This window comes from Bos javanicus, chromosome 12 (assembly GCF_032452875.1).
Source record: "Bos javanicus breed banteng chromosome 12, ARS-OSU_banteng_1.0, whole genome shotgun sequence".
NCBI lineage: Eukaryota > Metazoa > Chordata > Mammalia > Artiodactyla > Bovidae > Bos > Bos javanicus.
Window position 1 is genome coordinate 57,221,311 of NC_083879.1, and position 72,089 is coordinate 57,293,399.

Below are 72,089 nucleotides of genomic sequence, written 5' to 3' on the forward strand. Positions count from 1 at the left end.
TGGAAAAGACCCTGATGCTGGGAAAGATTGAAGGCAGGAGGAGAAGGGTACCACAGAGGATGAGATGGTTGAATGGCATCACCGACTAGATAGACTTGAGTTTGAGCAAGCTCTGGGAGGTGGTGGTGGACAGGGAATCCTGGCATGCTGCAGTCCATGGGTCACAAGGATTCAGACACTACTGAGAAATACTGAGAAGTGGACTGAGAAGTGGAGAGTGTAGGTCTCTGTCATATGACTAATACTTTGGATTTTACTCTGCTGCAATGGTTTCTTTGGAGCTTTTTGAGCTGAAGAATTAATGATTGTTCAGTTGCTCAGTTGAGTCCAGATCTTTGCAATCTTTGCTCAAACTCATGTCCGTTGAGTCAGTGATGCCATCCAACTATCTCATCCTCTCTTGTCCCCTTCTCCTCCTGCCTTCAATCTTCCCTAGCATCAGGGTCTTTTCTAATGAGTCACCTCTTCGCATCATATGGCTAAAATACTGGGGCTCTAGCTTCAGCATCAGTACTTCCAGTAAATATTCAGGATTGATTTCTTTTAGGATTAACTGGTTTGATCTCCTTGCTGTTCAAGTCACTCTTAAGAGTCTTCTACAATTTGCTATATATATATAAATATATATAACTTATAAATGCACTGTGAGAAAATTTTCTCCTCTCTATTTCTGTCTCTGTCTTTCTCCTCTCTCTAACTCTTTATTTGTCTCTCTCCACATATATATAGTTACATAGTATGCTAGTCACTCTGTCATGTCCAACTCTTTGCAACCCCACAGACTGTAGCCTGCTAAGCTCCTCTGTTCTTGGGATTCTCCAGGCAACAATATTGGAGTAGCCATTTCCTTTTCCAGGGGATCTTCCCAAGCCAGGAATTGGACCTGGGTCCCCTGCATTGCAGACAGATTCTTGACCATCTATGCCACTTTGGAAGTTATATATATATATAGGACATATAGTACTATGTAGTATGTATATATAGAGAGACATGTATAAAACCTATGTATGCATCATATATAAAACATATATAAAATGAAAAGTATATGATTTGGTTGCATATACATTTAACATAACATACTGAATGCTATGGCAATACAAGTGTTTAGGATAATCACTAGTTACATTAACTAATGAATTAATGAGTAAATAAATGAATGAATGAATGAATTCACAAATGAATGAACAGATAAATTGAATGATTTGGAGAATATGCTTATATATCATAATATAAATATTTTGTGGTATAGATGAATACATGATGCATTATGGCATGGCTTAGTTAAGTATTGCTGGACAATTGGTTTGAAACAAAAATTTGTCTAGTTTACATGCATTTGCACTTCAAGTTTAGGAGAGTCTAAGCACTAACACAAAATAATCAGCATGCTGAATTTGCTTTTAGAGTCAATATTTACTGCAGAACACAAATTAAGTCACGTTTCATGCCCTTAAAAAGAAGTTATACCACAAGGTATTGTTTATGAGTTCCTACTTTAATGCATCTAGATAAACTGATATACTATTTGAAAAACTTTATTAGGTCATGAGTATAAATTGTCCTCAGCTCACCTACTACTAAATTTGAGCAATATGGGCAAGTAAATATTTCTACTTATTTCTTTGAGAATTATTTATATGGAAATATCTGATACAGTTACTCAAATTTCACCTTCTAATTTTCTTCCCTGTACACCTAGAAAAAAAGGAAGATTAAATTCAGTTCAGTTTAGTTCAGTTCAGTCGCTCAGTCGTGTATGACTCTTTGCAACCCCATGAATCACAGCACACCAGTCCTTCCTGTCCATCACCAACTCCCAGAGTTCACCCAAACTCATGTCCATCGAGTCGGTGATGTCATCTAGCCATCTCATCCTCTGTCATCCTCTTCTTTTCCTGTCCCCAATCCCTCCCAGGATCAGAGTCTTTTCCAGTGAGTCAGCTCTTGACATCAGGTGGCCAAAGTATTGGAGTTTCAGCTTTAGCATCAGTCCTTCCAATGAAAACCCAGGACTGATCTTTAGGATGGACTAGTTGGATCTCCTTGCAGTCCTAGGGACTCTCAAGAGTCTTCTCCAACATCACAGTTCAAAAGCATCAATTCTCCAGCACTCAGCTTTCTTCACAGTCCAACTCTCACATCCATACATGACCATTGGAAAAATCATAGCCTTGACTAGACAGACCTTTGTTGGCAAAGTAATGTCTCTGCTTTTGAATATGCTATCTAGGTTGGTCATAACTTTCCTTCCAAGGAGTAAGCATCTTTTAATTTCATGGCTGCAGTCACCATCTGCAGTGATTTTAGAGCCCCCAAAAACAAAGTCTGACACTGTTTCCACATCTATTTCCCATGAAGTGATGGGACTGGATGCCATAATCTTAGTTTTCTGAATGTTGAGCTTTAAGCCAACTTTTTCACTCTCCTCTTCCACCCTCATCAAGAAGCTTTTTAGTTCCTCTTCACTTTCTGCCATAAGGGTGGTGTTATTTACATATCTGAGGGTTAAATTAAATACATGCAATTAAAATATAAAAAATGCAAACATAATTCAAACAAAATTTTCATCAAATACAAAACCAAACACCTTTTACTTTTTTACAAATTCAATTCAATTCAGTTGCTCAATAGTGTCCAACTCTTTGCAACCCCATGGCAGCATGTCAGGCTTCCTTTTCCATCACCAACTCCCAGAGTTTGCTCAAATTCATGTCCATTGAGTCAATGATGCAATCCACCCATCTCATTCACTGTCATCCCCATCTCCCTCTTCCTTCAATCTTTCCAGCATCAGGGTCTTTTCCAAGAGGTCGAGTCTTCATTTCAGGTGGCCAACATGTTGGAGTTTCTGTTTCAGCATCAGTACTTCCAATGAATATTCAGGACTGATTACCTTTAGGATGGACTGGTTGGATCTCTTTGCAGTCCAAGGGAATCTCAAGAGTCTTCTCCAACACCTCAGTTCAAAAGTATCAATACTTCAGTTCTCAGCCTTCTTTATGGTCCATCTCTCACATCCATACATGACTACTGGTAAAACCATAGTTTTGACTAGATGGAGATTTCAGTAATGTCTCTGCTTTTAATATGCTGTCTAGGTCTGTCATAACTATTCTTGCAAGGAGCCAGTGCCATTTAATTTCATGGCTGCAGTCATCATCTGCAGTGAATTTGGAGACCAAAGAAATAAAGTCTCTTGATGTTTCCATTGGGTCTCCATACCACAAAGTGATGGGACCAAATGTCATGAACTTAGTTTTCTGAATGTTCAGGATCTTTGGTTTTCTCCTTTTATTTATTTATTTTTTTGACAAATAATTGCTTTACAGATTTTTGTTGTTTTCTGTCAAACCTCAACATGAATCAACCATCAGTCAGTCAGTCAGTTCAGTTGTTCAGTTATGTCTGACTCTTTGCGACCCCATGAATCACAGCACTCCAGGCCTCCCTGTCCATCACCAAATCCTGGTGTTCACTCAAACTCATGTCCATCGAGTCGGTGATGATATTCAGCCATCTCAGCCTCTGTCATCCCCTTCTCCTCCTGCCCCCAATCCCTCCCAGAATCAGGGTCTTTTCCAATGAGTCAACTCTTCTCATGAGGTGGCCAAAGTATTGGAGTTTCAGCTTTAGCATCAGTCCTTCCAATGAACTCCCAGGACTGATCTCCTTTAGGATGGACTGGTTGGATCTTCTTGCAGTCCAAGGGACTCTCAAGAGTTTTCTCCAACACCACACTTCAAAACCATTAATTCTTCAGTGCTCAGCTTTCTTCATGGTCCAACTCTCACATCCATACATGACCACTGGAAAAACCGTAGCCTTGACTAGACAGACCTTTGTCGGCAAAGTAATATCTCTGGTTTTGAATACCCTATCTAGGTTGGTCATAAATTTCCTTCCCAGGAGTAAGCATCTTTTAATTTCATGGCTGCAATCACCATCCGGAGTGATTTTGGAGCCCCAAAAAATAAAGTCTGACACTGTTTCCAATGTTTCCTCATCTATTTCCCATTAAGTGATGGGACCAGATGCCATGATCTCGTTTTCTGAATGTTGAGCTTTAAGCCAACTTTTTCACTCTCCTCTTTCACTTTCATCATGAGGATTTTCAGTTCCTCTTCACTTTCTGCCATAAGAGTAGTGTCATCTGCATATCTGAGGTTATTGATATTTCTCCCGGAAATCTTGATTCCAGCTTGTGCTTCTTCCAGTCCAGCGTTTCTCATGATGTACTCTGCATATAAGTTAAATAAGCAGGGTGACAATATACAGGCTTGATGAACTCCTTTTCCTATTTGAAACCAGTCTGTTGTTCTATGTCCAGTCCTAACTGTTGCTTCCTGACCTGAATATAGGTTTCTCAAGAGGCAAGTCAGGTGGTCTGGTATTCCCATCTCTTTCAGAATTTTCCACAGTTTATTGTGATCCACACAGTCAAAGGCTTTGGCATAGAAAATAAAGCAGAAATAGATGTTTTTCTGGAACTCTCTTGTTTTTTCCATGATCCAGCAGATGTTGGCAGTTTGATCTCTGGTTCCTCTGCCTTTTCTAAAACAGCTTGAACATCTGGAAGTTCACAGTTCACGTATTACTGAAGCCTGGCTTGAAGAATTTTGAGCATTACTTTACTAGCATGTGTGATGAGTACAATTGTGCAGTAGTTTGAGCATTCTTTGGCATTGCCTTACTTTGGGATTGGAATGAAAACTGACCTTTTCCAGTCCTGTGGCCACTACTGAGTTTTCCAAATTTGCCTGCATACTGAGTGCAGCCCTTTCACAGCATCATATTTCAGGATTTGAAATAGCTCAACTGGAATCCCATCACCTCCACTAGCTTTGTTCGTAGTGATGCTTTCTAAGGCCCACTTGACTTCACATTCCAGGATGTCTGGCTCTAGGTGAGTGATCACACCATCGTGCTTATCTGGGTCGTGAAGCTCTTTTTTTGTACAGTACTTCTGTGTATTCTTGCCACCTCTTCTTAATGTCTTCTGTTTCTGTTAGGTCCATACCATTTCTGTCCTTTATTGAGCCCATCTTTGCATGAAATATTCCCTTGGTATCTCTAATTTTCTTGAAGAGATATCTAGTCTTTCCCATTCTGTTGTTTTCCTCTATTTCTTTGCATTGATCACTGAGGAAGGCTTTCTTCTCTCTCCTTGCTATTCTTTGGAACTCTGCATTCAGATGCTTATATCTTTCCTTTTCTCCTTGCTTTTCACAGCTATTTGTAAGGCCTCCCAAGACAGCTGTTTTGCTTTTTTGCATTTCTTTTCCATGGGGATGGTCTTGATCCCTGTCTCCTGTACAGTGTCTTAAACCTCCATCCACAATTCATCAGGCACTCTATCTATCAGGTCTAGTCCCTTAAAGCTATTTCTCACTTCCACTGCATATCATAAGGGATTTGATTTAGGTCATACCTGAATGGTCCAGTGGTTTTCCCCACTTTCTTCAACTTAAGTCTGAATTTGGCAATAAGGAGTTCATGATCTGAGCCACATAGGTATACATATATCCTCTCCCTTTTGAAATTTCCTCCCATCTCCCTCCCCACCCCACCCCTCTAGGTTGATACAGAGCCCCTGTTTCAGTTTCCTGAGCCATACACCAAATTCTTATTGACTATCTATTTTACATATGGTAATGTAAGTTCCATGATACCTTTTCATACATATCCCCCTCTCTTCATGTCCATAAATCTGTTCTCTATATCTGTTTCTTCTTTGCTGTCCTGTAAATAAACTCTTCAGTATCATTTTTCTAGATTTCATATATGTGTGTTAGAATATATTTATCTTTCTCTTTCAGACTCACTTCACTCTGTATAATAGGTTCTAGGTTCATCCACCTCATCAGAACTGATTCAAATACATTCCCTTTTATGGCTATGGCTGAGTAGTAATATTCCATTGTGTATATATACCACAGTTTCTTTATCAAGTCTTCTGTTGATGGACATCTAAATTGCTTCCATGTTCTAGCAACTGTAAATAGTGCTTCAATGAACAATGGGATGCATATGTATTTTTCAATTTTGGTTTCCTCAGGGTATATACCTATGAATGGGAATGCTGTGTCTTATGGTGGCTTTATTCCTAGTTTTTAAAGGAATCTCCATTCCATCTTCCATAGTGGCTGTATCAATTTACATACCTACTAACAGGCAAGAGCATTCCCTTTTCTCCACACCCTCTCTAGCATTTATTGTTTGTAGGCTTTTTGATGATGGCTGTTCTGACTGATGTGAGATGATATCTCACTGTGGTTTTGATTTGCATTTCTCTAATAATGAGCAATGTTGAACATCTTTTTGTGTGTTTTCTAGTCATCTGTATGTCTTCTTTGGAGAAATGTCTGTTTAGGTCTTTTGCCCACTTTTGGTTGGGTTGTTTGCTTTTCTGGAATCGAGTTGTATGAGCTGCTTGTATATTTTGGAAATCAATCCTTTGTCAGTTTTTTCATTTGCTATTATTTTCTCTTATTCTGAGGGTTGTATTTTCACCTTGCTTATAGTTTCCTTTGCTGTGCAAAACTTTTTAAGTTTAATCAGGTCCCACTTGTTTAATTTTGCTTTTATTTCCATTACTCTGAGAGGTGGGCCATAGAGGATCTTGGTTTGATTCATGTCATTGAGTGTTCTGCCTATGTTTTCCTCTATGAGTTTTACAGTTTCTGGTCTTACATTTAGGTCTATAATCCATTTTGAGTTTATCTTTGTGTATGGTGTTAGGAAGTGTTCTAAGTTCATTATTTTATATGTAGCTGTCAAGTTTTCCCAGCACCATTTATTGAAGAGGCTGTATTTGCCCCATTGTATATTTTTGCATCCTTTGTCTAAAATAAGGTACCCATAGGTGCATGGATTTATTTTTGGGCTTTCTATCTTATTAGATTCGTCTATATTTTTGTTTTTGTGCTAGTACCATACTGTCTTGATGACTTTAGCTTTGTAGTATAATCTGAAGTCAGGAAGGTTAATTCTTACAGCTCCATTCTTCTTTCTCAAGATTGCTTTGGCTATTTGGGGTCTTTTGTATTTCCATATGAATTTTGAAATTTTTTGTTCTAGTTCTGTGAAAAATGCCATTGGTTATTTGGTAGGGATCACACTGAATCTGTAGATTGCATTTGGTACTATAGTCATTTTCACAGTATTGATTCTTCTTACCCAGGAACATGGAATATCTCTCCATCTGTTTATGTCATCTTCGATTTCTTTCATCAGTGTTTTATACTTTTCTGTGTACAATTCTTTTGTCTCCTTACTTAAGGTTATTCCTATATATTTAATTATTTTTGTTGCAATCATGAATGGGATTGATTCCTTAATTTCTCCTCCTGGTATTTCATTGTTAGTATATAGAAATACAAGTGATTTCTGTGTATTGACTTTTAACCCTGCAACTTTGCTAAATTCATTGATTAACTCTAGTAATTTTCTGATACTATCTTTAGGGTTTTCTGTGTAAAATATCATGTCATCTGCAAACAGCGAGAGCTTTATTCTTCTTTTCCAATCTAGATTCTTTTTATTTCTTTTTCTTCTCTGATTGCTGTAGCTAGGACTTCCAGAACTATGTTGAATAATAGTGGTGAAAGTGGACATCCTTGCCTTGTTCCTGATCTTAGGGGGGATGCTTTAAGTTTTACACCATTGAGAATAATGTTTGCTGTAGGCTTATCATATATGGCCTTTACTATGTTGAGGTACGTTCCTTCTATGCCCATTTTTTGAAGAGTTTTAATCATAAATGTGTGCTGAATTTTGTCAAAGTCTTTTTCTGCCTCTATTGAGATGATCATATGGCTTTTATCTTTCAATTTGTTAATATGGTGTATCACATAGATTAATTTGGATATATTAAAAAATCCTTACATTTCTGGAATAAACCCAAGTTGATCATGGTGTATGTGCTTTTTGATGTGTTGCTGAATTCTGTTTGCTAGAATTTTGTTGAGGATTTTTGCATCCATGTTCAACAGTGATATTGGCATGTAGTTTTCTTTTTTTTTTTTTTAGTTGTCTTTGTGTTGTTTTGGTATCAGGATGATGGTGGCCTCATAGAATGAGTTTAGAAGTGTTCCTTCCTCTGCAATTTTTTGAAAGAGTTTTAGAAGGATAGGCATTAACTCTTCTCTAAATGTTTAATAGAATTCTCCTGTGAAGCCATCTGGTCCTGGGATTTTGTTTTAGGGAGATTTTTGATCACAGCTTCAATTTCAGTGCTTGTAACTGGGTTGTTCATAATTTCCATTTCTTTCTGGTTCAGTCTTGCAATATTGAACTTTTCTAAGAATCTGTTTATTTCTTCCATTTTATTGCCAGAGTTGTTTATAATAGTCTCTTATAATCCTTGGTATTTCTGCATTGTCTGTTGTAACCTCTCCTTTTTCATTTCTAATTTTGTTGATTTTATTCTTCTCTCTTTTCTTCTTGGTGAGTCTGGCTAAAGGTTTGTCAATTTTGTTTATTTTCTCAAAGAAAAAGCTTTTAGTTTTATTAATCTTTACTATTGTTTCCTTCATTTCTTTTTCGTTTATTTCTGCTCAGATATTTATGATTTCTTTCCTTCTACTAATTTTGGAGCTTTAATGTTCTTCTTTTTCCAGTTGTATTAGGTGTAAAGTTAGATTGTCTATTCGATATTTTTCTTCTTTCTTGAGGTAGGATTGTATTGCTATAAACTTCCCTCTCAGAACTGCTTTTGCTGCATCCCAGAGGTTTTGAGTTGTAATGTTTTCACTGTCATTTGTTTATAGAAAATTTTTTATTTACCTTTTAATTTCCTCAATAACCTCTTGGTTATTTATAAATGTGTTGTTTAATCTCCTTGTGTTTGTATTTCTTACATTTTTTTTTCCTTGTAATTGATATCTAGTCTCATAGCATTGTGGTCGGAGAAGATGCTTGATACAATTTCAATTTTCTTAAATTTATTGAGGCTTGATTTGTGACCCAAGGTCTATCCTGGAAAACATTCCATGTGTACTTGAGAAGAAGGTGTATTCTTCTGCATTTAGATGGAATGTACCGAAGGTATCAATGAGATCCATCTGATCTAATGTATCACTTAAGAATTGTATTTACGTATTAATCTTGTTTTGATGATCTGTTCATTGGTGTGAGTGGGGTGTTAAAGTCTCCTGCTATTATTGTGTTATTGTCAAATTTTTGTTTTATGTCTGTTAGTGTCTGTCTTATATATTGAGGTGCTCCTATGTTGGGTGCACAGATATTTACAATTGTTATGTCTTCCTCTTGGATTGATCCCTTAATCATTATGTAGTGTCATTCCTTATCTCTTATAATTTTCTTTATTTTAAGGTCTATTTTTGTCTAATGTGAGGATTGCTCCTGCAGCTTTCTTTTGCTTCCCATTTGCATGGAATATATTTTTCCATTCTCTCACTTTCAATCTATATGTGTCTTGAGGTCTGAAGTGGGTTTCTTGTAGATAGCATATATATATGGGTCTTGTTTTTGTATCCATTCAGCCAGTCTGTGTCTTTTGGTTGGATGACTTAATCCATTTACATTTAAAGTGGTTATTGATATATATGTTCCTGTTGCCATTTTCTTAATTGCTTGGGGTTGATTTTGTAGATCTTTTATCTTCTCTTGTATTTCTTGACTATATAAGCCCCTTTAAAATTTGTTGTAAATCTGGTTTGGTGGTATAGAATTCTCTTAACTTTTGTTTGTCTGAAAAGCTTTTTATTTCTGCACTAATTTTGAATGAGATCCTTGCTGGGTAGAGTAATCTTGGTTGTAGATTTTTCCCTTTCATTACTTTAAATATATCCTGACATTTCCTTCTGACCCATAGTTTCTTCTGAGAGATCAGCTGTTAAGCTTATGGGGTTTCCCTTGTATGTTACTTGTTGTTTCTCCCTTGCTGTTTTAATATTCTTTCTTTGTGTTCAGTCTTTGTTAGTTTCTTTAATATGTGTCTTGGTGTATTTCTCCTTGGGTTTATCCTGTATAGGACTCTTTGTGCCTCTTAGACATGATTGACTATTTCCTTTACCATGTTGGGAAAATTTTCAACTGAATCTCTTCAAAATTTTTCTCATACCCTTTCCTCTTCTTCTTCTGGAACCCCTATAATTCGAATATTGGTGCATTTGATATTGTCCCAAAGGTCTCCAAGACTATCCTCAGTTCTTTTCATTCTCTTTACTTTCTTCTGATCTTCAGAAGTTATTTCCACCATTTTACATTCCAACTCATTGAATCGTTCTGCTTCAGATATTCTGCTATTTATTCCTTCCAGAGTATTTTTAATTTCAGTAATTGTATTGTCTCTGCATATTTATTATTTAATTCTTCTAGGTCTTTGTTAATTGATTCTTGCATTTTCTCCATTTGGTTTTCAAGGTTTTTTTTTGTTTTTGTTTTTGTTTTTTTTAATCATCATTACTATCATTATTCTGAATTCTTTTCCAGGTAATTTGCCTATTTCCTATTCATTTATTTGGACTTCTGTGTTTCTAGTTTGTTCCTTCATTTGTGTTGGTTTTCTCTGCTTTTCAATATTATTATTATTTTTTAACTTATTTTGTTTGAAGTCTCCTTTTCCTAGGTTTCAATACTGAACTTCTTCCTTTTGGTTTCTGCCCTCCTAAGGTTGGTCCAGTGGTTTGTGTAAGCTTCCTATAAGGTGAAATTTGTGCTGAGTTTTTGTTTGTTTCTTTCTTTGTTTGCTTTTCCTCTGATGGGCAAGGTTGAGTGAGGTGGTTATCCTGTCTGCTGATGATTGGCTTTGTGCTTTTGTTTTGTTTGTTGTTTAGATGAGGCTTTCTGCACATCTACTACTGGTGCTACTGGTGGTTGGGTGATGCCACATCTTGTATTCCAGTGGTTTCCTTTGTGTGAGTTCTCACTATTTGGTACTCCCTAGGGTTAGTTCTCTGATAGTCTTGGAATCAGTGCTCCCATTCCAAAGGCCCAAGGCTTAATCTCTTCATCCAGACTATTCTCCTGTGGGCACAGGATGTTTTCTGTTTAGCCAACTGAGTGATCTGAACAAAAATCTTTCACCAGGAAAGCACATCAAACATGTTTCCCTTCTTTTGTAGCAAGCTCCATGGGAACTGTATTCATTTGAATCTTTTGGTTGCAACTAACAGAAACCAACTTGAATTGGTGATATGGTATGGCATTTAGAGGGCCGACTGTGTAGACCAAGTTATTATTTCCTAAACATGAAAATGTTACACTTGTCAGTTGGGTGGAAAGGTAACAGTCACAAGCAAAAATCTGGTATTTACTGTTAATACTACAGAAAGTGGAAGGAAGTGGCCAGGGTACAACTGAAGCCAGAGGACGCTGCTTCAAATGTTGAGTTTTAAGCCAGCTTTTTCATTCTCCTCTTTCAATTTCATCAAGAGCACTTTTAGTTCTTCTTTACTTTCTGCCATAATGATGGTATCATCTGAATACCTGAGATTATTGATATTTCTCCTGGAAATCTTGATTCCAGATTGTGCTCAATCCAGTCCAGCATTTTGCATGATGTACTCTGCATATAAGTTAAATAAGCAAGGTGACAATGTACATCCTTGATGTATTCACTTCCCAGTTTGGAACCAGTCAGTTTTTCCATGTATGGTTCTAACTATTACTTCTTGACCTGCATACAGATTTCTCAGGAGGCAGGTAAAGTGGTCTGGTATTCCCATCTCTTTACAAATTTTGTTGTTTTACAAACTAATTGATTATAAATATGCTTATTATCACAACTGAATATAGAACAATGGACTGGTTCCAAATTGGGAAAGAGTATGTCAAGACCCTATATTATCACCCTGCTTATTTAACTTATCAGTATATGCAGAGAGTACTCCATGTACTCAGTCTCTATCATGTCCTACTCTTTTCAACCCTGTAAACTTCAGCCCACCAGGCTCCTATGCCCATGGAGTTTTGCAGACAAGAATACTTTAGTGGTATGCCATTTCCTACCCCATGAGATCTTCCCAACCCAGGAACTAATCTGCATATCTTGTATCTCCTGCATTAATAGGCAGATTCTTTATCACTAGTGCCACCTGGGAAGCCCCTATATGCAGAGTACATCATGCAAAATGCCAGACTGAATAAAGCTAGAGCTAGAATCAAGATTGCCAAGAGAAATATCAACGACCTCAGATATACAGATGATACCACTCTAATGGCAGAAAATGTAGACTAACAATAGCTTCTTGAAGAGGGTGTAAGGCAAGAGTGAAAAAAGATATCTTAACATTCAACATTCAGAAAACTAAGATCATGGCACCTGGTCCCATCATTTCATGGAAAATAGAAGTGGAAAAAGTGACAGATATTATTTTCTTGGCTTTCAAAATCACTGCAGATGGTGACTGCAACCATGAAATTAAAAGACACTTGCTCCTTGGGAAAAAAGCTATGACAAACATAGACAGTATATTAAAAAAGCAGAGACATCACTTTGCCAACAAAAGTCTGTATAGTCAAAGCTAGGCTTTACCAAGAGTCATGCATGGATGTGAGAACTGGACCATAAAAAGGCTAAGCACCAACGAATTGATGCTTTCAAATTATGGTGCTGAGAAGACTCTTGAAATTCCCTTTACTGCAAGGGGATCAAACCAGTCTGTCCTAAAGGATATCAGGCCTAAATATTCATTGGAAGGACTGATACTGAAGCTCCAATATGTTGGCCATCTCATGTGAAGAGCTGACTCATTAGAAAAGACCTTGATTCTGGGAAAGATTGAGAGCAGAAGGAGAAGGGGACAACAGAGGATGAGATGGTTGGATGGCATCACTGACTCAATGGACATGAGTTTGAGCAAACAAAGGGAGACAGTGAAGGACAGGGAAGGCTGGCATGCTGCTATTTATGGGATCCCAAAGAGTTGTTACATGTTACACGATTTAGTAACTGTAAAACAACAACAAAACCATGCTTAATGTATCACCTTTTCATACTGTTCATGGGCCTGATGCTGGGAAAGATTGAGAGCAGAAGGTTAAGGGGACAACAGAGGATGAGATGGTTGGACGGCATCACCAACTCAATGGACATGAGTTAGAGTAAGTTCCAGGAGTTTGTGATGGACAGGGAAGCCTGGAGGGATACAGTCCATGGGGTCACAAAGAGTTGGACACGACTGAGTGACTGAACTGAACTGAATTGAATGTATCACCTTAGCATTTAAATGTATTGTGTTGTGTATGTCTACCACTATACACTATATTTTAAACCCACAGAATAAATGTGAATATTTTTCTCGCCTTTGTATATTCTGTATCTACAAATTGGCTGATGTAAAGTTGTTTTTATTGTTGTTTAGTTACTAAGTTGTATCTGATTCCATGTGACCCTGTGGAATGTAGCCCACCAGGCTCCTTTGTCCATGGAATTTCCCATGCAAGAATATTGGAATAGGTTGCTGGGATCTTCCCAACCCTGGAATTGAACCCACATATCCTACCTTCACAGGTGGATTCTTTACCCCTGAAACCAGGGAAGAAACCAGGGAAGTCCAATGCAAAATAGCAACTCAGTCAGTTTTTAACATTTTTATATAGACATCATTCAAGTACCATGTCAAGAACATGGGAAGGATATCTTCTCTCACTATGTGACATTTTACTGGAGAGTCTATAGAGTAGTATACTGGATGGTGGGGGGGCGGTGAAGGAATCAAAGTATTCAAAACATAAAGAAAGAAATTATTCAGATGAGGTTTGTGTGTGTGTGTATGTGTGTGTGTGTGTGTGTTAAAAATCCTATAGAACATTCAAAAAAAGTAAGGTAACCAAAAAGTGAATTCAGCAACTTTACAGCACTTATAAATTCAATATACAAAAATCAATTTAATTTCTATAAACTGTCAGTGAAAAATCAGAATTGGAATTTTTTAAAGCATAATAAAATCACAAGTATGAAATATTCAAGGATAAATATGACAAAAGTTATGCAGAAATTTTACTGTAAAAATTATAAAACTTTGGTCTGAAAAATTAAAAGATACAAAGAAATGTACCATGCTCATGATCAAAAGAGTAAATATATTAACATATCAATTCTACCCAAATTAATCTATACTTTTAAGGACAATCCAGTAAAAATTCCAGTATTTTTTTTGTTAGGGGTTAACAAGCTTATTTTAAAATTCATATAAAATTGATAGACTATGGAGCAGCCAAGACAAATTTATAAAAGATCCCTGTTGGAGGACAGACTATGACATCAACACCAATTTTAAAGCTACAATAATCAAGATGATACAGTATTGGCATATAGAAAAAGTGGTCAATGGAGTAGCAAGGAGCACCTACTGATTGATGTATGCATATATGTTAAGTTGATATTTGAGACAGTGCAAAAGTAATTAAATGAAGAAAAAATAATCTTTTTCCAAATGTTACAATTTTTACAAAGATGAAAATGTGTAATAAAAAAAAATGTCCATTCACTGCAACATACATAAACAATTCAAATATAGGAGAAGACTCACTACAAAAATATTAAACTATAAAACATATAATGGAAAGAAAGCATAAGAGACAACCTTTGTGACAGTGAGTTAAACAAGGATTGTTTAAGTTTTATTATGTATAAAACCAAAAAAGGATGAACCGTAAAAGGAAAACTGATACATTAGACTTTACCAAATTAAGAACTGCTGGTCTTTGAAAGTCATTTTTAAGACAGTATAAAATCACTGCAGATGGTGACAGCAGCCATGAATTTAAAAGACACTTACTCCTTGGAAGGAAGGTTATGACCAACCTAGATAGTATTTTCAAAAGCAGAGACATCATTTTGCCAACAAAGGTCCATCTAGTCAAGGCTATGGTTTCTCCAGTAGTCATGTATGGATGTGAGAGTTGGACTGTGAAGAAAGCTGAGTGCCGAAGAATTGATGCTTTTGAACTGTGGTGTTGGAGAAGACTCTTGAGAGTGCCTTGGACTGCAGAGAGATCCAACCAGTCCATTCTGAAGGAGATAAGCCCTGGGATTTCTTTGGAAGGAATGATGCTAAAGCTGAAACTCCAATACTTTGGCCACCTCATGGGAAGAGTTGACTCAGTTGGAAAAGACTCATGCTGGGAGGGACTGGAGCAGGAGGAAAAGGGGATGACAGAGGATGAGATGGCTGGATGGCATCACTGACTCGATGGACGTGAGTTTGAGTGAACTCCGGGAATTGGTGATGGACAGGGAGGCCTGGCATACTGCAATTCATGGGGTCACAAAGAGTCGGACATGACTGAGCGACTGAACTGAATAGCAGTTCACTGCAGTGGGAGAAAATATTTTCAAATTACACATCTGATAAAGTATTTTTTACACAAGATATGAAAAAAAAATAGTCTCAAAAATCAGTAGTAAAATAGTTTTTAAAATCCAATTGAAAATTTACATGAAAATAGAACAAAAAATTAACAAATTTTACTAATGAAAAAAATGTGAATGGCAAATAAGCACAAGGAATGTTAGGCCACATATAACATTGGAATTTTGTTTTAACAACCTGAAGGAAAGAAGATATATTCTTTTAAAATTGATTTAACTTGTAGATGTTTTAAAAATAATTTTGATCAGCTTTTATATTAACATTATTCTTAAGCATTATTATATTATTCCTATGCATTATTTCCTTCTTTGTATGAATTTTGATCATTTATATTTTCTGAAATTCCATGATTTACACTTTTTTGCAAGTTTATGAGAACAGAGTTATATTAAATATTCTCCTTACTGTAAAACTGAAAAATCACCTAACAGCCCTCATTCATTTCAGGTATTTCAAGTCTTTTTACTTTCTGTTCTTTTCCTACAGTCACATATTAAAATAATTTTATCTGTTCACACTTTAGTAACTCTTAAAAACCAACATCATAAGATATATTTTAAGGTTATTGTTTGAAAATTTGAAAATGAAAGTTTATGAATTGTCACATTCTAATATGTGATCTACATGTGATGGAAATACATATTTTTTCCTAAAGCACCTCAATACTTTTCTCATCTGAAAGTTAACAAAAATAAAACTTACCTTTTCTTCTAGCAAAACATTACCAATGTTGTATCTTCCTAGAAGCAAAAGCATTACCAATGGTACTGATTCAGAGATGTCTAAATTCTCAATCTATCTATTTTTATTCTAAGTCAACAAGCTTTATTTATTTTTTGATAAATAGATTTTCAAGTGTGTAACTAAAGAAAAATTTAGGTTGATGTTGTCACATTAATCAAGACATTGTCACACTCACCAAAGTCTTGTATTAATATATTCCAGGTTTTGCGAACAAAAACACACTCTGAAATGAGTCTCAACAATTTTGTAAGGAAATCAACAGTAAAATCAAAGCCTTAGGAACTACTTTTGGATAATGTGCTATTTCAGACTTAATGAAACACTTTCTAGGCAGATCAAAATATAGCAATTACAACAATGGGAAAACAGAGTTTGAGAATTGCATTCTTAATATCATTATTTACTATTGTCTTTTTGTCACTGGGCTGAACACTAAAAGAATATTCTCATTAATATGCATTGTCATATACTGTACTCATTGAAAGTCTGTAACATTTATTATATCCAGAACTTATCTTGAATGATATTTATTTTGCCTCTTTGCATTAGCAACTCAATCAATTGGTCATGAGGAGAAAATACTGTCTTAATATGCTTACATTTTTTTATTAATATCAATTCATACTTTAATTTTAACCTCTATTTAAAAATACACTATTAGAAAACAAAGGGTGTTTCAGACAGAAGAGCCTGGCAATCACAACTATATAAAATTGCATTGATGTTAAATTAACTTCTTCTGTCCATATTTCATTAGGAAACTAACATTAACTTTTGTGAGAATCTTGGTGATTTTTGTAAAATGTTCCTGTTTCAAGTTGATCAGCAAAAGATAAATCATCCAACTATACTTAAAGTTTATGAAGTAATGTTAACTGGAGACTTTGTTAAAAAATTGGATCAAATTGAGTTGGCTTTTTAACTCCTTTTTGCTTAATTGCTTTGCCCAGTAGGTCAGAGGAATACAAACTACTCAGGTTGTAGTTGTCATTAGTATCAATATGTAATATGAATAAAGCCCAAACTTCCAACTGCTTTGTGAAAATGTGAAGCTGAATCTTTTTAACTAAGTTAAATCGTCATATTTCATCTCATGAATATGTATCAAAATTACCCCACATTTTGCTATCAGATTTAAGACCTACATTAAATGCAGCACACTTAGATACAGATATGCTTTTGTGATTTAAGGGTAGAAATTGACTCTGCTAACCTTATCCTATTTTAAAATCAAAGCATGTATTGCAACTTAAACCATCAACAACTAACATTTAAAGGCTTTAAAAACATTTTTTGAAGAGAGAATGAACTGTAATGAAAAAAAAAACTGAGTAACTGAATCTGAATTGACTGGTTCCATTGGTTAGGGGGAAAAAGTTTACTATGAAAATTCAATTTAAAATTGTCTAGTTAAATGTAATGTAAGAATCTCTATTAACGACCCTATTTTCAGAGCTTATTGCAGATTTGAAAGAAATTCTTTAGGCTAAAACTTGATGGATTTTGATGAATTTGTAATTTAACATTTTTTAAATTTAACAAAACATTATATTAATATTAGTAATTTCAGTTAAAAAAATCAAACTTTAAATAACCGGTTTAAATAATTTCCATATGCCCTTTCTGTCCTTTGTTCTAATTTTTCTCCAACAAATGAAAATCACTCAGTCCTGTACAACTCTTTTCGACCTCATGGACTGTACAGTGCATGGAATTCTCCAGACCAGAATACTGGAGTGGATAGCCTTTCCCTTATCTGGGGGATCTTCCCAGCCCAGGGATCGAATGCAGGTCTCCCATATTGCAGGCAGATTCTTTACCAGCTGAACCACAGGGAGGCCCTAGAATACTGGAATGGGTACCTATCCCTTCTCCAGCGGATCTTCCCTACCCGACCCAGAAATCGAATCAGGGTCTCCCACATTGCAGGCAGATTCTTTACCAACTGAGCTATCAGGGAAGATAACAAATAACAAAGCTAAGCAATATTACAAGACTGAATTGCCAAACAGTGTTGTGATAAAGAAAGAAACCCTTGGAATTGAAAGTAAAATATATTCAGTTTCTCCTGAAACAGGCGATACTTATGACATATCAGATATGAAAAGAAAAAGGCAATGAATTATGATGTGAAATTAACCTAATTCCATGTGAAATTTAAGATTATTTTCTCACTTTTCTGAGAAAATATTTTCTCAGAGTCAGTATTTTGAGGTTAATAATTTTAAAATTCCCAAGAATACCACAGAAATTGATTTTATTTTCCTCCTAAAATTCTCTTCTGAAAGAAAATGACTCATGCATAATGATACTTATACCCCGGACAGGCCCAGTTTAACTTCAAAAAGAACTGATTATTCAGTGGATATAGTAGGTTCTGTGTAATATAGCAATTCTTCAATTATAAAAGGAAACTTAAGCTATGTCTTGTATCTTTCTTCTCAACTGACTGGAGTTTGGAAATTTTTACTCATGGATATGTGATTCTTTTCTTACAGTCTCTATTATTCCCATTTATCAATAACTGGATTGTAGTGGTGGCTTTGCTTCTAAAGTGTCATGAAAATAAAATTTGGTTAACTGGAGAATATCAGGAGATACATTATATACAAAATCAACTGCATGTAATCATAATCATAATTGGTCTTTCATTTATTACTGCATTCAGACCATAATAGAATGGCATGCTGGAGTCACTCAATATAGCACAGCTTTACTATAATCAGCATGATGTTTTATTTCAAACTTCATTAAGGCACATAAAGAATACTTTAAGCTACTAAAAGGTATAATTTATTTTATCATATGTTACCATCATTTTCCAGAACAAATTAGTGATAAACTATTATCAAGAATAATAACTTGCAAACATTTTTACTTATTCCATTACATTTATTTAAGAATTTTGCAGTTAAGAAAAAATTATGTAAGGCTTCAAATTTTTACAGAAACAATGTAAACATATTTAAAACTCTGTGATGATAGCTAGCAGAATCCTTTATTTCTGCATTTAATGCCTTTCAGTTCAGTTCAGTTCAGTCACTCAGTCGTGTCCGACTCTTTGCGACCCCATGAATCGAAGAACGCCAGGCCTCCATGTCCATCACCAATTCCCGGAGTTCACTCAAACTCACATCCATGGAGTCCGTGATGCCATCCAGCCATCTCGTCCTCTTTCGTCCCCTTCTCCTCCAGCCCCAATCCCTCCCAGCATCAGAGTCTTTTCCAATGACTCAACTCTTCGCATGAGGTGGCCAAAGTACTGGAGTTTCAGCTTTAGTATCATTCCTTCCAAAGCAATCCCAGGGCTGATCTCCTTCAGAATGGACTGGTTGGATCTCCTTGTAGTCCAAGGGACTCTCAAGAGTCTTCTCCAACACCACAGTTTAAAAGCATCAATTCTTCGGCACTCAGCCTTCTTCACAGTCCAACTCTCACATCCATACATGACCACTAGAAAAACCATAGCCTTGGCTAGACGGACCTTTGTTGGCAAAGTAATATCTCTGCTTTTCAATATGCAATGTAGGTTGGTCATAACTTTTCTTCCAAGGAGTAAGCGTCTTTTAATTTCATGGCTGCAGTCACCATCTGCAGTGATTTTGGAGCCCCCAAAAATGAAGTCTGACACTGTTTCCACTGTTTCCCCATCTATTTCCCATGAAGTGATGGGACCAGATGCCATGGTTTTCATTTTCTGAATGTTGAGTTTTAAGCCAACTTTTTCACTCTCCTCTTTCACCTTCATCAAGAGGCTTTTGAGTTCCTCTTCACTTTCTGCCATAAGGGTGGTGTCATCTGCATACCTGAGGTTATTGATATTTCTCCTGGCAATCTTGATTCCAGCTTGTTTCTTCCAGCCCAGCGTTTCTCATGATGTACTCTGCATATAAGTTAAATAAGCAGGGTGACAATATATAGCCTTGACGTACTCCTTTTCCTATTTGGAACATGTCTATTGTTCCATTTCCAGTTCTAACTGTTGCTTCCTGATCTGCATACAAATTTCTCAAGAGGTAGGTCAGGTGATCTGGTATTCCCATCTCTTTCAGAATTTGCCGCAGTTTATTGTGATCCACACAGTCAAAGGCTTTGGCATAGTCAATAAAGCAGAAATAGATGTTTTTCTGGAATTCTCTTGCTTTTTCGATGATCCAGCAGATGTTGGCAATTTGGTCTCTGGTTCCTCTGCCTTATCTAAAACCAGCTTGAACAACTGGAGTTCAGGGTTCATGTATTGCTGAATCCTGGCTTGGAGAATTTCGGGCATTACTTTACTAGCGTGTGAGATGAGTGCAATTGTGAGGTACTTTGAGCATTCTTTGGCATTGCCTTACTTTGGGATTGGAATGAAAACTGGCCTTTTCCAGTCCTGTGGCCACTGCTGAGTTTTCCAAATTTGCTGGCAAATTGAGTGCAGCACTTTCCCAGCATCATCTTTCAGGATTTGAAAGAGCTCAACTGGAATCCCATCACCTCCACTAGCTTTGTTCGTAGTGATGCTTTCTAAGGCCCACTTGACTTCATATTCCAGGATGTCTGGCTCTAGGTCAGTGATCATACCATCGTGATTATCTGGGTCATGAAGATCTTTTTTGCACAGTTCTTCTGTGTATTCTTGCCACCTCTTCTTAATATCTTCTGCTTCTGTTAGGTCCATACAATTTCTGTCCTTTATCAAGCCCATCTTTGCATGAAATGTTCCCTTGGTATCTCTAATTTTCTTGAAGAGATCTCTAGTCTTTCCCATTCTGTTGTTTTCCTCTATTTCTTTGCATTGATCGCTGAGGAAGGCTTTCTTATCTCTTCTTGCTATTCTTTGGAACTCTGCATTCAGATGCTTATATCTGTCCTTTTCTCCTTTGCTTTTTGCCTCTCTTCTTTTCACAGCTATTTGTAAGGCCTCCCCAGACAGCCATTTTGCTTTTTTGCATTTCTTTTCTACATGGATGGTCTTGATCCCTGTCTCCTGTACAGAGTCATGAACCTCAGTCCATAGTTCATCAGGCACTCTATCTATCAGATCTAGTCCCTTAAATCTATTTCTCACTTCCACTGTATAATCATAAGGGATTTGGCTTAGGTAATATCTGAATGGTCTAGTGGTTTTCCCTATTTTCTTCAATTTCAGTCTGAATTTGGCAATAAGGAGTTCATGATTTGAGCCACAGTCAGCTCCGGGTCTTGTTTTTGTTGACTGTATAGAGCTTCTCCATCTTTGGCTGCAAAGAATATACTCAGTCTTATTTTGGTGTTGACCATCTGGTGATGTCCGTGTGTAGAGTCTTCTCTTGTGTTGTTGGAAGAGGGTGTTTGCTATGACCAGTGAATTTTCTTGGCAAAATTCTATTAGTGTTCACCCTGCTTCATTCCCTATTCCAAGACCAAATTTGCCTGTTATTCCAGGTGTTTCTTAGCTTCCTACTTTTGCATTCCAGTCCCCTATAATGAAAAGGACATCTTTTTTGGGTGTTAGTTCTAAAAGGTCTTGTAGGTCTTCATAGAACCGTTCAACTTCAGCTTCTTCAGCATTACTGGTTGGCTCATAGACATGGATTACTGTGATACTGAATGGTTTGCCTTGGAAATGAACGGAGATCATTCTGTCATTTTTGAGATTGTATCCAAGTACTGCATTTCGAACTCTTTTGTTGATCATGATGGCTACTCCATTTCTTCTGAGGGATTCCTGCCTGCAGTAGTAGATATAATGGTCATCTGAATTAAATTCACCCATTCCAGTCCATTTTAGTTCGCTGATTCCTAGAATTGTCGACATTCATTCTTGCCATCTCTTGTTTGACCACTTCCAATGTGCCTCGATTCATAGACCTGACATTCCAGGTTCCTATGCAATATTGCTCTTTACAGCATCGGACCTTGCTTCTATCACCAGTCACATCCACAGCTGGGTATTGTTTTTGCTTTGGCCTCATCCCTTCATTCTTTCTGGAGTTATTTCTCCACTGATCTCCAGTAGCATATTGGGCAGCTACTGATCTGGGGAGTTCCTCTTTCAGTATCCTATAATTTTGCCTTTTCATGGGGTTCTCAAAGCAAGAATACTGAAGTGGTTTGCCATGCCCTTCTCCAGTGGACCACATTCTGTCAGACCTCTCCACCATGACCCGCCTGTCTTAGGTGGCCCCACACAGCATGGCTTAATTTCATTGAGTTAGACAAGGCTGTGGTCTGTTAATCAGATTGGCTAGTTTTCTGTGATTATGGTTTCAGTGTGTCTGTCCTCTCATGCCCTTTTGGAACACTTACTGTCTTACTTGTGTTTCTCTTACCTTGGATGTGGGTTATCTCTTCACCGCTGCTCCAGCAAAGTGAAGCCATTGCTCCTTACCTTGGACGAGAGGTATCTCCTCGCCGCCGCCCCTTCTGACCTTGATCGTGGAATAGCTCCTCTAGGCCCTCCTGTGCCCGCACAGCCACTGCTCCTTGGAGGTGGGGGTTGCTCCTCCTGGCTGCCGCCCCTGGCCTGGGGCGTGGGGTAGCTCCTCTTGGCCACCGCCCCTAACCTCGGACACGGGTTAGGTCCTCTATGCTGCCGCCCCTGACCTCAGATGTGCGGTAGCTCTTCTCAGCCGTTCCTGCGCCATTGCAGCCTGGCACTCTCGGCCGCTGCCCCTGACCTCAGACGTGGGATAACTCCTCTTGGTAGCCTCCTCTCGGGCATGGGGTCCTCCTGGCTTCTGCCCTGACCTCGGATGTGGGGTAGCCGCCCGCGCTAAAAAAAAAAAAAAGAAAAAGACTAGACTTTAGAATTATCTAAAATTTTAACTTGATACATTTATTCAAATTTTACAGAGCTGACTCAATGACACCATTTTACTTTATTATCCTAGTTAACCTTCCTTTTGGAATCTAATGCTTCATTGTTGAAGGATGAATATTTGGGTACAATATTCACCACATTTTCCCAAATATGGGTGGGGTTTATTATATCTAACTATCTCTGCCTATCATCTCTTTATCATTCTAGCCATCTATGTTTCTTTCAATAAAAATCAGATTTCTTGTTGCTGTTTAGTCACTAAGTCATGTTCTACTCTTTTGCAACTCCGTGGACTGTAGCCTGCCAGGCTCTTCTGTCCATGGGATTTCCCAGGCAAGAATACTGGAGTGGGTTGATATTTCCCTCTCTGGAGGATCTTCCTGACCCAGGGATCAAACCCACAACTCCTGCCTTGGCAGGTGGATTCTTTACCACTGAGTCACCAGGAAAGCCAATTAGGTCACAATAAATTGCTAATGAGGTATATGGTTATAGTCAATAAAATATTCCATTTAATAAATCAGTTTGCTCCATATCATCTGTCATTTTCTAAAAATTTACAAAGATTTTGAAATGAACAAATAAATTCTGCTGAAAATTGGAAATATTAAAGAATCGTCATTATTACTATATCTTAGTATTGAGAATGTTCATGCCTATTTTGTGTCCTACGCTTTGCTACACCATGGACTGTAGCCTGCCAGGTTCCTCTCTCCACGGGATTTCCCAGGCAACAATACTGGAGTGAGTTGCCATTTCCTCCTGCAGAGAGTCTTCCCAACCCAGGGACTGAAGTCACATCTCTTGTGGCTTCAGCATTGGCAAGCAGATTCTTTGGCACTGAGCTACCTGGGAAGTCCACTGGTGGGTAGAAATAAATATTTTTAGTGAATTCCACTTGACAGACTTAATTTTATAGGTTATTACATTGATAGGGATTCCCTCATGGCTCAACTGTTAAAGAATCCTCCTGCAATGTGGAAGACCTGGGTTTGATCCTGGGTTGGGAAGATCCCCGGTAGAAAGGAAAGGCTACCCAATCCAGTATTCTGGCCTGGAGAATTTCATGGACTGTATAGTCCATGGGGTCACAAAGAGTCCAACACAACTGAGCAACTTTCATTTTCACATTGATAAGATAAACACTTCTATAAAGATTGATGTATAGTACAATTAACAGTGCCTATAGAATATAACAGAGAAGGCAATGGCAACCCACTCCAGTACTCTTGCCTGGAAAATCCCAGGGACGGGGGAGCCTGGTCGGCTGCCGTCTATGGGATCACACAGAGTCGGACAGGACTGAAGCGACTTAGCAGCAGCGCAGCAGCATCAGCCTATAATGTAAAACTATGTTTCTTTAATAGAGCTAGCAAGACTAACAAATAAATGACATAATTTAACACTCCATTATGGACTAAATTTTATGTCCTCCATAAATTCAAATGATGAAGCCCTAATCCTTCATAAAAGATAAACTGAGGCTTATTAATACTAAATATATTTGAACAAAAATCAATTCATATTTTGTAGTATCCAATTTGGCTGATGGAAGGAGTTCCCAGGAGCTGACCAAAATGGAAGATTTTTATAGCCACAAAGGAACAGGAACAAGGAAGTTACACTAGGCCCAAAAATTGGGTTGGTTATTGCAAGGTTAATTTCCTTTAGGGAATGGCAGAGGTCATCAGGCAGCTTACCTAAGTAGTGCTGATTAGGTAATTCCTGATTGGCTGGTTTAACATTCAATTTCTGGGAGAAGCAATACTGTAATTAAGTCTCAATTTGGTGTTGTGGAGCTTAGCATTAGTGACTCCATTTGGGGCCTTTGGGAGGTAATTAAGTCTAGATGAGATCATGAACATGGAGCCCCCAGAATGAAATTAGTGTCCTTATAAGAAAAGGAGGAGAAACCAGAGTTTTCTCTCTCTCTCTGCTGTCTGAGGACACAGAGAAACGGCAGCCATCTGCAAGCCAGGAGAAAAGCTGTCACCAGAACATGACCTTGCTAGTGCTCTGATCTCAGACTTCTATTCTCTGGGAGCATGAAATAGGTTTCTGTGGTTTAAAGTCACTCAGTCTGTCATTTCATTATAACTGCTCAAGAAGACAAAGGCAATCTCCAAGAATAAGTTTGTTTTTCCTTGAAGTGGATATAATATCTGTATCCCTGTCTGACTTCCAGGATTGTGTTGCAAATATCAAATTAATAAATGTTTGAAATTAAGCAGTTATATATACTTTCAAGTTGAGAACCTTAATGTCATTCAAACATTGATGAATGCACTGAGATAGAAAAGACATCTAAATAAAGTGAAAGTTGCTCAGTCGTGTCCAACTCTTTGCAACCTCATGGACTATACAGTCCATGGAATTCTCCAGGCCAGAATACTGGAGTGAGCAGCCGTTCCCTTCTCCAGGGGATCTTCCCAACCCAGGGATCAAACCCAGGTCTCCTGCATTGCAGGCGGAGTCTTTACCAGTTGAGACACAAGGAAAGCCCATTTAAATAAAAGTTAAATATAAAGAGTTGACATATCTTTTTATAAACTAAATTTTGGTCATGGTATTTTGTCATTTATGTAATTTTGTATTGTTCTCTATCTTCGGCTTTACCAGTTATTTTTAACCTCTGCCACCTCCAAAGTATGCCAGTAACTTATTTCATTATTTTTTCTCTGGTAACTGTTGCCCTTATCATTTCAATTTCAACCAGACCAAACTAGTTATTTTTTTGTTAAATGTTTCTCAAAGGAATTGTATTGCTGGCTGTTTCACATAAACATTCGTGGTTTGAGACCCATGGAGGTGTATTAGATGAATGCTAATTGATCTAATTTTCATCATTGCTTCATTTACTGGAAGGGAAGTATGAGTAATTGATCATTAAAAATAAAATGTAGTATATTTTAAAAGCATTTAAAGGTAATTAGTATTCAAATATGAATGAAAATTAGAATAAATTACTGTGCAAGAAATGGGAAATGACCAACTAAAATTGACTAATGAAGAATGACCCAGGAAATAAATAGAATAAGAAAATGACCAAAAAACATAGCATATACAAATTAAAAATAAAGTCACACAAGTATTTGAATATCTTCAGTTTGCTCCTCTATATCCATTCTCTAATTTTCCTGGTCTTTACCATGTCTCTGAGCAAAAGAAACCTGACCTGTATCCCAAGCTCACTTGCAATCTGACTTCCAAAATGTGTAGGCTAGTGGGGACCACTGGAGGAGACACCTTTGTAGGAAGAAGGAGACACCTTTGTAGGAAGGAGGAGAAGGAGGACTGGGGTTGTTATAATTATTACCCTGGCTAAATCCTTGCAGTAGTGCCATCAGGAGCTTCTTTCCTCTCAGGTTCCCTCACCCTCTCAAATATTTCATTCAGCTGAGCATTCCACTACTATTGGTTCCAGGAAAATACAATGTTACTTGCCTTTCCCTCATATCCTACCCATGTTTTTGAAATTGGCATTATTACAGTTATCCAGCTTTCCTCAAGTATTCAATCTGTGGTTGCTGTCTCATTCATGGGGGAAATCCATTTAATACAGCAGATGAATAATCAGAGCCCTATTAAGGAAGCAAAGTCACAAGTCAAATGCAACCTTATTTGATAAGTGAAGAAATACAATGTATTAATTCTGTATCACTGGAAATAAAATAATAATGAAAAGTTGAATATAAATAGGTGAATAATATATGTCAGGAAAAAATTACCAGAAAATAAAATATTTTTAAAAAATTAAAATAATCAAAATGAATATCAGGGTCAAAAATTTTCTATATACTTGAGAAAATATAATAGATAACATTAGATAATTGGGTGTCATAATTAACTGCTTTATGATTAAATCTGTGTAGGGTTGCTAGATTTAACAAATACAAATGCATTCACTCAATTAAATTTGAATCACAGGTAAACAACTAATACATTTTAATAAAATATGTCCCATATAATTTTTGCTGTTTAAAATTTATACTTACCTTAGTTTATTCAGACTGCTATAGCAAAATACCATAGACTGAGTGAGGGTCCATGGTCAGACAGAGTAAAACAGGAAACTCCAGAAGGACCACACATTTTAGTTGATACCTGTCCTGAAAGCAGACAAAGAAAGATGAGGAATGGTGGGAACCTCCTACATCTGAAGGTAATGTGTTGCTCATTATACTCTCATTACAATAAAATTAGCCTTGCAGATAAGAAGTACCCATCATGCACCAATGCCATGACACTTCTGATCTAAGATAAATAAGAACAAAAAATCCCTCCTCCCTTCCAGGAGATGGAGCTGGGATGAGAATCAGGGAATATGACCTCAAAACTTCTCCTTGCCCTGTAAATATTCCACCCATTCATTTGTGTGCCCCTCACAACCAGTTTGCCAAAGAAACCCAGGGCAGCAACTCCTCACCTGCCTGCCTGTTAAGTGGTTTATTCTCAGTTCTTATTATATATTTGCCTTTCCTAGAGGGATTTCTCCTTTCTTATAGAGTCTTCTTTTCCACTTAGAGAAGGTCCTTTAATATTTCTTTTTTGGGTAGGTTTAGTATTGATGGAAAACTTTTAGGTTTTTGCTTGTCTGACAATTTCTTTGTCTCTCTATTCTAAGTGATAATCATGCTGGGTAGAGTATCCTAGGTTGCAGGTTCTTCCCTTTTAGCACCTTGAATGTATCACACTACTCCCTTCTAGCCTGCGAAGTGCATTCAGCAAAATCGCCTGATAGCCTCTGGGGAAACCATTGTCCATGACTCTGTTTTTTTCTTGCTGCCTTTATAGTTCTCTCTTTACCTTTTCCAGTTTTACTTACATATGCCTTGGTTTAGGTCTGTTTGTGTTGAAGAGCTTATTGTAAGGCACCAGACAAGGAGCACAGACCATCTAATTCTCAAAAAAGCCTGAACTTCCTGATGGCATTCACAAACAAATTTTGAAAGGCATAGTGGGAGCAGAGGGAGGTGCAATCCCAGGATGTGTGATCAACTCATACACAGTCCTCTGATTGGATGATGGTGAAGTAACATGCCCATCCCTGGATCCAGAGGATCCCCTGGAGAAGGGCATGGTGACCCACTCCTGTATTCTTGCCTGGAGAATCCCCATGGACAGAGGAGCCTGGAGGGCTACAGTCCATAGAATTACACAAAGTTGGACATGACTGAAGTAACTTAGCACAGATGCAGGACACGTCAAAAGAACATTGTCAATTCTCAGGCTGCATTAGGTCTGGTGGTTAAGTAGTCATGGCCATCAATTAGTTAACCTTTTACATTTGGTGGGAGTTTTAGTGTCTGTAAAACAACTCAAGAAATGTGCATTGGATGCTGTTATCTAAGTTTAGTTCAGTTCAGTTCAGTCTCTCAGTCTTGTCTCTTTGCGACCCTGCGGACTGCACCCCAGGCTTCCCTGTCCATCACAAACTCCTGAAACTTGCTCAAGCTCAAGTCCATTGAGTCAGTGATGCCATGCAACTGTCAGGGGAGTTTGTAAGTTCCCTGGTTCTGTCTCGCTGCATCAAAACTTTGAAGGGACGGATGGACCAGTGTTACAGCTCAGTTTTATTTGGCAAGCAAAGGAAAATATATCCCTGAAGCATGAGGTCGGGCCAACCTAAAAAACACGAAGAGAAGAGAGGAACATGGCTCAGTTTGGCTCCTCTTTTTATGTGTTTTTTTTTTTTTTTTTCTTCTCCCCCTGAGCCCAACCTATGTAATTTGGGCTAGCCAGGAGGGCTGTTTGTTTTACCTGAGGTTCTCACTCCAGTCCTTGGACCTTCCTTTGTTTTATTTTTGTGGGCTTTTCCCTTCTTGTCAAAAGACAAAGCCACTGCCATTCTGGACTCCTTTTTCCTATTCTAACTACCTAACATTCCCCCCTAAAGAGATAGGAGGTCCAATTCTTTGGGAATAGGGGTGTTGAGGTCTCTGGCTACTTCCTTCTGTACTGGGATGGCAAGGGGCATTGGGCCTCTCCCTCGTACTAGTCTCAAGCCTGAGAATCCTTTTAGTGGTGTCCATCCAAAGGTGAGTGATGTTTTCTATGGTTGGGTGTAGTTTTACATACCTTTGTTGAACTAGCACTGTATGTTGTAGCTTGTTGACCTGAGCAGAGATGAAATGGGTTAGACAATTGAAAATACATGAAGCAATCATAAGCAACATCAATATGATGATAACAAGGGCTAGTAGGGACATTATTCAACTCCAAATTCCCCATCACCAAGAGAAGGATTTCCCCAGAGAAAGACTGTAGTCAGCCCTGAGAACTCTCCAGCTCTTTCTTTGAGATCCTCTAGGATCTGAATTGGAGAAGGCAATGGCACCCCACTCCAGTACTCTTGCCTGGAAAATCCCATGGACGGAGGAGCCTGGTAGGCTGCAGTCCATGGTGTCGCTAAGAGTTGGACACAACTGAGCAACTTCACTTTTACTTTTCACTTTCATGCATTGGCGAAGGAAATGGCAATCCACTCCAGTATTCTTGCCTAGAGAATCCCAGGGATGGGGGAGCCTGGTGGGCTGCCATCTATGGGGTCGCACAGAGTTGGACATGACTGAAGAGACTTAGCAACAGCACCAGCAGCAGCAGGATCTGAATGTTTTTCTTGAAGACTGTGAGACTTTCCTTAACTCAGCTGGAAGTATTTACCCAGAAACAACATGTCTCATTCAAGATGGCTCAAGTCCCTCCTTGTTCAGGGATCAGGAGACCTATCTCCTATATATTTTGGAGTACAACCCCTGCCAAACTGTGTTGGCTCTTTTACAGCTATCCTGAGAAATCTTGTGGCCCTAAGGGGCCCACAGGTGTATCGAGTATCCTCTTCTGTTTTCTTCCATGGCTTGATTTGTGAGTAGTGAATCCAGGAGTCTTGTCCTGGTACCTTGACTGCTGTGAAAGTAGCAAGTATTACAGGGTAGGGGTCCTTCCATGTGGGATGGAGTTGAGCCTTTGGGGACCCATCTTTCTGGACCTTAATTAGGACATTAGTCTCTGGAGCATATAGTGTTAGCTCCTTAGAATCTTTTGGGTCCTGGTTGACACCCCACAAGTATATATCCTGATGGAATTGCCCAATGGCCATGGTATAAGATGGGAGGGTCTGAGCCTCTGGGTCTAGGAAGAGGTCATTGACATAAACAAAAGATCTCCCATATAGCATCTTATAAGGACTAAGACCAACCTGTTCCTTAGGGGCAATATGGGTGTGGAGGAGAGCTATTGGTAAAGCCTCCTTCCATCCCAGAGAGGTTTCCTGGGTTATTTTTTTTTATCAGTGATTTTAAGAATTGGTTGGCTCTTCCTACTTTTCCTGAAGACTGAGGCCACCAGGCAAAATGGAGGTAATAAGTAATGCCCAATGCTTTAGAGACCCCCTTTGCCAACAAAGGTCTGTCTAGTCAAGGCTATGGTTTTTCTAGTAGTCATGTATGGATGTGAGAGTTGGACTGTAAAGAAAGCTGAGTTCTAAAGAATTGATGCTTTTGAACTGTGGTGTTGAAGAAGACTCTTGAGAGTCTCTTGGACTGCAAGGAGATCCAACCAGTCCATCCTAAAGGAAATCAGTCCTAAATGTTCATTGGAAGGAATGATGTTGAAGCTGAAACTCAAATACTTTGAGCACCTGATGCGAAGAGCCGGCTCATTTGAAAAGACCCTGATGCTGGGAAAGATTGAAGGTGAGAGGGGAAGGGGACAGCAGAGGATGAGATGGTTGGATGGCATCACCGACTCAGTGGACATAAGTTTGAGTAAACTCCAGGAGTTTGGTGATGGACAGGGAGGCCTGGCTTGCTGCTGTCCATGGGGTCTCAAAGAGTCGGACACAACTGACCAACTGAACTGAACTGAACTGGGTGACATGAGAAGTAAATGATATCCCATTGTCACTTTTTAATGACCTGAGCAGACCAAAACTTGGAATGATTTCATGGAGCAATTTTTTTTACCACCTCCTCAGCCTTCTCAATCCCGGTGAGAAAGCTTTCAATCCATCCTGTAAGTGTATCTATCATGACTAATAGTGGTATAAATACCACTATTTATACCTTTTATTTATAATATTATAAAGGGTATAAACAATATTTATACCCTTTAGAACTAGCATCTGGGTGAAGTCCATCTGCCACTCCTCTCCTGGAACAGTGCCATTAGATGGGATGGTCAGCTGGGATCTTTGAGCTCCTTGGGGATTGTTTAATTCGCAAGTGGGACAAGAGGAGACCACTTACCTTATAGTCATTTGGAGACCTGTTCCTCTGAAGGACCTTTCTAGTAATCTTTGGAGGGCCTTTTCCCCTAAATGAGTGGTGGCATGTAAGGAGTTAACCAGCTTCCATTGGAGGTTCCCAGGCAGAAAAAGAATTCCCTCTTTTTGGAACCACCCCATATGATCTTCTTGAAAGTCCTTACTCTTAGCTTTAAGAGTCTCACCTTCAGTATATGAAGGAGTTTCTGGCAAATTAGTCTGTGTAACTAAGGTGGCAACCCCTATTAGGTCATTGTTCTGTAATGCTGCTCTCTTAGCTTCCTGATCAGCTGCTTTGTTATCTTGTGTCACTTCTGTGCTCCCTTTTTGGTGTCCTATACAAAGGAAGACTGAAACCTCGGTGGGCAGATGGACTGCCTCCAAGAGCCCAAGGATTTGATCATCATCTTTGATTGAGGACCCTCATGTGGTCAAATGGCCTTTTTCTTTCCAAATAGCAGCATGTGCATGTAGCACCAGAAAGGCATACTTGAAGTCAGTGTAAATGTCTACTCTTTTTCCTTTTCTCAGCTATAAAGCTCGAGTCAGGGCTATGAGCTCAGCTAACGGACTGAAGTACCTGATGGCAAAGGTTTAGCCTCTATGGTCTCAAAATCAGAGAGCATATCCAGCTCTTTTTCCAAGAGCTGCTTTCCAAGACAAAGCTGCTTTCTTCAGTGTACCAGATTTCCTCAGGATTGGTCAGCAGATCTTCTGACAATCCCTCTCATAGTTTTGTCCAGTGGTCCAAAATTTCTAGGCAAGAGTAAAAGGGGAGAGATCCCTTGGGGGTAGGCAGGAGGAAAGATGGGTTAGGAATGTCACAAGGGAATATAGTCAGGCCTGGATTTACCATGAGCACTACTTGATATCTGAGTATGCTTTGATCATACATCCATAAATGGCCTCTCCCATTCAGGAGTTGTTTCACTTGGTGGCTGGCAAAAATAGTTAGTTTGCCCCCAAGAGAGTTTTAAAGCATCGTCTATCAGAACTCCAATAGCTGCAAGATATCAAAGGCAGGAAAGATCTCTTTCCAGAAAAGGGTGTAGAACCCTCAGGGACCACCAGAAACTGGTGGGAGAACATTTTTCTTTCCCATCGACAAAGAAGTGCTTGGGTGAATCTTTTAGTAATTGTTTTCCCCATAGCACCCAAAAGGGTACAGGTTTGGGAGGAGAAGGCTCCAGAGTAGGAGGTCAGGACAGAGAAGGTAGTCCCTGTGTCAACCAAGAAATTCTCAGACCTACCTGCCACATACTGTTGCACCTTGGCCCCAGCCCTGTGATAGTTATCTGTGACAGGCGGGCTGGCTGGAATGGGCCATTTAAGTACTGTTGAACCATCATAAGGGAAGACTTGGCATTTGATCTTGAGGCTCTTGGGTCCCCAGAGCACAGTGCTGGCCAGTGTCCCAGTTGGTGCCATTTGTAGAAAGCTATTTTAGGTGACTTGTCACGGTTTGGACACTCTTTGGGCCAATACCATGCCTTTCTACAGATTAAGCATTTGCCTGGTGCCTTGTCCTTCAAGTACTTGGGGTTTGCCACAGTGCTTCCCTGGAGGGCCGTCAGCATCTGGGCATGCCTTGTCTCTTTCCTTTTCTCCCTTCCCTGGACCTTGGCCTCCCTCTCCTGTTCTGTTATAAAAGGTTGTTAGTGGCTGGCTGGACCATCTCATCTAAAGAGGCAGCAGAATCCTGCTGCTATAGCTGTTGTAACATTCTCCTGATGCCTGATGCACATTGGGACAGGAATTTGTCCTTTAAAATCATCTGTCCCTTGTAAGAGCCTAAATCCAGATTGGTAAACTTTTGGAGGGCCTCTTTTAGCCTTTCCAGACAGGCAATGGGATTCTTTTGGGCTCCTGAGTTATTGCTGAGACCCAGGCATAGCTGATTACTTTTTGCTGGGCTGCTTTTACTCCTGCCTTTACACAGATCAGAAAATGATCCCTTTCCCAGATGTGTTCAGGGTCCTTATAATTCCAATTAGGATCTGAGGAGGGGACTGTAGTTTTACCTACTGGATATTTATTGCTTGACATGTGAAGCCCTGTAGCATACCTTTGGGCTTCCTTTAAGACTCTAGCATGCTCAGCGTCAGATAAAGTTTGACTAAATATGACCATGATGTCCTTCCATGTCAAGTCAAAGGCCAAGGTAATATGTTAGAATATATCTATATATTTGCCTGGGTCATCTGTATAGCTTCCCAGGTCATGTTTGATCTGACTAGTTCTAAGAGGGAGAAGAGCTTATGGACCCGGGTTGGTTTGAATTCTCCTCCAGTTTCAACTAAGGGACATACTCGAGTTGGTTTTTGTGGAGGGGTGCTCCCGAATATGGGGGCATGTTTGGATGCAAGGAAGGAGCACAAGGCAACTCGGGAGCTGTGGCAGGTGAGCCTTCATGGGGAGCTTCCTTCTCTTGGTTGCCTGTGCCCTACACCATTTGCCTAGGAGGCTCACTTTTGGGGCATACCACAGAGTTCCTTCATACCTCTTAGTCAGAAGAAAATTTGGACATAGGGGATCTCTGTCCATTTCCCTTGTCTTCTGGAGAATAAGTCTATCCACAGGATGGTATGGTAATTTAAACTCCCATTCTCAGGCCAGTGTTCCTTATCCCCCCAGAGGATACCATGGCCATGCAGTGGCACAAAATAATTTTTGGCAACTTCTCCTTAGAGTTAGAGAGTCAAACAGCTTCCAGTTATCAAGGATGCATCTCAAGGGTGTCTGTTGGGAAGTGAATTGGTTATTTCCCATCTGAAAGACAGTAATGTCGGGGAGGAAAAGAAAAAAACTAATAAGCCTCCTTAAATTTCCATGGGTGGACTTTCTTAGGGGTGAGTCTTTCTGAAGATTATCCTACCCAGTACTGTTGCAACCTGAGAGCCAGGCTTCCCAGGATCAAGGTGCAGATCCTTGTGCAGGCTGAGGCATAACAGCCTCCTGGAGATCAAATTCCTGGGCATATAGAGGCAGGTTGGCCTCCCAAGAATTGCGTCCCTGGGCAAGTCAAGACATGTTGAACTCCTGGGACCCCTGGATTGGCTGATCCCTGAGCAGATTGCAGCATGACAACCTCCAAGAAACCAGATCCCTAGGCAGGTCGAGGCAGGTTGAACTCCTGGAACCCCAGGCTGGAGTTGGGTGTCCCAAGGGTTTCCTGCATGACCAGTGATGGGTAGGATTAAGGGGTTGTGCAGATCACAATAAACTGTGGAAAATTCTGAAAGAGATGGGAATACCAAACCACCTGACCTGCCTCTTGAGAAATCTGTATGCAGGTCAGGAAGCAATAGTTAGAACTGGACATGGAACAACAGACTGGTTCCAAATAGGAAAAGGAGTACGTCAAGGCTGTATATTATCACCCTGCTTATTTAACTTCTATGCAGAGTACATCATGAGAAACACTGGGCTGGAAGAAACACAAGTTGGAATCAAGATTGCCAGGAGAAATATCAATAACCTCAGATATGCAGATGACACCACCCTTATGGCAGAAAGTGAAAAGAAACTAAAAAGCCTCTTGATGAAAGTGAAAGAGGAGAGTGAAAAAGTTGGCTTAAAGCTCAACATTCAGAAAATGAATATCATGGCATCTGGTCCCATCACTTCATGGGAAATAGATGGAGAAACAGTGGAAACAGTGTCAGACTTAATTTTTTTGGGCTCCAAAATCACTGCAGATGGTGACTGCAGCCATGAAATTAAAAGACACTTACTCCTTGGAAGGAAAGTTATGACCAACCTAGATAGCATATTCAAAAGCAGAGACATTACTTTGCCAACAAAAGTCCGTCTAGTCAAGGCTATGGTTTTTCCTGTGGTCAAGTATGGACGTGAGAGTTGGACTGTGAAGAAGACTGAGTGCCGAAGAATTGATGCTTTTGAACTGTGGTGTTGGAGAAGATTCTTGAGAATCCCTTGGACTGCAAGGAGATCCAACTAGTCCATTCTGAAGGAGATAAGCCCTGGGATTTCTTTGGAAGGAATGATGCTAAACCTGAAACTCCAGTACTTTGGCCACCTCATGGGAAGAGTTGACTCATTGGAAAAGACTCTGATGCTGGGAGGGATTGGGGGCAGGAGGAGAAGGGGACGACAGAGGATGAGATGGCTGGATGGCATCACTGACTCAATGGACTTGAGTCTGAGTGAACTCCAGGAGTTGGTGATGGACAGGGAGGCCTGGCATGCTGAGATTCATGGGGTCTCAAAGAGTCAGACACGACTGAGCGGCTGAACTGAGCTGAATCTTGTCTCATTGCTGATTTGTCCACCACAGCTGGGAATAGATACCATGAAATAAAGCAATCCATGTTTGTGTCCTGAGACTGGGAACTTGGGAAAACACCCATATGCCTTATCCTCTTATTGCTCTGAATGAATGTAAGTCACTGATTTCCTCCCCTAGTCCTCCATAAGAGCAGTTTAGGGTGTTTCCAATAGTAAACATTTCATTGTCATAAACTCACTTTAGGTAATAGGAGAAGTAATGACAAAGGAGCGGGTCATCTGGTCCTGTTAGGGGCATTAAGAGCATTTTAATAATATGTGGGTTGGAGCAATGTTGCCTACAAGGGGGCAGGGTCCTGGTTGTAGGAGTTAGTAAATTGCTTAAGGACAAATTGATGAGGCAACAGACCAGATATTCCATAAAAATGGAATGGAGATTTGAATCAGGGGATATGTTTGTAACTTTAGGAGAAGGGTTGTAAGGGTTTCTGCCCAAACAGCCTGCAGGGCTACTCCCAAAGTGGCAAATATCCCTGGAACCTCAGTTGCCCTTGAAGGGATGCCACCAACAGATGGACTTCTAGCAGGCATTGTGTGCCTGTCACCTGCCCTAGTGGGTTCACTGAGATATGCTGTTGTTGCACATGTTGTAGGAAACATGGGAGATGAAGACCTGAACATCTAGAGGGATTGGATTATGTAGTATTTCCCTCCCAAGGTCCAGCTATTTTCTGGTTGTCCCTCCAGAAGACTGTGAAGGCAAAACTGTGGGCCTGGAAGGGGCTCAGGAAAAGAGCATGAAACAGCAAGGAAGGGGGCAGAGCACAACTTTTGAAAGAATGACATAGCCCAAAGGCATAAAATAAACCAATTAAAATCAAATGGATCCAAGATTAAAATTCAACCAAACAAGTACAATTCAAGTAAACCTTGATCCTCAGTCTGCAAGGTAAATGACACACCCAGAGGTGCCAGGACAGTTTCAAGTGAAAGTGAAAGTCACTCAGTCGTGTCCAATTCTTGCAATCCCATGGACAGTATAGTCCATGGGATTCTCCAGGCCAGAATATTGAAGAGGGTAGTCTTTCCCTTCTCCAGGGTATCTTCCCAGTCCAGGGATCGAACCCAGGTTTCCCACATTGCAGGCAGTTTTTTTACTAGCTGAACCAGAGGAGAAGCCCCAAGGCACTGTCAAAAGACGAAGGAGTGGGTGGTTCCCCAATTGTTGGAATGGTCCTCCCACTCACTAGCATATTAAATTACCCATCTTAGAAAAACTAACCATAGCACATTCCATGGCTGAAGCACTTGCCCTCTGTGATGGCCCACACCCTGTGGAGTGTGCTTCTCTCTAAATCCGAACAAATCTACCTCTTACCTATGGCTGTGTCTCTCACTCAATTTTTTTCAATGAGACATCAAGAGCCTAAGCTTCATTAGGTCCTGAAATCAGGCACTGTGAGTTTTGGTCAGGCTCAAGTCCTGGAAGAGAGGCACTGAAGGATGGGAGGAAAAAGCAGTGGGGAAAATGTGCTGAGGAAACTGAGACTGAAATGTGTGAGCTTTCTGCCGAGTTTGTTTTTACTGTCCTAGTTTCCAGCATGCTGGGCTTCTTGTCACTTCCCCAGTGCTGGGTTTTCTTCTCATTCAACATCCACTGTGGACCTTTCACCTAGTTGGGCTTCTACTGTGCTTGGCCTCTACCTCATGGGGGCCAAGCCAAGGTTGTTTCAGCCAGGTTAAATCCAAATCACAGCACCATAGATGTCAGGGGAGTGTGTAATTTCCTTGATTCTGTCTCACCACAGCAAAAATTTGAAGCAAAAAAAGACCAGTGTTACAGCTCAGTTTTATTTGGCAAGCAAAGGAAAATACACCCTTAAGGCGTGAGGGTGGGCCGACCCAAAATACATGAAGAGAGTCCTCCAGCTCGATTTTAGCTCCTCTTTTTTTTTTTTTCTCTCCTTCCCCGGAGCCTGCCCTATGTAAATTGGGCTAGCCAGTAGGGCTGTTTGTTTTACCCAAGGTTCTCACTCTGGTCCTCAGACATCCCTTTGTTCTATTTTCATCGACTTTTCCCTTCTTTGTCTTTTAGCCACCGCCATTCAGGACTCCTTTTTCCTATCCTAACTACCTAACATGACCATTACACCCTCTGTCGTCCCTTTCTCCTCCTGCCGTCTATCTTTTCCAGCATCAGGGTATTTTCCAGTGAGTCAGTCCTTTGCATCAGGTGGACAAATTATTGGAGTTTCAGCTTCAGCATCAGTCCTTCCAATGAATATTTAGGATTGATTTCTTTTAGGATTGACTGGTTGGATCTCCTTGCTGTCCAAGAGACTTTCAAGAGTCTCCTCCATTACCACAGTCCAAAAACATCAATTCTTCAGTGTTCAGCTTTCTTTATAGTCCAACTTTCATCAGTTCAGTTCAATCTCTCAGTCGTGTCCGACTCTTTGTGACCCCATGAATTGCAGCACACCAGGCCTCCCTGTCCATCACCAACTCCCGGAGTTCACTCAGACTCACGTCCATCGAGTCAGTGATGCCATCCAGCCATCTCATCCTCTGTCATCCCCTTCTCCTCCTGTCCCCAATCCCTCTCAGCATCAGAGTCTTTTCCAATGAGTCAACTTTTCCCATGAGGTGGCCAAAGTACTGGAGTTTCAGCTTTAGCATCATTCCTTCCAAAGAAATCCCAGGGCTGATCTCCTTCAGAATGGACTGGTTGGATCTCCTTACAATCCAAGGGACTCTCAAGAGTCTTCTCCAACACCACAGTTCAAAAGCATCAATACTTTTGCACTCAGCCTTCTTCATAGTCCAACTCTCACATCCATACCTGACCACAGGAAAAACCATAGCCTTGACTAGACGGACCTTTGTTGGCAAAGTAATATCTCTGCTTTTCAATATGCTATCTAGGTTGGACATAACTTTCCTTCCAAGGAGTAGGAGCTATCTCACGTTGAAGGTCAGGAAGGGTGGTGGTGAGGAGATACCCCTTGTCCAACTCTCTTATCTACACATAACTACTGGAAAAATCATAGCTTAATTAGACAGACCTTTGTTGGCAAAATAATGTCTCTGCTTTTTAATATGCTGTCTAGGTTTGTCATAGTTTTCTTCTAAGGAACAAGTGCTCTGAAGCAAGTACTTCAGAGAGGAGCTAAAGATTCTGTGAATAACATATGGTTGATTTACTGTTTGAGTTGTTACTAGTTGTCTTGTCCTAACCACTATTTTTGTCACTACATGTTCACATCCTTTCAGTCATTAATTCTTGAGCCAGGCTTTTGTGATTCAAGAGAGGCCTGGGAGACTACAGTTTTCTACAAATAAAAACCAGGCAGAGGACATGGGTAAGGATGTTTTCCCAAAAAGGCCCCATAGGACCTTGCTAGGTTATAGTATGGCAATAAGCCTATTATTATTATTATTTTTGTATAAGTAAGTAAGTATGCTATATACTTTATATCATTGATTATTAGCAATTTAATAACAATATTTTTACTTAGAATATATATTTGAAGACTGAAATTAATATGTGTAGGAAAAATTCAATTAAATAAATATGTATAAATTCATTTATTTACTCTAAATATGCTTCAAATTCAAAGTAGATATTAATAAGGGAAGTTTCTCCATCTAAGTTTAGTTTTATTCTCATGAAAAAAACAAACAAATAAAACCTTCATTTAAATTGAAATGGCCCCAAATGCCATTATACTATTAATATTATGAAATATTAAATATTTCATCCTTCATATATTTTGGTTATTATCATAAAAAGGCATGTTTTCAAACACTTGAAATCCACTTTGTATTACTTAGATGTTTCTTTAGATTCTTTATACTTGCCATGAAAAATGAGCATCATAAAACATCTGTGTTCATAATAGAGTATGCTTTTTAAATAGCCACTTTAGATAAACTTCACTATCAGAATCATTTTCTGTGAATAATTTTAAAATGTGTGATAATCAACTATACAAATGCTAAAAACAAAGGCTATGCTTAGACACAAAAATATTCAAGTGTCTAGATTTAAAGCAAAACCTAAACCTTTGACAGAAGACAATAAAATAATTAAACGCATGCCTCCCTCCTGCTTTTGCAATATTTTTTCATGCATCAATAAAAACTTTTCAGCAAAGTAATAGAATAAAACATAATTAGAAAATGGCAGTCAATTACTCTTGAAAGTATTTCTGTTTATCACCATTAAAATGCTGCTAAGCCTAGAGACAAATGGTATGTGAGTATGCATTTGTCAGATAAGAATTCTGAATAATTAGTGCTCTTAATATTAGCATAAGTAGCCTAAGGGAGTATTCATACATAAAATAAAGTCAAGAAAGAGGTTAAAAAGAGAAAGGAAGTAAAATAACACCTACATAGTAGCTCAGAATACTTTTTATATTTTTATATTTATTTAGAATGAAAATGTAAAACTGATTCCCCCTTTCTATTTTTTTTTCCTGACACAATTTGTCCATATTCCACATAATAAACACATTTTAATGAGGTTTCATTCACTTATACCATACTTTCTGAACCAATAACTCTTGGTTATTTTTCAATGAAAAATAGTGTTGAGGAGCAAATTTCCAGACCCTAAAATATATCTCATTGACATATTAATGTCATTCATCTTGTCTTTTTTTTTTTTCCCTGAGAAACAGTTCACATGGAAGGGCTAGGAAAACCAAATAGGAGTTGCCCTTTAGTAAGAACATTTATATTTGTAAGGGAAATCTCCATTTGTAAGGGTGTCTTTCTGTAACTGGAAGAGGTGAATGACCAAATCTCTTGAAGATATGTATCCATGGAGAAAATAGAGACTTCAAGTGGCATCAGCATCACCCTTGTTTACTGTTCTTTTCCTGATAACCTCCCATAACTGATTCTTACCACGACTCAACATCCTCTTTTTGTCTCTAGCTGAGGAATGTATTTAAGGTGAGGACTTTGGCTGGTTTGGTGAGTTAGTATTTCTGAGTATCACCCATGCATACATGTTATTAAATTTTTGTTTTATTTTCTTTTGTTAATCTGGCTCATGACAATTTAATTTTTAGACCAACCAGAACCTAGAAGGGTAAAGGAAAATTTCTTCCTTTGTGCTAATGTTCACACCAATTTTAAACTTTTTTTCATTTATCTACATCATACTGATCTCAAGTTGGCTCAGTATGCAGCAGCTTAAAACAGAGCTTCGACTCCTGGCCAGAGATTAAGGTTGGGTTTTGGTGGTAAGAGCGCTGAATCTTAGGCACTACAACCAGTGGTCAGTAATGGGGCCTGGCTCTTCAGCTTTACAGAAAAAAATTCCTACAAAGACAGAAAATAGTGAACAGGTAAAGTGTCTAATAGAAAGGGGGAAATATATATATATATATACATATACACACATATATATATACACACACATACACATATACATACATATAGTATATGTGGATAGACATATGGGTAGACTCAGGGAGAGAGAAAGAGAGAATTGAGCATTTGTGGTAGTTTGAATTACTTTTATTGTGCATTTCTTCCAGATTTCCTTTGACCAATCATCTTGCTTTGCCTGAGTCTGTATTTGGTATGTCTCAGGTTCCTCCCATGTGTGTGTGCACATCTCTTAGTGACATGGATTCTAGCAAATAGGCCTCTGGATAGTTGACATAACTTACTGTGAGGTGACAAAACTTACTGTTGCAATTCAGGGTTCCTAGCTGAAATTATCAGAATACACTTTTTCTTGGTTTTAACAGAAAATAAATGTATTAAAAGATATTAATTCACAAAATTTCTTGGAAAAATATCTCCAGACTTATATGCTCAGAATACTGAGTGACCAAAACCAAGGAAGGAATTTCTCCATCAAAAGTGTATCTGTTACCATTTACCCAGAGCAAGTACTGTGACATGAAGAATCTGTGAGCTCTGGTGACTCCTAGGACTCTATACCACTCAAAACTCCAAAGAGAAACAAAACTTCCTAAGAAAGAGCAACTACTTCTTAGTATCCTTTCCTTATGATATAGTTATCTTTTCTACTGATATGCTTGTGGGAGACTTTTCATATGCTTGTACCTTAGCACTAAGAGGTAAAATGAGGTCTAGGTTTTAATTTGTAGTGGGGCACATAATGGGGAAATTTTACAGTGGCAGAGTATTTTTAAATTGCCAAAAATATGATAGTTACTAAAAATCATTTCAGGTAAACTATAAATAACAATTTATACAGCATGTCAATTTTATCTCAATAAAGGCTATGTTTCAGTAAAATGATTATGAGAAGAGGGTGAATTTTTTTCAAACCCTTCTTATAGTGGTACTATCCCTTATTAATTATCTATACTAAAAAACAAAAGCAGTCTACAAATTGTGTCAAATAAAAACAAATCAGCCACCACTATTGCATCCTTTGTTTCTATGAGTTTGACTATTTTAGATATAGCATAGAAGCAGAATTATTATCTAGTCTAAGGCCACTCTGCTCGCTGCAGGAGAGGCCAGTGAATCTGAGGGGTTAGATTTAATGAAAAGAATACAACTTTATTTGGAAAGGTGGCTGACCAAGATTATGGCAGACTGATGTCTCAAAATAACCATAATGTCTGGGTCTGGATGCCAGGTTCTTTTATGGATCAGAGATGGGGGAGGTAAAGGAAACAAAGTAAAATGGCCATTTAATCTTGCAATTATCTCCTAGAAAGGCAAGCCTAAAGAAGGGAGATGTGTCAATTTCTTCCTTCCTGCCATCTATATATGTAGACAGGATTCTGAACAAAGGCAATTTAGCTTAACAGTCTGGCAGAGGGGCAGGATTATCTGAGGTAGGCCATTATGTCTGATTATAATAACAAAAGCAGCCAAAGAAACAGATCTATCATGGAAGAGTCAAATATGACTCTTACTAGTTACAGAATCACATGTTTGTTCTTCTGTGTTGGGTTTGTTTCATTTATCATAATGACCTTCAAGTTCACACATGTTGTTGCATATGGCAACAATAATTTCTAGAGATCAGCTGTATGACATAGTGCCTACAGCTAACAATATGGTATTATACATTTCAAAATTTATCAAGAAGATAGATTTTTTTTGTGTTCTTATCATGAAAAAAGAAGGATACAAAGGGACACAAAATTTGAGTGGTGTTGAATATATCTATTAGTAATTCATTTAATGGCAGTAATGGCATCATGGGCATTTTATATGTCCAGATTCATCAAATTGTACATATTAAATGTATGTAATTCTTTGTGCAACAATTGTACCTCAGTAGAGCTGATAAACAGTTAAAATACATTGGAATTTACATAATGAGAGATTTTAATTACAAAAATAACTGCAATAAGGAGAATAGTTCTATCTCAGAAATCTGCAAGAACCTCCACAAAGGGATAAAACTTTTCTTTTACTAGATAGGGAGAAGTGAGCAAAAGTTTTAGCATAAACCATTAAGGGGAAGTTGGGGAGGCAAGGAGAAACGATCTCTAGGGTCTGACAGGAAAGATTCACCAGTTCTCCAGAGTAGCTGATGAGGGATATGTCCCAATTTTTAGTTCTTATTTGGACCTGGAGGCAATTAGAGTTATAGAAAGTAAAGAAGTTTGACTAAAGTTTGGTCAAAATAAAGCAGAGAAATAGGCAACTGTGAGCACTTGGTTAGTCCCCCTGTTTGTTTAAGATAGATAAAATTTTCCCTAAATATTATTAGAGATGGAAGAAGTCATTGCAAGATTGAGGTTGGTAAAGTATTTTTCAGGGATGGCACATTCACATGCTCAATGGCTCTGAAAGACTCCTGTATTATCTATTGAGCAAACAGACTGAGATCTGTTGGGAGGTTTTAGAGATCAGGATTTAAGAAGAGTAGTATCCAGGAATATAATAAAGAGAATATTCATTATTAAAGGTTGACTAAGGGAGATTTGGGAGCCAGTTCTCTGAAATTTAGCCATCAAGATAGAGAAATACCTCATCTCCTCATCTCTGTGGAAGGGTTGTTGTTCAGTCACTAAGTCATGCCCAACTCTGCAACACCATGAACTGCAACACACCAGGCTTCCCTGTCCTTTATTATCTCCCAGAGTTTGCTCAGACTCATGTCCATTGAACCAGTGATGCCATCCAACCATCTTATCCTGTCACCCTTTTCTCCTCTTGCCTTCAATCTTTCCCAGCATCAGCATTTTTTCCAGTGAGTCTGCTCTTCTCATTAGGTGGCCCAAAGTATTGGATTTCAGCCTCAGCATCAGTCCTTGCAATAAATATTCAGGGTTGATTTTAAGATTGACTGGTTTGATTTTCTTGATATTCAAAGGATTCTCAAGAGCCTTCTTCAGAACCACAGAGTCTAATTTAGGTAGAGACCTTGCTTCAAGTTGTAAAACTACCTCCTGTGATGAAGATACAAGGGTGTTTACATTTTCTTTGGTAAGGCCAATTAATATCTGGAGAAGGCAAAATGTCAGAAATTGTCAGGAGATTTGAACATTTAGATAAATAGGATTATGGATGGTTGAGAAATATCCATTTCACCAAAATGACTATATCTTTAAAAATAAATATTAGGAAGTAATATGAATATTAAAAAAAAACATAACTCTTTTAAAAGTGAAACTCACTTCTCTTAATCAAGAATATTATAAATTCAATATAAAGTACACAGATTTATTCTAGGACACAGAATTTTTGCCTTCTGGGAGGATCACTCATAAGGTAAAGTAAAGCCTTTTACAACCTCATATTGCATGCTGCATCCTAAGTCACTTCAGTCGTGTCTGATTCTTTGCAACCCTACGGACTGTAGCCCGTCAGGCTCCTCTGTCTGTGGGATTCTCCAGGCAAGAACACTTTAGTGGGTTGCCATGCCTTCCTCCAGGGGATCTCCGAGACCCAGGGATTGAACCCATGTCTCTTGCATCTCCGGCATTGGGAGACAAGTTCTTTACCACTAGTACCATCTGGGAAGCCCACAATATCTTATTAAGAATAAACAATTCAAGAAATATTTGTCATTTTAAGAGAAATAAAGCCGTGTTATAGTTTTGTATAGGTATGCTACTGTTTCTAAAATAACTTTAGAACAGATTTTTTTAATCTTATAAATAAGATTAAATATCTATATTTAATCTTAATACCAGTTTTTATCAAAAGAAATAAAATCGTTTTCCATGAACATCTACAAACTTACCATATTCATTTAGACACTCTCCTCTGTTTTCTTTTTCCTCATTCTAGATAAGCTAGTCATTTCATTTTAAGACACAATTACTCTCTTCTACCTTAACAAAAACATTCTGAGAAAACCTTGTATATAAAGTTGCTTCCCTTTGCCATTGTACAATTCCTATGAAATGCATCTACTAGGTCTATGTATTGCTATCTTCAATTGCAGTTAACATGAAATGTCCAAAGTAGTGAATCTCTTAAACTAATTATATTTCATGTTATACAGCTGGTGAAGTTGTGGGAAAATTTTGTACCAAATGCCTTAGGCAAATCAGTTTCATTATGAATCTTCATGTGTGGTGTTTTCACTTTTTTGTACCACATTGATAACTAATTTTTTAAAATTATGTCTTATTTTTTATTTAAGAAAAACAAAATTTTACTAAGTGTATTTAGTATGAGTGTGTAACTCAAAGGGACTTAAAATTAAATATCTTTCACTTATTTAAATTAAATCATTTATTGCAGTATATTTACCAATTTTTTTTTTTTTTTTATTTTACCCTGTTTCTTCTGCCATCATTTTTGGCAGCACATTCCCCTTCAGACATTGCTTAATTATTGATATCAAACTCCTCATGAAAGTTTGTAGAAAATTTCATCAAATTTTTGGTTGAAAGAGTATTTAGTAAGAATTTTTAAATCATTAATCAGTTCTGAAAAGATAATAGATTTGGTGTTACACATGGATTTAATGAAAATGGAAGGGCATTTCAGCCTATTAGATATGATAAGATATTTACTATGTGCATATAAACTATATAGTCTAACAAATAATAATGTCCCAAAACATATTTGATATTTAAACTATTCAATCCCTGGATTGGGAAGATCCCCTGGAGGAGGGCATGGAAACCTGCTCCGGTATTTTTGCCTGGAGAATACCATGGACAGAGAAGCCTGGCAGACTAGAGTCCACAGGGTCACAAAGAATCAGACACAACTAAAGCGACTTAGCAAGCATGCACTCTCTTAGGATAAAATAATTTCCTCTCTCTTTAACCATAGTTTCTCATCTCAGAGAAGGCATACAAATGTGTGTATATCTTTTATGGCATTCATTCTACTCTTATAACTCTTTTACCATTACCAGCTTCTTAAGGCAGAGAGAATATTTTCCCAAGTATGACAAAATATGATTTTTCTTTGGTTGATATATATAAATTTTTAGGTTATATGTTTCAAATTTTATAAATTAGAAGAGGGTTAAATAAACTACTGGATTAACAGTCATTTATTTTAACATGTTGTTGCTCTTGTTTAATCACTAAGTCTTGTTGGACTCTTTGCCACCTGAAGGACTGCAGCATGGTAGACTTCCATGTCCTATACCATCTACAGGAGCTTGCTCAAACTCATATCCATTGAGTCAGTGATGCTGTCTAACCATCTCATCCTCTACTCTCCCTTCTCCTCATGCCCTCAGTCTTTCCCAGCATCAGGGTCTTTTCAAATGAGTCAGCTCATCGCATCACATGGCTAAAGTAGTGGAGCTTCAGCTTCAGCATCAGTCCTTCCAATGAATAGTCAGAGTTGATTTCCTTTAGGATTGACTGGTTTGATCTCCTTGCAGTCAAAGGGACTCTCAAGAGTCTTCTTCAGCACCACAAATTGAAAGCATCAATTCTCTGGCACTCAGTTTTCTTTATGGTCCTACTCTCATATCCATACATGACTACTGAGAAAACCATAGCTTTAACTGTATGGAACTTTGTCAGCAAAGTGATGTCTCTGGTTTTTAATACATTAAGTTTGTCATAGCTTTCCTTCCAAGGAGCAAGCATCCTTTAACTTTATGGCTATGGGCACTGTCTGCAGTGATTTTGGAACCCAAGAAAATAAAATCTGTCACTCTTAACATAGGGTATGCTTATACTAGTCAGCATCATTTTGGTTAAATAAAAATGAGTATTCCATATATATTCTTTGTATTTCGATATAGCAATCTGGAAATTATTTTCTCTATGTTAAGCTCTTTTATTATGATAAACTGTATTAAATTTTAAGCTTTCATTCTCTGTGAGTTGATTAAACCACATGCATATTCTGATAACCTCAGATTTGTTTGTTTATCTCTGTGAGTCAAGTGGTGCTTTGCTTGTTTTGGCTTATATCCTCATCCCAGACTAAATCCATTTGAAAGCCACAGATGAATGATTAAAAAATAAACACTGCACATATTTAGCAGATCGTTTCTGTACTACAAACTGAGGTAGATGAAAAAAAGAAATTTGAAAATTATTTAAATCATAAATAATATGTCAGAATGTAGTCCTTTATTTATTTCCTTGTTTTTAACTCTGCTATCTCTTTCACAAAATTTATTATGGTTAAACTATGCTTAAATATTAAAATTTGTTCAGCATTCATAGCTGTTATTGCTCTGCAAAAAAAAAAAACAACCCACAAAATTCTTTCATTCATTATCTGGGGCTTTGTAGATGCCTTCTAGTAGAATTCTTCATAGAAACACTGGATAAAAACTGACATTATCCCCTTTAGCTCCCAGTTTTCAGAGTAAGAAGTCAGTGTAAAGACAATTTCAATATTGGACAATGACATTTTCAACTTTGCTTTTTCTTCTTCAGGTATTATTGCAGGCTTATGGGTTTTTGGTATATTTAATGTATTTCAAATGCTTCTACCTCTTTTAAAATATAAAATTTCTCCTAATTAAACTGTGGGAGACATTTAAACTGGCTCCTTTTATTATGTTGACAAGCGTTCATTAGTTTTTCTTCTTGACACAAGATGTCCCAGGCTCACATGATACATTTTCTGTCCCAAATCAAGATTCAATCATTGCTCCAAAGAGCTTGATCACTTCTAATGTGTCCCAATTTTGGCATGAAGTAAAAAATTTGGTGTTATAAAACCATTCGAAATTATTTTTATGGAACCAAGTAATGTAGAGATAGTGCCATCTGTTTAAATTTATTTCAAATGTCATTGATCACTTATGTTTATTTACTATTTTTGATTATGAAAACAATTTAATAGCCAAGATTCAAATTCACATAAGAAGCTATAAGAAGACTTTTCCACTAGTCTTGAATCATAGCTCCTATTTCTTAAGTCTTCCCCAAAGGGATCCAATTTTGTTGGCTTCTCATTTATTCTTTATTTCTATTTACTCTTCAAGTGATTTTTTATACAATTTGTGTTTTCTTCAGATAGAGATAGTTTTGCCTCATTTTCTAATGCTTATACCTCCAACAATTGGTTTAATCTAATTGCATTGATTAATACTTCCAATGGGCTTCCCCAGTGGCTCAGCAGGTAAAGAATCCACCTGAAATTCAGGAGACACAGGAGATGGGGGTTCGATCCCTGGGTCAGGAAGATCCCCTGAAGAAGGAAATGGAAACCCACTCCAGTATTCTTGCCTGGAGAAACCCATGGACAGAGGAGTCTGGCAGCCTGAGGTCTATAGTGTTGCAGAGTCAGATACAAATGAAGCAACTTAGCACACATACTGGAGAAGGAAATGGCAACCCACCCCAGTATTCTTGCCTGGAGAATCCAAGGGACAGGGGAGCCTGGTGGGCTGCTATCTATGGGGTTGCACAGAGTTGGACATGACCGAAGCGACTTAGTAGTAGTAGTAGCATACATACACACATTCCAGTTCTCTACAATCTTTTTCAAGAGAATGGAAATTGAGGAAATACTTCACAATTCATATTCCTAAGGAAGCCAGTGTTTTCTTAATGTCAATAAAAATGAAAAAAATATTAAAACAAAACTACAAACCAATATCACTCATGAAAATAGGTAGGGAAATTCTCATTAAATATCAAATTCAACAATATATAAAAAGAATATATAACTTGAGAAGTTGTATTAATTACAGATATGCAAGGCTGACTTAACATTTGAAAATCCATTAATGTACTACCTCACATCAACAGAGTAACCAAGAAAAATTGCATGATCATATGAATAGATGCACTAAAAGCATTTGTCAAAATCCAGCACCTATCAGTTATAAAATTCTCAGAAAACTAGGAATAAAGGGGAATTTCCTCAACTTTATAAAGAACATATACCAAAAATTACAGTTAACATCATACGTAATGGTGAAAAACTCAACACTATCTGGCTAAGATCAGGAAAAAACAAGGAAGTCCTTTCTCACCACTATATTTCAATATCATACTGGAAGTTCTTGGTAGTGCAGTAAGATTTAAAAAAAAAAAAAAAGGATTAAAAACTTATACAGATTTGGAAGAAAGGAATAAGACTGTCTTTGTTTGGGAAGGGCAATTGTTTATTAAATCATTTAAATTAAATTAATAAATTCAGTCATTTATTTGGATATATGAAAATACAAAAGATTCAACGATAATCTCCTCATGTAACTAATAAATGGTTATAACAATGTTGCAAGGTACAAGGTTTATATGAAAAAAATGAATTATTTTTGTATATATTAGCAATGTTTTATCTTTGTTCAGTTGTTGAGTCATGTCTATTTGTGATCCCATGCACGTAAGCACACCAGGCTTCTCTGTCCTTCACTATATCCCAAAGTTTGCTCAAGCTCATGTCCATTGAATCAGTGATACCATTCAACCATCTCATCCTCTGTCACTACCTTCTCCTCTTGCTCTCCATCTTTCCCAGCATCAGGATCTTGCCCAATAAGTCGGCATTTTCCATGATGTACTCTGCATATAAGTTAAATAAGCAGGATACCAATATACAGCCTTGACATACTCCTTTCCCAATTTTGAACTAGCAATGAGCGAGTGGAATTTGAAACTAAAAACATATTATTATTTAGATCCTTAAATTAAATACTTAGGCATAGATATAATAAAATATGCATGGTTATAAGAAGAGCTACAAAACTGATTAAAGATATCAGAGAAAAACTAAGTAAATGAAGAGATATTCCATGTACATGGGAAAGAAAACTCATTACTGTCAAGACATTGGTTCTTCAGAACTTGATCCACAGATTCAACACAGTCCAAATCAAAAATCCGGTAAGTTATGCTGTGGAAAATCAACAAACTGAACCTTAAATTTAAGGCACAAGATACAGATTAGTCCACTCATTATAGAAGAAGAAAAACAAACATGAAGACTGACACTATCTGACTTCAGTACTTACCATATAGTTACAACAATCAAGACAGTTGTTCTGGCAATAAAAGGAAATTAAAACAGTTGAACTGAATAGAGAGTCCATAGTTAAGAGTCACATAAATATCGAAAACTGATAAGGAAAGCAATGTAGTGATAGTCTTTTGAACAATTTCATGCTGTTTATGGATACACAGTAAATTCCAATAGCTTTCAGTACTATGTATAACACTTTATACATACTGTGTCTAACATTATATATAAAAAAATATATATATGTGTGTGTGTGTGTATATATATATATATATATATATATATATATAAAACAGGGAAATTGTCAGTCACTCAGTCATTCCTGACTCTTCATGACACTATGGACTGTAGCCAACCAGGCTCCTTTGTCCATGGAATTATCTAGGCAAGAATTTTTGCCTGGATAATTCCCTTCTCCAGGGGATCTTCCTGACCCAGGAATCAAACCTGAGTCTCCTACATTGCAAGGCAGATTCTTTATCATCTCAGCAACTATATATATATATATATATATATATATATATATATATATATATATATATATATATCTTTGTTACATATCAGCATTCTTAGAATCCTTCATATAATTAAATTTTTCAACAGTTTCAACAGCTTTAGTTTGGACTTGAATTTAATTCAAGGTCTATCAGTAAAAACTGAAAGACATTTTTTTTTTCTTCCTTCCACATGAATCTGTGCTTTTTAAATTATGAATAGGTAGTTTCACAAATTCAAATTTCTACCTTTCTTGATACTCAGTAGGTGATTTATTTTAACTTGTGTCACTTTAGAATTAAAAAGTGCATCTTCTCCTGGAATCTCCAGGCTGTGCTACAGTTTTCAGCTGTATCTAGGCTTCTTTGTGCTTTATAAAACTTTAAATACATATGGGTACCCACCAAAAGAATAATCCTATTGCTATATTTCTTACCATTATCATCTTTCTTTTCTTAACCATTACTTTTTCATTTAGGAGTCTCATTTAGTCAGTCCTCAAAAATTCTTTTCACTATAGTTGGTCCTGATAAAAATAACTGCAATAAATACAAAATGAGACAAATGATATTGCACCTGTGTTAAACAGAGTATGTATAAAGTACTAAAAATAGCATGGAAAGTCACTTGCCATCACTGTGGACCCATTCACATGATAGCAGAAAATGTGGGGTTTTTTTTAGGATTTTTGCTCTTTTATGCATCTCATTTGAAGAAAGTTAAATTTTTTGAGTATATATGTATATGTGTGTTCATGTATATATTATTACATATTTTCATTGCATTATTAAATTACATATTTAACAATACATTATTATATTAATGTATATGCTGCTGCTCCTGCTAAGTTGCTTCAGTCGTGTCCGACTCTGTGCGACCCCATAGACGGCAGCCCACCAGGCTACCCCGTCCCTGGGATTCTCCAGGCAAGAACACTGGAGTGGGTTGCCATTTCCTTCTCCAATGCATGAAAGGGAAAAGTGAAAGTGAAGTCGCTCAGTCCTGTCTGACTCTTTGTGACCCCATGGTCTGCAGCCTACCAGGCTCCTCTGTCCATGGGATTTTCCAGGCAAGAGTACTGGAGTGGGGTGCGATTGCCTTCTCCAATTAATGTATATATGATTATATACACATATATAAAATATTTTGCCAGTATCATAATTTCTCTTTGATGCAGATAATTATATTATTACATTATGACAAAATAAAATGGGGCTATGAGAGATTAAATAACTTAAATAATATCCCACAGATACTCAATGATAAATCTACTGTAGTGATATGTTTGATTTAACATTATATGTAAAGTACATACAAATATGGTGTTGTATTAAATTAATAGTTGTAACTCTTTGGTATAAACTCATATCTTACAAAATAAAAATGCACAAATACTCTGATATAGCCCTTCAATTGATTGGTGGCATCCTAAAAATATGTGTAAATGTTCATTTTTGTAGGTTAAAGACAACAAACACTCTAGTTTTTAAGGAGGTCTGGGATAAATACATTGTGAGTCATATGTTAAGTGATGTTGAAAAAGATATGGGTAGATTTACATGTAGAATATGAGAATATGAAAAATCTCTGGTCTCAATTACTAAGCTACAACAACTTAGGTACAGATAGAGGTAGGAGTAACGTTTTCTAGAACATTGTAGTAGAAACTTTTAAAAAAATACTGTCTTTGAGGAGTAGGACAGGAGTGGTGAGGAAGGGACAATTACATCTTATTAATAACTTTGGCAGTATTGAGATTTTAATAACACGCAATAACTTCTTAAATACCTACATATATAAAAAACACTTTACCACCATCAACATAGAAATAGTGCTTTCAAAAAGTCTAAAGAATAGTTTTTTCCTAAAATGCATATCTATCTAACCTATCATCAACCCATCTATCAGTCTATTTCTTCTCCCTACCTACTTACCCATTTGAATATAGAGATGCTAATTTTAAAAGTGGGAAATTTCAATTTGCATACTAAAAATATATATTACATTCTATTATTTATGGAAAATTTTAAGTTTCCATTTGTGTGAGATAGTTATTTAAAATTATATTTCAAAATATGTAATTATACAATAAGAAAAAGTAAAATATTTTTTTCTAAAATAGCTTGGGAAGAAATCATTAGGCTTATATGATTAGATTTCAACTTTAAGCATTTATTAATAATTTAGATATTTTTAGTCCTTAAATTTTCTTGGACGTGTTGTATCTTCTGGTTGGGCCAATTTAATAGAAGTGTTTGCACTCATCATGTGTCATTTTATTTATAACCAAGCTCTTAAAACTGTGGCAGCATACTAGGGAACATTAATAAAGCATATCTTGGAGCAATGTACTTGTTTTCACAGGCTGAAATCAATTCACCTTGAAAGCACTGCTCATATAGAATGAATAACTCTGGAGATAAGAAGATCTATCCTATTAGCAATGAAAAAATAGCCTCAGAGAGTTATAAATTCAAAAGCAAGTATGTCTGTGGGTATTCAGTGCCTCTATACATCTTAAACTGGTTTGGCTATTAGTATATTAGATGGAGAGTAAGATTCTTTAAGAGTGAAACAGGCAACCTAACACTGCTGGACACTGGTGCAAGAGAAAGAAATATAAATCACCCGGCCCATCGGTGCACTGAAAGAAGGAATATATGAAGTTACATTCATAGAATAAACTGCAAAAAAGCAGTTTGACATTCAGAAATAACTTAAATAATTCCCAAATCAGATTCAATAAAAAGACTTTTCCTTACAAGAAAGCCAGCCAGCAGGTTGTTATCAGGAATGTTTAAGAATATTTTTCACTTCTTTTAATGGTCTAAATAGAGCTATGAAGAAAATGCCAAGATATTAGGAAGCACTATTGTGATTATTTCACCTTGAATATTACCTTGTAGTGGGAGGAGCTTCCCTGGTGGCTCAGGTGATAAAGAATCTGCCCGCAATACAGGAGACATCGGTTCGATTCCTGGATCAGGAAGATTCCCCGGAGAAGGGTTAGACCATCCAATCCAGTATTCTTGAGCTTCCCTGGTAGCTCAGATGGTCAACAATCCGCCTGCAATACAGGAGACCTGGGTTTGATCCCTAGGCAGGGAAGATCTCCTGGAGGAGAGCATGGCAACCCACTCCAATATTCCTGCCTGGAGAATCCCCATGGACAGGGGAGCCTGGTAGGCTACAGTCCATGGGGCTGTGGACACTACTGAGCAACTAAGCACAGAACATTACTATGTAGTCACATCTAGATGGTCTTTCCTCCAAACTAATGTAATCATTTAATTCCTTTTTCACTCTTGATTATCTCCCAAAAGACAATATGATATTTTATTAAAATAAATTAAATATAAATTGAATAAAATTAATACTCAGAGTAGAGTTCCACACTCAGTTTCAATATTAATTAAATCAGTTTAGTAATAAAATCTTAGGGATAAATCAAATTTGAGATGAGTTTTCAACCTCACAGAAAATAAGTTCCATTGTGTGCCACAATGATCATTGATAGAGCCATCTCAACTATTATGCTTTTAACAAACTCAGAAGTACTTCCTATTCCTTGTTCCCTCACCCAAGGCAAGCATTACAACTTTTAATCAGAATTATTGCTATGTTCTTACGAACTATTAAGAAGTAAAGTACAAATTAGAATAAATCCTATTTCATGTTAATACAAATGTATTTTAAATTATTTACCATGCTAAATATTCCAAGATTCGGAAGAAATTATCCAAAACCTATCTAAGTTTTACATACCTCAATTGCAGGAGTTGTGTGTGTGTTCAGTCATGTTGCACTCTTTGCAACTCCATGGACTTTAGCCTGCCAGGATCCTCTGTCCGTGGAATTTCCCAGGCAGGAATACTGGAGTGGGTTGCCATTTTCTCCTCCAGAGGATCTTCCCAACCCAGGTCTCCTCCATTGCAAGCAGATTCTTTATCGTGTGAACCACCAGGGAAGCCCTGTACCTCTGATAAACTTCACTGAATTTCTGTCCTAAAGTTTTATACAATTTTAGCAATGTATTAGAATAGACAATTCTCAGTTCTTCAATTTATTGTGAAAATTTTCAAATAGAGACCAACATGGAAAGAATTTTAAAGTGAATACCATTTTGTAATGACCTAGGTTCTATAATTATAATACTATACTTGTTTTGTGTTTCCCAGGGGGCTCAGATGTAAAAATCCTCCTGACAGTGCAGAACACACAGGTTCAATCCCTGGGTCAGAAAGTTCCCCTGGAGGAGGAAAGAGCAACCCCTTCCAGCATTCTTGCCTAGGAAATCCCATGAACAGAGGAGCATGTGTACAGTCCATGGGGTCACAAAGAGTTGGACATGACTGAGTGGATACACACATAACTAAAACTTATCTTTGCATTCTTCCCTCCATCTCTCTTATCAGTAAATTACTCTTTGATACATTTAAATTAACTTGTATACATGAGCATATTTTCACTTAATACTTCATACTGCATGTAATTCTGACAAACTCAATTTTAATATTTGCATATTATTAAATGTATTGCATTTTGGCTAACGTATGCTCCTGTACGTCAAGAACAATCATGGGCCTCAGATTTATGGATACTAGTAGAAAATGTGAAACTCATTGTTCAGAGAGACAGAATGGTTTATCACTCACAGTTACAAAAGCCCAAGTACCACTATTTGTGGTACTGATCCTAGTTTCTCAAAAAGGAGGACATTGAGAGCCAGGTGTCTCTTGCACACAAAATGAGTTGTGTTACAGGAAAGGAGCTCAGAGCTTAGGAAACCTCAGACTTAAAGGGTTTAGTAGCAAACTTTTGCTAACCTTTGCCACAGATGAAGATATTAACTTATGCTGGCCAACAAACAACTTCTTCCCTGGAGCAAGATAATATCTCAATTGTTCAAGGCTGTTTGCTATACAAACATCTTTTAAAGATATTAATGTTATAGAACAAAAACATTATCAATGCATTTTTGCTTAGAAGGTATGCTGAAATGGATGAGACCTAAGGAGAATTCTCTCTCATAATACATAGTAATTAACATATCTGTACTATCTTGACTTTTATTATTTATATGTGTGTGTGTGTGTGAGGGAATGTTTAACAGTAGGATTCCTGTGTGCTGTTTCCTGTCTCTTTTGAGCCCTCTGTTCCTTATCAGTTCCTGTCAGGAACTAGCTGAGTGGCAAGCCGCTCCCAGGACTGAGATCAAAGAGATGGGATGCTTGCATAGGATTTCCTTCATTAGCTTTTCCATATGGTGAAAGGGATTACTTATGACCCTCTTTTGATGTGGATTGTCTTTTGGCTTTATGGCCTCTGTTACTTCTTGTTTCCTTGGTAACTTGTAAAGTCTGGTCTTTTGATCTTTATCTGAAGAAGCTACCTTGTAACATGGTATATATACTTACACAGAGTTCAGTAAAGCATCCTTGTTCCACTAGAGACTTGGGTCTTCCTGTCCTTTCTCTCTCTCTCTCTGTCTCTCTTTCTGGCTGATTTCCTGGAGCATGGAGGCTTGCCGAGCTCATTTTCCTGCTCTGGCTTTCAAGACCTCTCAAGACTTCTTGAGAGGGCACCCTGTGCCTACGTGAGCGGTACAAGCTCTGTCCAAGTGCTTTGTTGGTTTTCTGCGTAACCCAGGGAATATTTCTGCGTAACCCGGGGGATATTAGCCTTCCCTTCTTTCACTTTCTTACCCTCAATTCTGGACCACCAGGTTCTAGTCCATTAAAGGACTGCTATATATATATATATATATATATATATATATACACACACACACATGCTTAGTTTTTCAGTTGTGTCCAGCTATTTATAGCCCCATGGACTATAGCCCAGGTTTCTCTGTCAATGGAAATTTCCAGGCAAGAATACTGGAGCAGGTTGCCATTTCCTACTCCAGGGGACCTTCCTGACTCAGGGATCCAACTCATGTCTCTTGTGTCTCCTCTGTTGACAGGTGGATATTTTATCACTAGTGCCATCTGATAGGTATATATACCTATAGCTTTTTTTGGGCTTTCCTGGTGGCTCAGATGGTAAAACGTCTGCCTGCAATGTGGGAGACTCAGGTTCGATTCCTGGGTCGGGAAGGTCCCCTGGAGAAGGAAATGGCAGTCCACTCCAGCACTCTTGCCTGGAAAATCCCATGGACGGCAGAGCCTGGTAGGCTGCAGTCCATGGGGTTGCTAAGAGTCAGACACGACTGAGTGACTTCCCTTTCACATTTCACTTTCACGCATTGGAGAAGGAAATGGCAACCCACTCCATTGCTCTTGCTTGGAGAATCCCAGGGACGGGGGATCCTGGTGGGCTTCCATCTATGGTGTCGCACAGAGTCGGACACGACTGAAGCGACTTAGCAGCAGCAGCAGCATCTATTGAGTTGAGGCTGACTTATATGTCTTCCAGGATGAGGTGGTTGTCAGTTTTCTTATGATCATACCAGAAGTAAAAATCACCTTAATTTGGGGACAGAATTAAGTTATATAATGTATTTCACCAAAGAAAGTGTGGCCCTAAAACTGTACATAATACCCTTAGGAGATGTTTGCAATTTTGGAGTCCTGTGTAGGATCAACATCAATCATGGGGTAAGGTTGACAGTGCTCTCAGCTGACAATACCAGCTCACTGGTAAGCCCTATGGTTCCAGTTCTCTTCAGATTCTTGAAGAAATTGATTGAGAGCAGTCAGCTCAACTTGTCTTGTTTGTCAACTAAGTCACATTCCTCTGGTCCAAGTAAAGACTGAGAATAGGATTGGGAAAGACATCTAGAGGTGTTGACGGGTGTTTCACATGAAAGGTACAGTTGCTGGCAACCTCCTCTGCTCTTTCAGTTAGCCTTTTTGGTAATTTCATGAATACATCATAGAAATGAAAAACAAGTTTCTCCACAGTTGAATTTTCCCAATGTGCTCAGCTTATTCCTCAGGCTATCTGGGCTTAGAATATAGGAGAACATAAAGGCAATATATCAGGAAAGAAGGACCTGTGCTTTTCTTTTTTAATAATGCTGTTTTAACATTATAAATGATTTGTAAAAGAAACTACCTGTAAGTCATTTGTCATTTATGAGGTTCACACATATTTTATGCAGCTGTCTGGGGCTTAAACTTCTACAGATGTTTTTACAATGCATTTCAAAAAGCATATGGCTTTAACTTACTTGAAGCAAATTTTATCAATTCTTTAATAATTCATTCATTTTGAGTCCTAGTTAAGAAACATTTGGGCTTCCCAAGTGGCTAGGTGCAGGAGATGTTGATTTGATCCCTGGGTCAGGAAGATCCCCTGGAGAAGGAAACAACAACCCGTTCCACTAGTCTTGACTGGGAAATCCCATGGACAGAGGAGCCTGGTAGGCTACAGTACATGAGGTTGCAAAAAAATCAGACACAACTTAACAACTAAACAGCAACATGGAATGTTTGCTGGGTCCAATGTTAGAAATATTTTTCCATACATCTCATTGTAAAAGTTAGAGATTTTAACTTGGTCCGTATTTAACTGAATGAGAAATTGCCTTTGTTTTTTTGTTTGTTTGTTTGTTTTTTACCAAAGGGACTTTATTATTTTTCAGTTTCAATGGCAATAAATGAAATTCCCTGTCATTCTGCAACTTCCCCAGCATTTGGCACTGTCAGTTTTTGAGTTGTAAGCCTCTAGTAGATGTACCAGAGAAGGCACTGGCAACCCACTCCAGTACTCTTGCCTGGAAAATCCCATGGACGGAGGAGCCTGGTGGACTGCAGTCCATGGGGTCTCGAAGAATCAGACACGACTGAGCGACTTCACTTTCACTTTTCACTTTCATGCATTGGAGAAGGAAATGGCAACCCACTCCAGTGTTCTTGCCTGGAGAATCCCAGGGATGGGAGCCTCGTGGGCTGCCATCTATGGGGTCGCACAGAGTCGGACACGACTGAAGCGACTTAGCAGCAACAGCAGTAGATGTACAATGTATCACATTTGATTTTACAATGATGAATAGTAATATTGGAATTACTTCATATGTTTATTTGCAATCCATATAATATACTTTTTTGTTGGGGAGTATATTCAGTTCCTTTATTTGTTTCTTAATTGGGTTGTGGGTTAAATGATTGTTGAGTATAAAATGCTATTTATACATTTGGAAACTAGTCTTTTATCAACTCTATAATTTGTAAGTTTTCTGTTCCAGTGTTGTTTATCTTTTCATTCTCTTAACAGTATCTTTCAAAAACAAAATGTTAACTTTGATGAAGTTAAATTCATATTTTTTTCTTTCTCAACTCATGTTTTTGATTTGCATCTAAAAGATTTTGCATCACTTTGCCATATGAAAGTCCACATTATTCTGTCATATATTTTATTTTAGAAAACTTATATTTTTGCATTTCAAATTCCAGTTTATGGTCTATCTTTAAAATTATCTTTTATAGAATTTTATATAAAATTATCTTGCATAATTTTAATTTTTATAGTATGTCAGGTATTTTTGGAGATTCGATTATTTTTATGCATGTGAATGTCCAAATTTTTCCAACACCACTTTTTGAAAAGACAATCCTTTCTGCATCAAATTGCCTTTGCACCTTTATCAAACATTGTTTGTCTATATATGTATGGATCTATATATTGGGGTCCTTTACTTTCTTAATTTACTGTGTATACTGATAGTTTCACAAATACCACACTGTCTAGGTTACTTTTGTTGTTGTTTAGTCACTAAGAGGCTCTTTAGCACTATGGTAATTCAGTTCAGTTCACTGAGTCCTCACTCAGTCGTGTCCGACTGTTTGCGACTCCATGGACTGTAGCATGCCAGGCCTCCCTGTCCATCACCAACTTTCAGAGTCTACTCAAACTCATGTCCAATGAGTCGGTGATGCCATCCAACTATCTCATTCTCCATCGTCCCCTTCTCCTCCTGCCTTCAATCTTTCCCAGGATCAGGGTCTTTTCAAATGAGTCAGGTCTTCCCATCAGGTATTGGGGTTTCAGTTTCAGCATCAGTCCTTCCAATGAATATTCAGGACTGATTTCCTTTAGGATGCACTGGTTGGATCTCCTTGCAGTCCAAAGGACTCTCAAGAGTCTTCTCCAACACCACAGTTCAAAAGCATCAGTCCTTTGGCACTCAGCTTCCTTCACAGTCCAATTCCAATGGCAACCCACTCCAATATTTTTGCCTAGAGAACTCTGTGGACAGAGGAGCCTGGTGGGCTGCCATCTATGGGATCATACAGAGTCAGACACTACTGAAGTGACTTAGCAGCAGCAACAGCTACTGGACAAACCACAACTTTGATTAGGTGGACCTTTGTTGGCAAAGTAATATCTCTGCTTTTTAATATGCTGTCTAGTTTGGTGATAACTTTTCTTCCAAGGAGTTAGCGTCTTTTAATTTTGTGGCTGCAATCACCATCTGCAGTGATTTTGGAGCACCCCCCCCCGCCCCCCGCAAAAAAAAAAAAAATAAAGTCTGTCACTGTTTCCACTGTTTCCCCATCTATTTGCCATGAAGTGATGGGACCAGATGCCATGATCTTCGTTTTCTGAATGTTGAGTTTTAAGCCAAACTTCTCACTCTCCTCTTTCACTTTCATCAAGAAGCTCTACGGTTCCTCTTCACTTTCTCCCATAAGGGTGGTGTCATCTGCATATCTGAGGTTATGAATATTTCTCCTGGCAATCTTGATTCCAGCTTGTGCTTCATCCAGCTCAGCCTTTCTCATGATATACTCTGCATATAAGTTAAATAAGCAGGGTGACAATATAGAGCCTTGAGGTACTCTTTCCCCGATTCAGAACCAGTCTGTTGTTCCATGTCCAGTTCTAACTGTTGCTTCCTGAGCTGTGAACAGATTTCTCAAGGAGAAGGTCTTGGGCGATTTTAAATTTTAATTCAATATAAAATTTTAACTTGAGTCCTCTAACTTTGTTGTTTTTCAAAACATTTTTAAAATTTTATTTTTTTCCTATTCATATAAATTTTATAATCAGGTAGTAGATATCTAAAAGAAAGCTTATGACAATTTTGATCAGTAAATCTATGAATGTAATTTATATCAACTGACAGCTTGTAATATCAGTCTTCTAATATAGATGAACATGATTTATATGCCCATAAATTTATATCTCCTTCTAGTTTCCACATCTATTTTATTAGAATTGTATATAAGAGTTTAAATATTCCAGGGATGGATTATAAATTTAATATTAATATTTAATTAAATATTATCTTTATATAGAAATACAATTGCCATTTAAAAATTGACCTTGTACACTGCAACACAGTAAGCTCTTATATTACTCTAGGTATTTTGTTTGTTTGTTCTTGATTTCGTAGATTGTCTATACTTTTCTCCATAGACAATGTTCCTCCCAATAAAAACAGTTTTATTTCTTTGTTTCCTCTGTATAGGCTTGTCTTTTTCTTGCCTTATGATATTGCCTCGTACTTCCAGTGTGATGTTAGTTAGATATGATATGATATGACATCCTTGTCTTATTCCTAGTCTTTGTCACTTCCATTTAAGTTTATTAGGTGCAGATTTTTCATAAATAAATGTTATTTTTAGAACTAATGAAGTTACCTTTTATAACTGGCTTCCTGAGGATTTTATAATCAATGGATAAAAGTTAATATTTGTCTATTTTCCCTCATACATTAATACAATCATATATTTTCTTCTTACTAATATGTTAAATGGTGAATTGTACTGACCAATTTTTGGAATGCTGAATTTGTCTAACATGCCTGAAATAATGTCTACATGTTCAGGATGTATTATCTTTTTAAAATACTACTAATTTAGATATGATAATAAAGATCTGTATGTCCACACTTAAGGGGGATATTGGCCTTTCAGTTCAGTTCAGTTGCTCAGTCATGTCCGACTCTTTGCGACCCCATGAACCGCAGCACGCCAGGCCTCCCTGTCCATCACCAACTCCCAGAGTTCACCCAAACCCATATCCATTGAGTCAGTGATGCCATCCAACCATCTCATCCTCTGTCGTCCCCTTCTCCTCCTGGCCTCAATCTTTCCCAGCATCAGGGTCTTTTCCAATGAGTCAGTTCTTCACATCAAGTGGCCAAAGTATTGGAGTTTCAGCTTCAGCATCAGTCCTTCCAATGAATATTCAGGACTGATTTCCTTTAGGCTGGGCTGGTTGGATCTCCTTGCAGTCCAAGGGACTCTGAAGAGTCTTCTCCAACACCACAGTTCAAAGGCATCAATTCTCTGGTGCTCAGCTTTCTTTATAGAACAACTCTCACATCCATATATGACCACTGGAAAAACCATAGCCTTCACTAGACAGACCTTTTTCTGCTTTTCAATATGCTATCTAGGTTGGTCATAACTTTCCTTCCAAGTAGTAAGTGTCTTTTAATTTCATGGCTGAAATCACCATCCTCAGTGATTTTGGAGCCCATAAAAATAAAGTCAGCCACTGTTTCCATTGTTTCCCCATCTATTTTCCATGAAGTGATGGGACCAGATGCCATGATCTTAGTTTTCTGAATGTTGACCTTCTGAATGTTGAGCTTTAAGCCATCTTTTTCACTCTTCTCTTTCACCTTCATTAATAGGCTCTTTAATTTTTCTTCACTTTCTGCCATAATATTGGCCTTTAGTTTTTTATTATTATTTATGGTTTTATTAGGTAACCTCATAAAAACTTTTAGTAAGTGTTCCTTTCTATATTGGTGTTTGGAAGAAATTGTATAGAATTGGTATTACTTATTCCTTCAGTATTTGGTGAAATTATTAGTGAACATATAGGTTTTGAATTTGTTTAGTGGAAAAATTTGATCTGCAAATTCAATTTATATAATAGATATAGAGCTATTCAGGTTACCTATTTCTCCCTAAATCAGTTCTTTTAGTTTGTGTCATTAATTAGTTAATTTCTTCTAAGTTATCAAAATTATGGACATAGACCTTAGCTATATTTATTTATTATGCTTTTAACTTTATGAGATAGGTAATGATGTCTATTCTATTATTTTTTTGTAGTGGTATTTTTTTCTTTTATTTATTTAGTTTTATTGTTTAGACCAGGGACAGATTTATATATTAATTGAATTTTTCAAAGAACCAGCTTTTGATTTTTTTGTTTCCATCAATTGTGTGTTTGTATATATAGATATACACATTCACACACACAATATCTCTCTCTATATAGAGAGAGATACTTCCCAGGTGACATTACTGGTAAAAAATCCACCTGCATTGCAGGAGACTTGTGTTCAATCCCTGGGTCAGGAAGATCTCATGGAGAAGGACGTGGCAACCCATTCCAGTATTCTTGCCTAGAGAATCCCATGGACAGAAGAGATAGGCTATAGTCTATAGGGTCACAAAGATTCAGACATGACTAAGTGACTTAGCACACATGCACACACACATTTTATATATATATATATATATATACACATACATATATATACACATACATATATACATATACATATGAACATGTGAAATATACATATTGAATATATGTGTAGATCTATATCTACATATATATGGAAATAGAGTTTTGAGTAGGCATATATGCATATGTGAATATAAATATATATTTAAACTCTTTTTCCTATTTTCAACTTAATTCATTTCTGTTCTAAATTATTCTTAGTTTTCATTTCAATCCCAAAAAAAAGGCAATGCCAAAGAATGTTCAAACTACTGTACAATTGCACTCATTTCACATGCTAGCAAAGTAACACTCAAGATTCTCCAAGCTAGGCTTCAACAGTACACAAACAGAGAACTTCCAGATGTTCAAGCTGGATTTAGAAAAGGCAGAGGAACCAGAAATCAAATTGCCAATATCCACTGGATCATAGAAAAGGCAAAAGAATTCCAAAAAAACATTTACTTCTGCTTCATTGATTATGCTAAAGCCTTTGACTGTGTGGATCACAGCAAACTGTGGGAGATTCTTCAAGAGATGGGAACACAAGGCCACCTTACCTCTCTCCTCAGAAACCTGTATGTAGTCAAGAAGCAACAATTAGAACCAGACATGAAACAATGGACTGGTTCCAAACTGGGAAAGGAGTACATCAAGGGTGTATATTGTCACCCTGCTTATTTAACTTATATGCAGCATACATCATGTGAAATGCTGGGCTGGATGAAGCACAAGATGGAATCAAGATTATAGGAGAAATATCAATAATTTCAGATATGCAGAAGGCACCACCCTTATGGCAGAGAGTGAAGAGGAATTAAAGAGCCTCTTGATGAAAGAGGAGAGTGAAAAATTTGGCTTAAAACTCAACATTCAAAAAACAAAGATTATGGCATCTGGTCCCATCACTTCATGGCAAATAGATGGGGAAACAATGAAAATAGTGACAGACTTTATTTTCTTCACCTCTAAAATCACTGCAGATGGTGACTGCATCCATCAAATTAAAAGATGATTGTTCCTTGGAAGAAAACCTATGCAAAACTAGACAGCATATTAAAAAGCAGAGACATTACTTTACCAACAAAGATCCGTCTATTGAAAGCTATGGTTTTTCCAGTAGTCATGTATGGATATGAGAGCTGGTCCCTAAAGAAGGCTGAGTGCTGAAGGATTGATGCTTTTGAACTGTGGTGCTGGAGAAGACTCTTAAGAGTCCTTGGGACTACAAAGAGATCAAACCAGTCAATTCTAAAGGAAAAAGTCCTGAATATTCATTGGAAAGACTGATTCTGAAGTTGAAGCTACAATATTTTGGTCACCTGATGCAAAGAGCTGACTCATTGGAAGGGACTTTGATGCTGGGAATGTTGAAGGCAGAAGGAGAAGGGAATGACAGAGGATAAGACAGTTGGAATGGTTCACCCACTCCAAGGACATGAGTTTGGCCAAGCTGTGGGAGATGATGAAGGACAGGGAAGTGTGGCATGCTGTAGTCCATCGGGTAGCAAGCATAGGACATGACTGAGTGACTGAACAACAGCAACAAATTCTTTGCTTTATTCTTTTTACTTCTTGTCTGTTTTTTCCTAATTATTCTAATTTGAAGATTGTGAAGCTTAAGCTATTAACTGTAAATCTTTCTTTTAATATATGTGCTTAATGCTTTATAGCATTTTTCAAATTTTGATGTTTTATTTTCTTCTTTTAATATAACATATTTTTCAAATATTCTTACAACTTGCTGTTTAGCACATGAATTATTTAGTAGTGAAATGTTTAATCTCGAAATATTTGGGTATTTTCCAGATATCATATAGTAATTGATACCAAGTTTAATTCCATTATGGTCTGAGACATACTTTATATGATTTATATTCCCTTAAATTTATTTAGATGTTAAGGTTGGGCTTTTGGCCAGGAATTTGGTCTATCTTCATGAATACAGTATGTATACTTGGAAGGAATGTTTTCTACCCTCATTAGATAGAGTGTTTCATAGATGTTGATTAGATCAGGTTGGTTGATAGTGCTGTTTTGCATCAATGATTTTCTTCCAAAGAAATTATTGAGAGAGAGTACTAAAATTTCCAAATGTAATTGTGTTTTTTTTTTTTCCCTTAATTTTCCCTTTCAGGTATCAGTTTGCTTCCTGCATTTTGAGGTTCTATTACTAAATTTATATTCCTTTGGGATTACTGTGTTTCTTGGAGACTGCTTTCTCATAATGTAACACCCCTCTATAGTCCTGATGATCTTTCTTGTTCTGAGGCCCATCTTGTCTCTTATTATTAATTATAGCCAGACCAGCTTTCTTTTGGTTAGAGTTTGTATGGCATATATTTTTATTCATATCTTTACTGTAAACTCATCTTAGGTCTTACTGTTTAAGTGGGCTCTTTTAGGCAGGTTTTGCATTTTTATCCATTGGGACAATTATTGTCTTTTATATGGTATGTTTACGTTGCTCACTCTAAAAGTAACTATAGGTACAGTTGGATTATAATTTGCCATATTGAGAACTGTTTCCTATTTCTTTCGTTTCTTTCTTGTTATTGTTGTTGTTAATATTTTTCTTCTTATTCTAATTTTTCTCTTTTTTAATTCGAAACTTTTACAATTCCTCACTGTTTTTTTTTCTATTTAATTATAATAACAACCTTTTAAAACTTTATAACTATATATATTTTACAATACTGAATATGAAATGAACAAGTATAAATTCAAATTGTCTTTTTGCTTTACATCCAATGTCCTTATAATAGTATATTCTCCATTTCTCTCTAATCTCTAATTCATTTTTGCCTTCACATACACTGAAAACAGCCAATACACATTTGTTATTGTTGCTTTAAATATATGATTTACTTCTAGAGTAAAAAAGGTAATAAAAATTCACTTTTTTTCACTTTATTTCTTTAGATTATAGTTTCTGACCTCTTAACTTACTCCTTTGGCCTGAAAAACTTTTCAACAATTTTAGAGCAGGTATTCCAGCATTTTGTTCCCCAAATGTTTGTTCATCAGAGAAAGTCTTTATTTTTCCTTTACTTTGAAAGATGTTTTCACTGGAAATTGAATGCTAGGTTATTATAGTTTATTCCTTTAATACTTTAAAGATGTCACTTATGTTCTGATTTTTGTATAATTTTTGATGAAGAGTTGATGTGATTCCAAACTTTGTTTATCCATTGTTAAGGTTTTTATTTTTCCCCCCTGTTGTTGTCAAGATTTTTCTCTTCACCTGTGATTTCAACAGTTTAGATATTATATGCCTGTGTGTGTGTGTGTAACTTTATACTTCCATGCATTTGTGAGCTTTCTTAGATTTCTAACTTGCTCTCTACCATGAATACTGGAAGTTATCAACTCATTTCTTCACACATATGTCCTCTGCACCCTTCTCCCCATTTTCCTTTTTTTGAATTCCAATTACACATATACTACAATGTTTTATATTTCCCCACAGTACTTGAATGTGTTGAATGTGATTTTATGCTTTGTGTTTTATTTTTTCACTCTTTTTTCTCTGTATGTTTTAGTATGGATAGCTTCTTTTGATGTGTCAACAAGTTCACTGATTTTTCCTTGGCTATATTCTACTTACGAACTCATAAAACATTTTTCATTTATGTTACTTTGGTTTGGATTTGCACCATGCTATTTGATTCTTTCTTAAAGTTTCACATAGTTGATGATATGTATCTGATCTTATATGTCATATTAGTTTTATGTTAGAGCCTTAGTACATTATTCATTACTGTTTTAAATTTTTTCAATATTTCTAACATGAGTCATTTTTTATTATGGTTCTGATTATTATGTTTTGCCTTTAGGCTCAATTTTTTATTTTTTTCATAATGTGCCTTATATTTTACTTCATTACTATTTTATGAAATCTGGGAATATTTTATAAGACAGAAGATATGGAGGTCAATATATGCAATGCAAAGAGCAAAAACATGATTTTTCTCCTTCTTGACTTTTATTGTTGAGATTTTTATTAATCTATTCAGGAAGTTGTTGTTTAGTTGCTAGGTCATGTCCAATTCTCGTGACCCCATGGACTGTAGCCCTCCAGGTCCTCTGTCCCTGGGATTTCCCAAGCAAGAATACTGGAGTGGATTGCCACTTCCTTCTCCAGGCAATCTTCCCGACCCCAGGGATTAATGTGGCATCTCCTCCAATGGCAGGCAGATTCTTTACTGGTGAGCCACCAGAGAACCCTGAATGTGTTTAAATTGTATTATTGTTATGTTTGCCAGAAGTGAAGTTTATTGTTGGAATGGATACCAAACAATTCAAATTCTTAGAGTGAAAACTGTTATCTCCCCCTTGGCTGTGTGTCTTCGCTTTGTGTTCCTTCCCAGTGGAAATTAGTCTCTTGAGCACTTCCTACTGTAGCCCCTGCTATTTTCACTCAAGTCTTAGTGAAAGTTAGTTTCATGACAAAGGAGAAGTAGAAAGGAATGTTCTCGGATTTTATTCTTCAGTTTCTCATCAAGGAATGTATTGCAACCTTCATTTCAGCACTGTGAATTTCACAAGAATTCCTCTGCTCAAGTGATGGATTAAATTAGTAGTATTTGTTAAGATGGTAAGTCTTGAGATTTACCAGTCAATCCTAAAGGAACTCAACCTTGACTATACATTGAAAGGACTGTTGCTGAAGCTGAAGCTCTAATACTTTGACAACTTGATGCAAAGAACTGACTTGTTGGAAAAGACCCTTACACTGTGAAAGACTGAGGCAAAAGGAGAAGTGGGCAGCAGGGGATGAGATGGTTAGACAGCATCACCAACTCACTGGACATGATTTGAACAAGTTCCAGGAGACACTGGAAGACAGAGGAGCCTGGTGTGCTACAGTCCATGGGATCACAAAGTTGGACACAACTTAGCAATTAAACAACTATAGCAACAAAATCTAGAGAATTGCTTTAGGAATGCAGGACAAAATTAGTTATTTCACTAAATTTTGTGGGTCATTTGCTCCCACATGGAAGATAAAATTGTGTTTTTATAATTCTCTTATGGTTGATTGAAGCCAGCAGAGTCGTTACTTTCAGAACAGGTATTTAGTTGCTGACTAAAAATACTCTGGGGCTCTCTTTTATCACTGGAATAGGTATTAGTCAAGTTTAAGATTGTGGGTACTCTGTGAACTGAAGTTCTGAAGTGACTATGATTTACAGTACGTCTGCTGACCCTCAACATACAGGTAGCATGAGAAAAAAATCAAAGTTTGTCATTTTAAGCTACTGAGATTTCATGACGTTTCCCTCTATAATAACATAACCTGTCTACACTAACTTGTCAAGGGAAAAAAGTCAATTGTTTAAGTTAGGATATTTTAAGTTTGAGATATGGATAGATTTCTTGTAGTTGGATGACTGAGTCCAAGTGTCAGAGTGAAGGTAAGATTTGGAAATAAATTAGAAAATCAACACTTAGAGAAGATATTTTAATACCATGAGAATAGAAGATATTGTATAATAAAACTTTAGAGAGAAAAGAAGAGGCAATAATTTTGAATATTTAAGAATCTGTACAGAGATAGTTATCCAGTCAGTTAACCAAAAAAAATTGTTTGTATTTTAATGGCCTAGAAGTTGAGAACAGAGTGTTTTAAGGAATGCTGGAGTAGTCACCAAATACAAGTTTCGCTTAAAATGTCAAAAGGCATGAATTAAATATGCTACTTAGTTTAACAGCATGGAGGGTAATAGTTATATTATGAAAAGTTGTTTCAAAAATAAAAGCATAAGGAAAATTAAAGCAAGGAAAAGATAGTGAGAAATTCAAATTATTTTCATAATTTTCTGACATCAGTTGTATAAGACACTAGTAATACACTATATATTTATATGTACTTCTGCATTTATATAACATATGTCTGTAAATTTTCATATGTATTTACATAGATGTATATAAACATACATGTACACATACAATTATGTATATATATGTGTGTATAATGCAGATAGTAGCACCGCTAAACTTTATATTACTATATAATAAACATTCCTCACAATCTCATTAACAATAAGATTTTCCTCACTTTTATGTAGGCTCTCAACTTTACTGTCCTAAAGTCCACAATTTCATTGACAAGTCTTCACAAGAGAGTATAGACTTTACTACTGCTTTCCCTCTTCAGTTTTTTTCTAACCCTTAATGCCTTGCGCCAGAGGCACTCCCATGTTTTAGGCAGCAACCTGTTTCAAGGTAATAAAATCGATATTTGCTACTTATTCAGTAGCAAATGCTACTGTTCAGATGCTCAGTTCAGTTCAGTCACTCAGTCGTATCCGACTCTTTGCGACCCCATGAATTGCAGCACATCAGGCCTCCCTGTCCATCACCAACGCCCAGAGTTTACTCAAACTCATGTCCATCGAGTCGGTGATGCCACCCAGCCATCTCATCCTCTGTCATCCCCTTCTCCTCCTGCCTGAATCCCTCCCAGCATCAGGGTCTTTTCCAAGAGTCAACTCTTCACATGAGGTGATCAAAGTATTGGAGTTTCAGCTTTAGCATCAGTCCTTCCAGTGAACACCCAGGACTGATCTCCTTTGTTTTATTTTTTTTAATATAAATTGATTTATTTTAATTGGAGGCTAATTACTTTACAATATTGTATTGATTTTGCCATACATCTGCCATGGGTGTACACGTGTTCCCCATCCTGAACCCCGCTCCCACCTCCCTCCCCCATACCATCCGTCTGGGTCATCCCAGTGCACCAGCCTCGAGCATCTTGTTTCATGTATTGAACCTGGACTGGCGATTTGTTTCACATATGATATTATACAAGTTTCAATGTCATTCTCCCAAGTCATCCTACCCTTGTCCTCTCCCACAGAGTCCAAAAGACTGTTCTATACATCTGTGTCTCTTTTCCTGTCTCACTTACGGGGTTATCATTGCCATCTTTCTAAATTCCATATATATGCGTTAGTATACTGAATTGGTGTTTTTCTTTCTGGCTTACTTCACTCTGTATAATAGGCTGCAGTTTCATCCACCCCATTAGAACTGATTCAAATGTATTCTTTTTAATGACTAAGTAATACTCCATTGTGTATATGTACCACGACTTTCTTAACTATTCGTCTGCTGACAGACATCTAGGTTGCTTCCATGTCCTGGCTATTATAAACAGTGCTGCGATGAACATCGGGGTACACGTGTCTCTTTCAATTATGGTTTCCTCGGTGTGTATGCCCAGTAGTGGGATTGCTGGGTCATGTGGCAGTTCTGTTTCCAGTTTTTTAAGGAATCTCCACACTGTTCTCCAAAGTGGCTGAACTAGTTTGCATTCCCACCAACAATGTAAGAGGGTTCCCTTTTGTCCATATCCTCTCCAGCATTTATTGCTTGTAGACTTTTGGATAGCAGCCATTTTGACTGGTGTGAAATGGTACCTCACTGTGGTTTTGATTTGCATTTCTCATCCACTAGATCATGGAAAAAGGAAAAGAGTTCCAGAAAAACATCTACTTCTGCTTTATTGACTATGCCAAAGCCTTTGACTGTGTGGACCACAATAAACTGTGGAAAATTCTTCAAGAGATGGGAATACCAGACCACCTGGCCTGCCTTTTGAGAAACCTATATGCAGGTCAAGAAGCAACAGTTAGAACTGGACATGGAACAATACACTGGTTCTAAATAGGACAAGGAGTATGTCAAAGCTGTATATTGTCACCCTGCTTATTTAACTTATATGCAGAGTACACCATGAGAAACCCTGGGCTATAAGAAGCACAAGCTGGAATCAAGATTGCCGGGAGAGATATCAATAACCACCTTATGGCAGAAAGTGAAGAGGAACTAAAAAGCCTCTTGATGAAAGTGAAAGAAGAGAGTGAAAAAGTTGGCTTAAAGCTCAACATTCAGAAAACAAAGATCATGGCATCTGGTCCCATCACTTCATGGGAAACAGATGGGAAAGTGTCAGACTTTATCTTTTGGGGTTCCAAAATCACTGCATGGTGATTGCAGCCATGAAATTAAAAGACACTCCTTGGAAGAAAAGTTATGACCAACCTAGATAGCATATTAAAAAGCAGAGACATTACTTTGCCAACAAAGGTCCGTCTAGTCAAGGCTATGGCTTTTCCAGTGATCATGTACGGATGTGAGAGTTGGACTGTGAAGAAAGCTGAGCACTGAAGAATAGATGCTTTTAAACTGTGGTGCTGGAGAAGACTCTTGAGAGTCCCTTAGACTGCAAGGAGATCCAACCAGTCCATCCTAAAGGATAATCAATCTGATTTTGGGGTTGACCATCTGGTGATGTCCATATGTAGAGTCTTCTCTTGTGTTGTTGGAAGAGGGTGTTTGCTGTGACCAGTGCATTCTCTTGGCAAAACTCTATTAGCCTTTGCCCTGCTTCATTCTGTATTCCAAGGCCAAATTTTCCTGTTACTCCAGGTGTTTCTTGACTTCCTACTTTTGCATTCCAGTCCCCTATAATGAAAAGGACATCTTTTTTGGGTGTTAGTGCTAAAAGGTCTTGTAGGTCTTCATAGAACCGTTCAACTTCAGCTTCTTCAGCATTACTGTTTGGGGCATAGGCTTGGATTACTGTGATATTGAATGGTTTGCCTCAGAAACGAACAGAGATCATTCTGCCGTTTTTTAGATTGCATCTAAGTACTGCATTTCGAACTCTTTTGTTGACCATGATGGCTACTCCACTAATCCGAAGGGATTCCTGCCCACAGTAGTAGATATAATTATCACCTGAGTTAAATTCACCCATTCTAATCCATTTTAGTTCGCTGATTCCTAGAATGTCGACGTTCACACTTGCCATCTCCTGTTTGTCCACTTCCAATTTGCCTTGATTCATGGACCTGACATTCCAGGTTCCTATGCAGTATTGCTCTTTACAGCATCAGACCTTGCTTCTATCACCACTCACATCCACAACTGGGTATTGTTTTGCTTTGGCTCCATCCCTTCATTCTCTCTGGAGTTATTTCTCCACTGATCTCCAGTAGCATATTGGGCACCTACCGACCTGGGGAGTTCCTCTTTCATTATCCAACTTTTTGTTATTTCAGAGTTTCTATGGGTGAGGGATACATAAATTACTTAATTGGGTATCTCTGATTCAAGGATTACCATGTAGCAGAAGTCAAGCTGTCAGCTGCAGCTGAAGGTTTTTCTGAAGGCTTGACTGGAGAGGGAGAAACATCCAAACTCATTCACAGTCTTTGGCAAGCCTGGGTCCTTTACCATGTGGTCCTCTCCATAGTGCTGCTTAACAACATAGCAGCTGGTACCTAACCATCAGAGTGAGTGATCCAAGAGTCACTAAGAAAGAGGACACAAGACAAAACTGCAATCTGATATAATTTAATCTTGGTGTAACATCCATTACTTCATAGGTTATATCACATTTGTTGGAAGCAAGTCA